At 35.8% G+C, this 71,667-nt stretch overlaps 6 protein-coding genes across 7 annotated transcripts in view; 4 read left to right on the top strand and 2 right to left on the bottom strand.

The window, feature by feature from the left end:
* ttk (ttk protein kinase) overlaps positions 1–211 on the bottom strand; it is a 17,755-nt gene extending 17,544 nt beyond the window's left edge. Inside the window, exon 1 of the mRNA XM_073847532.1 lies at positions 124–211. Coding sequence (XP_073703633.1) covers positions 124–211 — 88 coding nt within the window. The remainder of the gene's footprint in view (positions 1–123) is intronic.
* Positions 212–3,714: 3,503 nt separating this feature from the next.
* On the bottom strand, positions 3,715–8,100 carry dctn3 (dynactin 3 (p22)). The gene is made up of 7 exons (XM_073847675.1): positions 7,942–8,100; positions 6,110–6,194; positions 5,918–6,004; positions 5,189–5,272; positions 4,553–4,611; positions 4,365–4,424; positions 3,715–4,210 (listed from the first exon to the last, which is right to left on the bottom strand). The coding sequence occupies exons 1-7, from the start codon at positions 8,041–8,043 to the stop codon at positions 4,124–4,126; spliced, it is 564 nt and encodes a 187-aa protein (XP_073703776.1). The 5' UTR covers positions 8,044–8,100; the 3' UTR covers positions 3,715–4,123.
* A 4,136-nt stretch (positions 8,101–12,236) lies between these two features.
* Positions 12,237–26,815, top strand: elovl4a (ELOVL fatty acid elongase 4a). Its single transcript, XM_073846572.1, has 7 exons — positions 12,237–12,459; positions 13,011–13,101; positions 14,769–14,956; positions 19,892–19,972; positions 21,683–21,854; positions 22,128–22,255; positions 23,665–26,815. The coding sequence occupies exons 2-7, from the start codon at positions 13,035–13,037 to the stop codon at positions 23,974–23,976; spliced, it is 948 nt and encodes a 315-aa protein (XP_073702673.1). The 5' UTR covers positions 12,237–12,459; positions 13,011–13,034; the 3' UTR covers positions 23,977–26,815.
* Positions 26,816–31,588: 4,773 nt separating this feature from the next.
* On the top strand, positions 31,589–41,089 carry LOC141342505 (microtubule cross-linking factor 3). The gene is made up of 7 exons (XM_073846963.1): positions 31,589–31,979; positions 32,782–33,512; positions 35,409–35,633; positions 36,022–36,180; positions 36,704–36,763; positions 37,743–38,930; positions 40,828–41,089. The coding sequence occupies exons 2-7, from the start codon at positions 32,835–32,837 to the stop codon at positions 40,936–40,938; spliced, it is 2,421 nt and encodes an 806-aa protein (XP_073703064.1). The 5' UTR covers positions 31,589–31,979; positions 32,782–32,834; the 3' UTR covers positions 40,939–41,089.
* mtcl3a (MTCL family member 3a) lies at positions 40,986–55,876 on the top strand. 2 transcript variants are annotated; one of them, XM_073846962.1, is made up of 7 exons: positions 40,986–41,157; positions 44,551–44,718; positions 48,494–48,748; positions 50,701–51,162; positions 51,406–51,485; positions 51,579–53,064; positions 55,173–55,876. In XM_073846962.1, exons 1-7 carry the CDS (start codon positions 41,128–41,130, stop codon positions 55,365–55,367), a joined length of 2,676 nt encoding a protein of 891 aa, XP_073703063.1. In that variant the 5' UTR covers positions 40,986–41,127; the 3' UTR covers positions 55,368–55,876. The 2 variants fall into 2 exon arrangements, with proteins under 2 accessions (XP_073703063.1, XP_073703062.1); XM_073846961.1 differs by lacking the exon at positions 40,986–41,157 and adding an exon at positions 43,789–44,458.
* A 4,320-nt stretch (positions 55,877–60,196) lies between these two features.
* echdc1 (enoyl CoA hydratase domain containing 1) lies at positions 60,197–68,145 on the top strand. The gene is made up of 5 exons (XM_073847469.1): positions 60,197–60,437; positions 62,197–62,339; positions 62,601–62,653; positions 64,256–64,336; positions 66,009–68,145. Exons 1-5 carry the CDS (start codon positions 60,209–60,211, stop codon positions 66,415–66,417), a joined length of 915 nt encoding a protein of 304 aa, XP_073703570.1. The 5' UTR covers positions 60,197–60,208; the 3' UTR covers positions 66,418–68,145.
* Positions 68,146–71,667: the final 3,522 nt, after the last annotated feature.

The following is a 71,667-nucleotide window of genomic DNA, read 5'->3' as shown; positions in this document are numbered from 1 at the left end:
TGGAATTACAGGATTGTTTATGATTTATATTCATTCCCAAACCTGGATGTCTCTGGTATATCCAAGTTTTGAAATGTGGGATATGAGTTAGCCAATATATTACCCATATCTGAAAGTTATTACCATCATTGTATAATTTCTTCATCATGGCCAGGCGTTGACACAGCATCTGCATCTGTCTCTGTCGCTCTGTGCTCTCTTCCTCATCCATCTCTGCACACTAAACAACACAAAACACATTAATAACACCTCATCAACACACTCACTGTACTCCACTGACATATTGAGGAAGATGACACTATACTTTAGCCTATGTCTGTCATTCTAATCATGGCTCGTCTCATCCATATGTTTATAATAGATCGTAAAGTGCACAAACCTAAGGCAACATTCCAAGCTTGTTTCGATGATATTACACTAAAAGCTAAATATATAAAGTTCTAGATCTTAACTCTTATCAAATGTATTATTTGACAGAATTACTCGCTGTGATTATTAACCTAAGAGATCCACAGTGGCAGGGTGCTCACTAACGTTAGCCATCAGGCTAAACTCACTTTACAACAGGACATTTCTCGCTGACAATCGCGTGTTATTGTTTCAATTATTGACAATCAACATCTTGACGCACACAGTCGCACTTTTTGGGTTTTTGACGATGTTATAAAGTATTTTAAAGCATAATACTTACATGGAGACGGAGAAAGGTGGTCAATTTGACGGTAGGATCGATCAATTGTTTTGTTGAACAACCGTTTCAAAATTCGCGACGTCCGCCAAAACGCGCGTTCCAATTGGTCCGTTTGTATTTCACGTGACCAGTTCGCATCTAAGGGGCGGGGCTTCCCTGCTACTGTGCTTCATACTTTCACTCTTATTTTCTTTTTGGGGAGATTTGGAAAACCCCGGATAATGTCTAATATAGCAACATCTTTTTAAATACGGATAAAATAAAAGCGTATTTTATTGTTTAAGTCGAGACACAGCACAGTTTTTTCATGCACCTGTCAAGTTTGAGATTTTGGGCTTTTTGGTTTTTCCTAATTTTTTTTTTTTAGACTAGTGGAAATAAAACATCTGAAAGACACTGTTAAGTGTTTCTTTTATTGCACTTTATCTATTTGTGTCAATAGATTTCATTTACAAATACATATTTTAAAGGCCATTTCTCAAAATGAGTTTTTTCTCCTACACTGAGCCATAAATCTTCACTTCAGTAGCACTTACACACACCACACTTTAAATGTTTATTCCTGTCTATATTCTGAAGGTTTTTACAGAGGGATTTGTTCATATATGATTTGCTTGATTTTATACATTTTATTCCCCCAAAAATAGTAAAAAATAAATAAATAAATAAATACATGTCACAAAATGAGATACCCAAAATCCCCTCTGTAAAAAGTTTTGACTCAAATATGTCAAATAAATTAAACAAGAATTTTGAAATCATCCAGCGTTTAGATTTTTGTTCTAGAAATGTATGCAAATTAATAATGCCTCATTTGCATATTTCAACCTAACATTTTAGAAAACTTGTAATACAATACATGTTTGCAATTATCAATGTAATCAATCAACTGGGTAATTAAGGCGATAACTATTAGTTGATTTTTTTTACCCACAGTGTCTCACCTTAACATTTTGCAGTGTTGTGCATACTGAACACATCATTATTTAAAAAAAAAAAAAAAGATCACAAAAAGATTCATTTAGTTTAGGGCAAATTACAGTTTATGTAAAACGAAAGTATTCATACCCCTTCATTTTTTTTTCTTCACGTTTTGTTATGTTGCTGCCTTATTTTAAACTGTTTTAAATTACTTTTTTTCTACATCAGTCTACACTCCGTGCACCATAATTACAATGCAAAAACATAATTGTCACATCTTCATAAATGTATTGAAATAAAAAACTGAAATAAGTACATTGCATTAGTATTCATACCCTTAACTCAGTTCTTAGCTGAAGCACCTTTACAGCCTCAAGTCTTTTGGGGTATGATGCAACAAGATTTGCACATCTGCATTTGGCAATTATCTGCTATTCTTCGCCTCACCTCTTCATTTCTCAAGCTCTGTCAGCTTGGATGGCATCTGGCAGACATTTTCAGGTTTTTCCAGAAATGTTTGATTGGGTTCAAGCCCAGGCGTTGTCTGGGCCACTCAAGGACATTCACGTGAGTAGTCTATAAGCCACTCTTGCTGTGTACTTGCTGAGGTGAACCTTCAGCTCTGTCTGAGGTTCTGAATGCTCTGGACTAGGTTTTCATTAAATCTCAATATTTTGGTGCATTGAGCTTTTCTTCTACTCTGATGAGTTCCTCAGTCCCTCTCACTGAAAAACAGCCCCACAGTAAGAGGCTGCTACCAGCACACTTTACTTTTGAGATGGTACTCTACAGGTGATGAGCAGTGCCTGGTTTCCTTTAAACATGATTCTTGGAATGGAGTATCATCAGATCAGAGAATCTTGTTTCTCACAATCTGAGGGTCCTTTAGATGCTTTTTTTGCAAATTCCAAGTGTGTTTTCATGTGTCTTCACTGAGGAGAGGATTGAGTTTGGCACACCCACATTAAGCCCAGATCAGTGGAGTGTTGCAGTGGTGTTTGTCCTTCTGTAGGTTTCTCCCATCTTCACATATGATCATCATGGAGCTCAACTAAAGTGACCATCAGGTTCTTGGTTACCAGTTTAGCCAAGGCCCTTCTCCATCAATTGCTCAGCTCTAGAAAGAGTCTTTAATGCAGCAGATTTTTTTCTGAACTCTTCCCCAGATGTGTGGCTTGATGTAATCCTCTTTCTGAGCTCTACAGGCATTTTTTTTTTTTACCTCAGGGCTTGGTTTTTGCTCTGATATGCATTTTCAGGAGTTAGACCTTTTATTGAGACAATACTGCACACGCAATATTATTGCAAGTTGAAACAAGTAAACGGATTGAACTTTTAACACTAAATTAGGTATTAAATCATTCAGAAATGTCAAATTGATTTCTCTATGAAAGATAGCAAAGCTGAGTGATGTTTTAAATAACTTGCATTCACAGTGCCTTGCAAAAATATTCACACCCCATTTTTTTCACATTTTGTTATGTTGCTGCTATATTTTAAAATGCTTTTAAATTACTTTTTTTTTTTTTACCACACGCACACGCCTTTCCAAATAATACCCATTCAATTGAATTTGCCTCAGGTTAATTTTACTTGAAACGTAGCAACGTCTACAAGCAATACGAATGCTCCTGAGCTACATTTCAATACTTATGCAACAGAATTTTTTTTTTTTTTTTTTTAATAAATTAATTAATAATTTAGCAAAGATGCTAAAAATGTTTTTTCCTTTGCCATTATGGTGTATGGAGTTTAGATTGACATGGTAAAAAAAAAAAGTAATTTAAAAACAGTTTAAAATATAGCAGCAACATAACAAAATGTAAAAAAAAAATGGGGTGTGAATATTTTTGCAAGGCACTGTGAATGCAAGTTATTTAAAACATCACTCAGCTTTGCTATCTTTCGTAGAGAAATCAGGTTGACGGAATGATTTAATACCTAATTTAGTGTTAAAAGTTCAATCCGTTTACTTGTTTCAACTTGCAATAATACTGTGAATGCAGTATTGTTAAAGGAGGTGTGGCTGTGTTTGGCAGTCACTCATAAAGATGTAAAAACTAGATGTATTGTTGAAATAAATAAGACAAATACAACATAAATACTACATCAACACTTTTTTTTTATGTATGGTTATTTTAGGTAGTGAAACTTTTCTAAAGGCAGTAAAAAAAGCCTCATAGACACATCATTCCTTGCAACTGCTGGAATAAATAAAGAGCAAAATGAGTTTACTTAGTGGAGAATGGTTGGAATACATTTTCCAAGCAGAGAAATGTTTCTGTAAACACAAATGTAATGAGCATATAATTATTTATAATACAATAAGATGACCGTATTTGTACATAGTGACTCAAGATTTAGATAAGGGTAGTTCAAAGGCCTTAAACAACAATTACTTACAGCAATGTATGTTTGGGAATGACAGTGCCGTTCTAGTAATCATATCTCTGATGAAGTGTGAACAAAATGCAACATTTTACAATGAACCGTTATTCTAAGCATAGCATCCTAGTCTATCTGCTGGCCTTGCTTGGGTCCTTCCAGCTTCCGAAGAGTTTCATCCCACTGTGAAAACTGTTTTGATAAAAGAAACATCTGTGGAAGAAGTTAAGGATAATAAGGCATTCATGTGAAAGCATTCAGAAGTTATAGAAGGAGCTTAATGTGTGCCGTTTCTTGCTGCAGGGAGTTATCAACACGTGGCAAGCGGTACAATAATAAAACACAGAAAGACTGAAAGTAAGGATACCATTTTGTTGTATTCTTCAAACAGCTTCTTCACTTCAGCAGACAATTCTTCATTCTGGTCCTGTGGAAATCAATCAGAGACGATACATGTTTACATTGAATGACAAAGCAGCATGCTTTAGGTGAAGCACACTAATATACATGTATAATTTTTTTTTAGAAAATAAAAACCTCCATATTTTTTGTTACCTGCTGTTGAATGTGAATTTGTGACAACCGCTGCACTTTTGTGGTCAGCTCTGGAACCGCTGTGATGCCATGATGTAAGGGGAAAAAATATAAATAAATAAAAAGTGTTGTTACTAATTCATCTAGATAACCTTAGCCATATTTAAAGAGAAGAGTTGTTTACATATGTGACCCTGGAGCACAAAACCAGTCTTAAGTAGCACGGGTATATTTGTAGCAATAGCCAAGAAAACATCGTATGGGTCACATTATCGATTTTTCTTTTATGCCAAAAATAATTAGGATACTAAGTAAAAATCATGTTGCATGAAGATATTTAGTAAACTTCCTACCATAAATATATCAAAACTTAATTTTTGATTAGTAATATGCATTGCTAGGAACTTCATTTGGACAACTTTAACATCAGTTTTCTCAATAATTAAATTTTTTTTTTTTTTTGCAACTTCAGATTCCAGATTTTCATATAGCCAAATATTGTCCTATCATACATCAATGGAAGCTTATTTATTCAGCTTTCAGAGATGATGTCCAAAATATCTATAATATTTCAAAAAGATTGAACCTTTTGACTGGTTTTGTGGTCCAGGATCACATATCGAACAAATACTGAGTAATAGTCGGTCAGTGTTTCACCTTTAATGTGGTTGCTGTCCAGAAGAGGCTGCAGATTGTGCACCTGCTCCAATAATGTGGCCTGAGAACGCAAAAACTCTTCCTCTGTAGATAAAGATTGAGAAGCTTAGATCAGTCCATTCAAAATGTGATTTCAGTGGTCCTAAACCAGCGAATCAATCTCATTATTCTGGCATTTGTTCTTGCAATTTTGTTTATGTGTCACAATTTTGAAGTCACAACTGTCTGTTGCAGAAAAAAAACTGAATTATAAGACATAAACTCACAATTACAAGTTTTTAACTTGCTATTACAAGAAAAAAAAGTCGCAATTGTATTTTGTCAAAGTAACAGAAGCTGGTCAAATTAGCTAGCATTTGCTCTTATTCTTACAAATCGTGAACAAAGCGATACGAGGTAAAAGAACATACAGTTCAGATTACAATAAATAAAGGTTCAACTGCAATGAAGATAAACATTGTTTGAGCTGAATATAACGTGTTTGGTGAAATGAATTATTGCTGATTGAAAGCATGACATGATTAAACTTCAAAACATTTAGAAAAAAAAGCACATTTTCTTTTTCATCCTGTGTCATGTTAACGATTATACATATTGTTGGGTCTATGTGGTACATTGAAATAAGAGCAAGGATTTTTACAATTTCAATTAACATCTAATGCAAAATCAGGGACCTGAAGCAAAACCAGCTAGGAATAAGTGATCGCATGTGAAAATCATAGTACTAACCTGCTAGAATAAACTCCAGTTTCATTGCATCTGGCACAGCAATGAAATCTGTGAACTGGGGGTCCAAATACTTCAGCAAATCTTCAACTGAGAGAAAAGATAGATTGAAAAAATGACGATGCAACATATTAAAACATGAACTTTTGAAATATTTTGATCTCAAATGTTACTGATTAACTGGGAGGCTCTCACTTTTCTTGTGAAGGATCTTGACACGCTCTCTCTTGTTTGCTGTGTTTGCCAGAGCAGCACCGATCCTGGTGAGTGATTCAGCACACTGAAGGAAAGACAGACTGATTAGAAATTAGTTACAAATGGACATGCATTTTTCTGTCTATTTAGATCAATAGATTTCAATTACAATACATATTTTTAAAGGCTGTTTTCTCGAAATGAGTTTTTTCTCCTACCCTGAGCCATAAATCTCCACTTCAGCAGCGCTTACACACACCAAACTGTACATTTTTATTCTTGGCTATATTTTGCAGGTTTTTACAGAGGGATTTGTTCATATATAATTTGCTTGATTTTATACAACATTTTATTCCCCCAAAAACTGTAGTAATTTTTATATATATATATATACACACACACATACATACGCATATTTTTAAAACGTCTTATTCCCTTACGAAAATTAACCACAGTTTTATTGTAGTAAAAGTGACGTAAAAGTGTTTTTTTTTTTATTTATTTATTTTTTTTTTGACGTATTGACTGCCATTTGTATAACCACAGTTTTACCACAAATACCATGGTTAATTTATGGTTAATGTATCGAAACCCTGGTTAATGTTTGTGTAACTATAGTAAACATAGTTTTTTTTTTTTTTTGTGGTAAAACCATGGTTAATTTTCATAAGGGTTCTGGCGTGTAGATTAGTGTACAGGTTGATGTGCTATTCACAACGTTTCTAAAACATTTTATTTTGGTTAGACTGCATTATTTTCATTCATTACATTTATTTTAGGTTTGGTTTCTAAAATGTTTTCCTGTAACATTACCTAATTGCAACTAACTGTTATATATACTGCAAATCAATATACTGTGAAAAGTTGTATGAACGTTTTGTTTTGGGGATCCTGTGCTCCCCAAATATTCAGATGGTTGACCAAATAAAGCTTTTTTTAAGCAACATAGGCCCTATGCATAATCTAATAGACTCTAGCCTTTAGCCTTACAACAAACATCAGTCATATAAATCTTTTTCAATAAAAGAAATGTCTTCTTAGTTTTATTGTTCTTTATAGAAATGAAAGAATCTTTAAATTAAGTAATTTTACATGTGATATATATTTATATGTAAACATATATATGTATGTATATATATATATATATATATATATATATATATATATATATATATACACATACACACTGTTTTCTGTCTGTTCTACGTTTTTTTGTAAAAACGTGACTCTAATGTGACAAAAAATTATTAAAAATTTTAAAACTGACTTCATCCAGTGTTTAGATTTTTGTACTAGAAAAGTATGCAAATTAGCGCATATTTCATTAATTAATGCTTCATTTGCATATTTAAACCTAACATTTTAGAAAACTTGCAAAACAAAAAATGTTTGCAATTATCAATGTACTCAATTAACTGGGTAAGTGAGGTGATAACTATTAGTATATGTTTTTACCCTATTCACCTGCAGTGTCTCGCTTTAATGTGCACTAGTCAGTGTTAGATCAGAGAGGAATCATCATGAATCCTCTGTTTATGTGTCATGAGTCCTGCTGCCACGCCCGCAGTATAAACAGCTCTCACTACTGCATCAATACAGCCACCAAATACAACAAATGAGTTTCTGAAACAGCTAATGTACATACTAAAGCAGTATTATCATCAACAAGAATGACTGATATTATGGTCTAAACATCATCTGTCAAATCAACAATAAACACTGACGCGCTGCAGCTGACACACACACACACACACACACACACACACACACACACACACACACACACACAGAACGGTTAACGTTAGGTTTTACGCGTGTCTGAGATCAATCACCTTCACTGGCTTATTGGTTTTTCCTCCTCTTTCGCCATAAACGCGTTTTTCGAGAACTTGCAGGCGAGCGTCCAGGTCGTCAACATTGTTTTTTCCTTCCATTTTGTTGTCCGGTAGCGTTTCTCAAAACCGGAAGTGAGTCTTTGGAGAGCGTCTTCTTCGGCTCGTCAACAGCAGCGGTCACGTCAACGTCCGCCGCAACTGCTGCCACCGCCAAAAGATGACAGTTTTGTAAATAGTGTCTAAACATATTAAAGAAACAAGGTATCTATCTATCTATCTATCTATCTATCTATCTATCTATCTATCTATCTATCTATCTATCTATCTATCTATCTATCTATCTATCTATCTATCTATCTATCTATCTATCTATCTATCTATCTATCTATCTAATATACAAACAGAACGTGCCATATAAGATTTATTCAGGTTGAATTTTTGCATTGTCATAACGTTTTTTAAACGTCTTATTCCCTTACGAAAATTAACCACAGTTTTATTGTAGTAAAAGTGACGTAAAAGTGTTTTTTATTTTTATTTTTTGGCGTATTGACTACCATTTGTATAACCACAGTTTTACCACAAATACCATGGTTAATGTATGGTTAGTGTAGCGAAACCCTGGTTAATGTTTGTGTAACTATAGTAGTAAACATAGTTTTTTTTGTTTTATTTGTGGTAAAACCATGGTTAATTTTCATAAGGGTTCTGGCGTGTAGATTAGTGTACAGGTTGATGTGCTATTCACAACGTTTTTAAAACATTTTATTTTGGTTAGACTGCATTATTTTCATTCATTACATTTATTTTAGGTTTGGTTTCTAAAATGTTTTCCTGTAACATTACCTAATTGCAACTAACTGTTATATATATAATGCAAATCAATATACTGTGAAAAGTTGTATGAACGTTTTGACCCTAAGCTTTTGGCCTCTTCGGTCATTTTTGACCGAAAAATTTTATGTTTTGAATTTTTAAAAATCGTAGCTTCATTAGAATGAGATGACACTTGGTGACTTTAGTTGCATTAGCTATGTGAGTACACAAAAAAATCAGTGACATGATTCGGATATGTTAAAGGGTCAAAAATAAATAAATAAAAAAATAGTCACACTTGGCTCCTTCGCGGTCAAAAATGACCGACGTAGGAAATGAATGGGAAATACGAAAAAGTGCGATAATTCAGAGAATCTTTTGGTAGTACAAGCTACAAATCAGCCACTGTGCTGAAAAGAAGTGTTCTGCAAGCAAGGACTGACACTCTAAAATATCAAAAGTACAGAACTGACACACACGCGCACACGCTAGTTAATGTGTTACTTACACACTATTGTTCTGTTTAAATACTGTGCAGTTGCTTTGACACAATCTGTATTGTTTAAAGCGCTATATAAATAAAGGTGACTTGACTTGACTTGATACACACACACACACACACACACACACACACACACACACACACACACACACACACACACACACACAGAGAGAGAGAGAGAGAGAGAAATAAGCAGAAAAATGCAAAACCTGATATTTATCCAATCAAAAAATATCTAAACCTTGCCAAAAGTAATCTTTTAGAATGTCTGAATATATTTCTAAATGCAAAGCCTATTAAAATGAAGAAAAAGTAAAAAAAAAAACAACAACAAAAAAACCAATAGGAATCCCAAAGCCCCTGTATATATGTATATAGGGAGATACTGTACAGGAGGTTACAGGACATCACACAAGTTTTTATTTTTTTATGCCACTAGATGGTACAATTTTCACATTAAAAAATGGATTTTAAATGCTTTTACTCTATTTTAATGTGAAATGTTGTATTTATTGAAAAGTAATAAATACATAATTAAATAAAAAAATATAATAATAATTCTAGTGGGAAAAATTGTTCATTAAAACTGTATAAATATTGCATAGATTCATAAAAAATGCTCAAAATTCTAAATAATAATCACAAAATATTATTGAACAAACATGTATTTAATTGAAAAAAAAAGTTACTTTTTAAGGCTTCAGTCACTTTTGACCGCGAGGGAGCCAAGTGTGACCCCTAAATGAGGAGGCCCAGAGGGTTAAGCAACATAGGCCCTATGCATAATCTAATAGACTCTAGCCTTTAGCCTTACAACAAACATCAGTCATATAAATCTTTTTCAATAACAGAAATGTCTTCTTAGTCTTATTGTTCTTTATAGAAATGAAAGAATCTTTAAATTAAGTAATTTTACATGTAATATCTATTTATTCCAATCCTAAATACTGTATGTGGTCACAGTCTTGCTACCAACTCAGTTTCAAATTAATTAGGAAATTGATGGCTAAAGTTGCAAATTAATGAATGAAACATCTGAAACGTTAACATAAAAGTTAATTATGAACAGGGTTGTGTTTACATTTTGGAAAAGTGAAATAAACGTAAAAAATAAATAATTATTTAAGATGTTAGAAAATATTTAAAAATAAATAACTACTAGCCTATAAGTAACTTTTTGTGTGTTTTATGTGGATATGCTATGCTTGCGAATTTTATTAAGCATGAGAAGAACTATTATAAATCCACTATAGCCTCTTCTGAAAGCTTAAAAGATGTTTAATGTAGCATCAGTAGTAAATAAATAAATATATACTACCAGTCAAACGTTTTTGAACAGTAAGAACCACTTTAGCAGTTTTAATGTTTTTAAGTAAGTCTCTTCTGCCCACAAAGCCTGCATTAATTTGATCCAAAGTACAGCAAAGACAGTAATGTTGTGAAATATTTTTACTATTTAAAGCAGTGTTTCTCAACCCTGGTCCTGGGAAACATCTCCAGGACCGGAAATGGGTGTGTTAGATAAGGAAGACATACAAAATGAGCAGTGTTGGGAGGTGCCCAGGACCAGGGTTGAGAAACACTGATTTAAAGTAACTGTTTTCTATTTCAATATATATTTTAAAATGTATTTTATTCCTGTGATTTCAAAGCTGAATTTTTAGCCTAATTTCTCCAGTCACATGATCATTTGCTGCTCAAAAACATTTATTGTTATTATTATGTTGAAAACAGCTGAGTAGAATTTTTTCAGGTTTCTTTGAAGAATAGAAAGTTCAGAAGAACAGCATTTATCTGAAATGGAAATCTTTTGTAACATTATAAATTATAATTATCATCACTTTTGATCAATTTAAAGCATCATTGCTCAATTAATTTCTATCATTTCTTTTCTTAAAAAAAATAAATAAATAACAATAATTATTCCAATTACTTCTGACTCCAAGATTTTAAATGGTATAATGTTGCAAAAGCATTTTATTTCAGATAAAATGCTGATCTTTGCATCTTTCTATTCAATGAATCCTGAAAAACTTCACTCAACGGTTTTAAATATGAATCCTAATAACAATAATAAATGTTTCTTGAGCAGCAAACAGGATCGTGTAATAATGCTAAAAATTCAACTTTGATCACTGTAATAAATAACAAAAAAAAAAACGCAGATTTCGTAAGGAAATTGTGTTTTTTAAGGAAAACATTTCAGGATTTCTCTCCATATAGTGGACTTCTATGGTGCCCTCGAGTTTGAACTTCCAACATGAAGTTTAAATGCTGCTTCAAATGGCTCTAAATGATCCCAGCCAAGGTAAAAAAAGGTCTTATCTAGCGAAACAATCGTTTATTTTCTAAAAACATTTACAATTTATATACTTTTTAATCTCAAACGCTCATCTTGCCAAGCTAGACAAGAGAATTTGAGGTTAAAAAGTATATAAATTGTAATTTTTTAAATGAATTTTTGCTTGATAAGATCCTTCTTTCCTCGGCTGTGATCGTTTAAAGCCCTTTAAAGCTGCATTTTGGAAGTTCAAACTCGGGGCACCATAGAAGTCCATTATATGGAGAGAAATCCTGAAATGTTTTACTCAGAAAACATAATTCCCTTACGACTGAAGAAAGAGAGACATACATTATCATGCAAGAAAGAGTACATTATCTGTAAATTTTTGTCCTTTAACAGATATTCACATAGAAAATAGTTTTTTTAAATTATAAAAATATTTCACAACTGCTTTTGCTGTACTTTGGATCAAATGCTGGCTTGGTGCACAAGAAAGACTTCTTTAAAAACATTAAAAATAGAAACTTGATTGCATGCTTAAAATCATCATTCAAAAAGTAAAAAATAAGTATTTTATCAAAGCATCACATCCCAGCTGAGTGGAGATGCAATTCTTTTCATTCTCGAAGGTTTGGGGAATGAAGTGAGCTGCACCTGTTTCGGCGCATGCGCAGTCGATCAGTCCTCATTCATCTCTGTCTGAGTGAAGGGGAGCGACCCGAGAGCCGCAGTGATGCCAGTAACCCTCTAGGATGCTCGACACACGGATGGTTTTATTACCGTCTGTTTCAGCCACAGGCCTTTAAGCGGATCCGGTTAAATCTGGGACGAAGGTGTTTTCCACTGCACGGAATAACGGGATCGCGCGACCTTGCGCTGAATGTCATTAGAAAGGGGTTTTAATCTCGCTACGGTAAGAACGGAAATCATCGTTACCATATGGGAGCACGACACTAAATGTCATTGTAAGGCTAAATCTACGATACAGGCTGAATGATGTATGTTTTCGGAGTGTTACGACTGGAATATTTCGTGTTTTTTGCCGCATCGGCTCTTTTACGCGATTGATCCCTGATTGTAGCATCGCATCAATTCTGTCGTCATTCTAACGTTAGATCAACTATTAGTATTAAAAGCCTGCATGGTTTTTCTAATGGTGGGTTTGGGAGAGGCTCTGATGGGGGTCTTTGCCAAATAGGGATGGTCATGTTATTTGATATTTGATGCATCTTTCTTAATTGATGCATCGATAAAATTCTGATTTTCATTATAATTCAGATGGAGTTTAGCAGATATGTGCTGACACGTGCTGTTCTGGGCTTTGTGCTGAAATACCCCCACCTCCCCAGCCTCCCCATCAAAATAAACCCTTTCCCATCCCCACCTCCTCATCATGGTATTAAAGCATCACCACATGGCCCTCTGTGTTTTAACACTGCACCAATCTCTTTTATTTGTCCTCAGACAATTAGGATTTGAGTCTCAGCGATGGATATCATAAAGCATATAATCAACGACACAGTCCAGTTCTACAAATGGAGTCTCACCATCGCAGGTAACTGGTCTTGACTCTGTGACCTGAATGTGATACATGATGTATCTATGGCGGCGCTCCGATTAAATAAAGCCGGAGGTAGAAGAGTCTCCAGATTTGGTGTGTTATTAGATTTTTCCATGAGACTGATATTGCAGGCTTTAGTTTTGGTGAGGAAGAGCAGATTTTCCCTTAACGGACTATTCAAACCAATGCAAATGTTAGAAATATATTCAACATTGATTCATTGATTTGATTTAAGGCGAGCCACTGCAGGTGAATAGGGTAAAAAAAATGACTAATAGTTATGACCTTACTTCAGTTGATTGATTACATTGATAATTGCAAACATTTTTTTGTATTAAGTTTTCTAAAATGGTACATAAGGAGGCATTATTTAATGAAATATGTGAAAATTTGCATACATTTCTAGAACAAAAATCTAAACACTGGATGAAGTCAGTTTCAAAATTCTTGTTTAATTTTTTTGACATATTAGAGTCAAAAGTTTTGGCACTCCTTAATTCAGAAAAAACTTAGAACAGACAAGAAACACTTTTTTTTTTTTTACCATTTTTTGAGGAATAAAAATTATGAAATCAATCAAATCATATATGAACAAATCCCTCTGTAAAAACCTTCAGGATATAGACAAGAATAAAAATGTCAAGTTTGGTGTGTGTAAGTGCTACTGAAGTGGAGATTTATGGCTCAGTGTAGGAGAAAAAACTCATTTTGAGAAACGGCCTTTAAAAAATATGGATTGTAATTGAAATCTATTGACACAAATACATAAAATGCTATAAAAGAAAGACTTAACAGTGTCTTTTAGATGTTTTCTTTCCACTAGTCTGAAAAAACACGTTATGAAAAACCAAAAGGCCCAAAATCTCAAATTTGATGGGTGCTTGAATAACAGCTTTTTATGCCTGCAGTGTCTCCCCTTAAGAGTGAAGAGATTGTTTTTTGGATAGGCTGTCTTAATGTAATTGATTTGCATTTTGGTTGTGTACATTGCAAAAAATGCTTTTCTTAGATTTTTTTTGTCTTGTTTCCAGCCACAATATCTACAAATTCTTAAATCAAGGGTTTTTTTAGATAATTAAAAATAATTTTCTTGTTTTCAGAAAAAAACAAGTCAAAATTAAGTGTGTTTTTGCTTGAAAGAAGCAAAATAATCAGCCAATGGGGTAAGAAAAAAATCTTGTTTTCTGTTTGAAATAAGATTATTTTTCTTACCCCATTGGCAGATTATTTTGCTTGTTCTAAGCAAAAATTCACTTAATTTTAATTATTTTTTTTTTTTTTCAGATTTTTTACTCATCTAGAAAATCCTTCTGGATTTAAGAATTTGTAGATATTTTGTCTGGAAACAAGAAATTAAGCATTTTTGCAGTGTATGTGCATAATTGTGAAGTTATATTGTGTGAATTGTGTACTAAAGTGTGGAGATACATGTCAACAAAACTCTCGTCATGGGAATGATTTTCTAAAACTGAGGACCAATGTCAACTTATAATATAAATTCAACAAGCTTTGCTTTGTTTTAATGTTGTATTTAATAAATAATAATAAATCATCTAAAAATGTTTTGCCAAGAAACAGGAAATACTGCTGCCAGTGCAATTGATGGACATTTGTAGATGACAGATGAAAGCGTAATGGTGTGGTTTGATGTTTGTTTGTAGACAAGCGTGTGGAGAAATGGCCGTTGATGGAGTCTCCGCTCCCCACGCTGGCCATCAGCTCCTCATACCTGCTGTTCCTGTGGCTGGGGCCCAAGTACATGCAGGGCCGAGAGCCCTTCCAGCTGAGAAAGACCCTCATCGTCTACAACTTCAGCATGGTCATCCTTAACTTCTTCATATTCAAAGAGGTGAGCTCATCCACCCAAACTGCCAGGTTCTCAGAAAATGTCTTGCAAAGGTTCTTGTATTTTTTAAATTTCAGCTTAATTGGTTTAATTGGTGTTTGTCATTCATAAATATTTGAAAATGATTATTTAGACTTTTTATTACATTTCTGTATACTGCAAAAAGTGGTAACCCTCAATTATTGCTTTAAAAAGATATTACTACCGGTTTAACCCATAGAACATATTTTTGGTAGTATAAGTGAATGTATTTTGGCTTATGCAACAATATTAACCCTTGTGCAACCTTATGGACATTTTTGTCCATTTTAGTTTAGTTTTTTCTTTTTTATAATTGTTAGTGCTAACTGCATAAATGTTGCAAAAAATGATTTTCTTGCTTAGATTTTTTGTCTTGTTTCCAGCCAAAATATCTAAAAATTCTTAAATCAGGAAGGAAAAATATTTTTCTTGTTTTCAGAAAAAACAAGTCAAAATTAAGTGAGTTTTTGCTTAGAACAAGCGAAATAATCTGCCAAAGGGGTAAGAAAAAAATTGTATTTCAAACAAAAAACAAGATTATTTTACTTACCCCATTGGCAGATTATTTTGCTTGATTAATTAGTTTTTTCTGAAAACATGAAAATAATTTTTACTTGTCTGAAAATCCTTCTTGACTGAAGTATTTGTAGATATTTTGGCTGGAAACAAGACAAAAAATCTAAGTAAGAAAAGCATTTTTTTTTGCAGTGCAGGAGTGTGTTTGTATTGAAATTTTAATATTTCACCCTCATTTCCTTTAATAAATCTATTATACACTAGGTACAAAAAATTGTTCCTTTTAGGACCTTAAGGGCCAAAATGTCCTCATTGAAACCCATTACAACTGTGATTTTTAATCCCAGGGCCAACTATACAGCGATACAGTATTTGTTAATAGGCTTTCATTCTGTTGGCAAGGGTTCAAAATTTTTACTGGATGGTGCTTTTTTGTTTTCAAGTTTGGCATATAAACAAATACTTTCTGCTTACGTTTTCTGCTTATGCATTATATAGTCTATTATAGAGTCAGTTGGATAAATTATGCAGCTATATTTGTGTGGGTATGTTTGTGTGGATGTCAGAGTGTGGTTTGTATGTGTGTCCTAAATAAAATTTTAGTGTGTTTGTGTGTGCACACCTGTAATGTTTGAGAAAGAGAAATTATACTGTACTGTGAATCACAAATCCCACGGTGTGTTTGCCAGTGGAGCTTTGCTGGAATCTAATGGGAAATGTTTGGTATTGCACCCAAACAAAATCTTACTAAAAGCTCATTTTTTTAGATATCAACCTAAAATTTGGAACACAACTTGTTTGGATGTATGGCTTTGATTTTCTATCAATTTTTAAGTTCAAAATGTTTTTTTTTAAATATGTAAAATATGTTTAAAATAAGTGTTTTATATAAAAAAAATTGTGCATGAATTATTTTCATAAACTTAAACCTCTATAACTTTTTTGGTTTCACTTGAAACAAGAAAACTAATCTGCTAATGGGGTAATCTTGTTTTCTATTTGAAATCAGATTTTTTTTCTCGATCTCATTGGCAGATTATTTTGCTTGTTCTAAGCAACTTGGTTTTTTTTTCTGAAAACAAGGAATTAATTTTTACTCATCTAGAAAATCCTTCTTGATTTAAGAATTTCTAGATATTTTGGTTTGAAACAAGACAAAAAAAATCTAAGTAAGAAAAGCATTTTTTGCAGCGTTCATTTAGATGTTACTATTTTTTCAGTTTAGCCTGTCATTTTTCGTCTCTTATATCTGCCTATATTCAAAGCTTTAAGTTTATTAGAAGCTCCATATTGATCAAGAGCAGATAACTGCAGTACAGTGCTGTCCCTAAATGTGCTATAAATGTACCACTGCTGCTGTTTTAGCAGTACATTCTAGCTACAATGACTGGGTATTTATGATTCAGCAACTTGTTCAGATGTTCAGAAATCAGGCTTGAAAATTAAATTAAATCAGACTAGCCAACATATACTGAATTCTGAAAAAGAATGTCATTTCTGGTTGCGTCTTATTTAATTTTATATTGCAATGCACATTCATTGTTTTGCTCATTCTTTTGAAAGCTCACATTTTATTCTCATTAAAGGAATAGTTGATCATTTGCTGAAAATGTATTCATCCTTCCAAGATGTAGATGAGTTTGTTTCATCATCAGATTTGGAAAAATCTATCATTTTATCACTGTCTCACCAACGGGTCCTCTAGAGTGAATCAGAAAGAGAGTCTAAACAACTGATAAAAACACCACAATAATCCACATCACTCCAGTCCATCAGTTAACATCTTGTGAAGCCAAAAGCTGAGTGTTTGTAAGAAACAAATCCATCACGAAGACGTTTTTAACTTTAAATCATTGCTAAATACAAGTCCATAATTCATAAAAATGTTTTTCCAGTTCTTGTCTAAATAATTAGAGAAATCTGCACTGATCAAGCACTGTTTACAAGCCAGAACAGCTTTAAGCAAAAATGTGGGTGGATTTTGATGTGAGAGACAACAGGAGATTATTATAGCGTTATTATGGATTATGGATTTGTATTTTAGCCAGAAGCAAAAATTAATAGTTACAAATGTCTTAATGATGGATTTGTATCTTACAAACATGCAGCTTTTGTCATCTCAAGATGTTAATTGATGGACTGGAGGGGTGTGGATCACAGTGCCCTCCACTAATATTGGCACCCTTGGTAAATATGAGCAAAAGTGGATGTGAAAATAAATCTTTATAATTTATCCTTTTAATCTTTCATTCAAAAAATTCACAAAATTCTAACCTGTCATTGAAGTAAATCAATAGAACCTGGGGGTGCACTGCAAAAAATGCTTTTCTTTCTTAGATTTTTTGTCTTGTTTCCAGCCAAAATATCTAAAAATTCTTAAATCAGGAAGGATTTTCTAGACAAGTAAAAATTATTAACTTGTTTTTATTAAAAACAAGTCAAAATTAGGTGAGTTTTTGCTTAAAACAGGCAAAACATTCTGCCAATGGGGTAAGAAAAAAAATCTTATTTCAAGCAGACAACTAGATTATTTTTCTTACCCCATTGGCAGATTATTTTGCTTGTTTTAAGCAAAAACTCACTTAATTTTGACTTGTTTTTACTGAAAACAAGACACACATTTTTACTTGTCTAGAAAATCCTTCCTGATTCAAGAATTTATAGATATTTTGGCTGGAAACAAGACTAAAAATCTAAGTAAGAAAAACATTTTTTGCAGTGTGAAATCTCATTATGAAATAAATGTTTTTTCTCTAGTTCACATTGGCCACTGTTATTGGCACCCAATTATTTCAACGTCCTTTTCCCAAGATAACAGTTCTGAGTTTTCTCCAACAATGTCTAATGAGTTTGGAGAACACCTGACACGAATTCAGAGACCAATCCTTCAAACAGAATCTCTCTCTTCCCAGCTTCATGTTGGTGGTGCTTCTTCTCTTCAGTTTCTCTACAGGGTTCAGGTCAGGGAACGCGGACGGTCATGGTAGAAGCTTCTTTCTGTGCTCACTGACACATTTTTGTGTTGATTTTGATGTTTGTTTTGGATCATCGTCTTGCTGGAAGATGCAACCACGGCCCATTATAAGATTTCCAACAGAGACAGTCAGGTTTAGATTTTTTTATCTGCTGGTATTTGATAGAATCCATGAAGCCATGTATCTGAACAAGATGTCCAGGACCTCCGACAGAAAAATAGGTCCACATCATTAAAGACCCAGCAGTGTTATTAACCGTGGGCATGGGGTACTTTATTATCATCTGGAGGGTTAGCTGCCAAAAAGCTCATTTTTAGTTTCATCTGACCATAGAAGCCAGTCCTGTTTGAAGTTGCAATCATGTCTGACAAGTGAATATGCTGGAGTTTGTTTTTGGGTGAGCCAGGAGGATTTTTCTTGAAACCCTGTGGAACAACATTGTGGTGATGTAGGGGCTGTTTGATTATTTTATATTAGGCTTTCTGACCCAAGACTCAACAATTCTCTGCAATTCTCCAACTGTGATCTGTGGAGAGTCTTTGGCCACTCAAACTCTCCTCCTTATCATGCATTAGGATGATATAGACACACATCCTCTTCTAGGCAGATTTGTAACATCTTTAGTTGATTGGAACTTATTAATAATTGCCCTGATGGTGGGAATGGGGATTTTCAATGCTTTAGCTCTTTTCTTACAGCCACTTTCTATTTTGTGAAGCTCAACAAACTTGTTCTGCACATCAGAACTACATTCTTTGGTTTTCCTTCTTGTGATGGATGATTAAGGGAATTTGGCTTTTGTGTTCCTCATATTTATAATCCTGTGGGACAGAAACTCACGACTGGACAATTTTATACTCCTAGACACCCTGGTGTGCTAAAACAGTTGTAATATTAATGGGAATATACTTTAGAGATATTTTACTTGGACAAACTTTTAGGGGTGCCAATATTTGTAGCCAACGTGAGCTAGAGAAAAACATTTATTTCATAATGAAACCCCCCCATTTTCCATCGTTTTACGTCAATGAAAGGTTAGAATTTTGTACATTTTATAAATGAAAGATCTGAAGGATAAACAACGCAGATTTATTTTCACAGTCACCTTTGCTCATATTTACTAAGGGTGCCAATATTAGTGGAGGGCACTGTATTTGTGGATTATCGTGATGTTTTTATCAGCTGTTGGACTCTCATTCTGACGGCACCCATTCACTGCAGAGGATCCATTGTGAGCAAGTGATATAATGCTACATTTCTCCAAATCTGATGAAGAAACAAACAGCCTGATTTGATTAGTGATAGTCACTTTGCGAGAGTCGCTGTCTTCTATATGCATAAGGTGAAGAAACTAATAATGATCAATTGTCCTTTATACCAATCACACGAAACAGTCAACAAACAACATACGTCTGCTGTATTTCAGCTCTTCCTCGCAGCACGAGCGGCCAACTACAGCTACATCTGCCAGCCGGTGGACTATTCAGACGATCCCAATGAAGTGAGGGTGAGTGTGCCTCCCGCGTTTGATCACAGTCTCACCGAGTCTCTGACTCAGACTCTACGCTGAAACCAGACCCGTAATTCTGCTCTCCAGTTACTGGCCCAAAGCATGCTATTAGAGCGGGAAAGCCACGGAGTTGGGTTTCTCTCTGTGACGTCACATTAACACACTCACACACACCATCTGACTTTCACACTCAAATACTAGCGGATTCATTACAGCTAGACTGAGCACCATTTACAGTTCAGACTGAACTGAATTTGAACTCAGTTGCATAAATTCATAAAAGAATAGGTTTTTTAATATGAATCATTTCTTATTCTGTATTGCACAGTGGATAATTGATGGCTGTATTACCTTTAACAGTAATAAACTTAATATGGCTACTCAGCTGAGAAAATCTGTCACAGGATAAATGTGTCCCTGGACCACAAAACCAGTCATAAGGATATTTTGTTCAAATTGAGATTTATACATCATCTGAAAGCTGAATAAATAAGCAAAAAACTAAATATTGAGAAAATCGCCTTTAAAGTTGTCCAAATTACGTTTTTAGAAATGCATATTACTAATCAGAAATTAAGTTTTGATATATTTATTGTAGGAAATTTACAAAATATCTTCATGGAACATGATCTTTACTTAAGACGAGACACTGCAGTGAATAGGGTAAAACAATAACTAACAGTTATCACCTTACTTACCCTGTTGATTGATCACATTGATGACTGCTAACATTTTTTGTATTACAAGTTTTCTAAAATCTTAGGTTTAAATATGCAAATGAGCCATTATTTAATGAAATATGCACTAATTTGCTTACATTTCTAGTACAAAAATCTAAACACTGCATGAAGTCAGTTTCAAAATTCTAGTTTAATTTTATTGACATATTAGAATCAAATGTTTTTACAGAGAGGATTTGGAGTATCTGAAAAAACTTACAACAGACAGGAAACGATATATTTTTAACCATTTTTTGTGAAATATAATGTTGTATAAATTCAGGCAAATTATATACGAACAAATCCCTCTGTAAAAACCTTCAGGATACAGAAAGGAATAAAAATGTGAAGTCTGGTGTGTGTAAGTGCTACTGAAGTGGAGATTTATGGCTCAGTGTAGGAGAAAAAAATCATTTTGAGAAAACGGCCTTTAGAAATATGGATTTTAATTGAAATCCATTGACACAAATAGATAAAGTGCTATAAAAGAAACACTTAACAGTGACTTTTGGGTGTTTTCTTTCCACTAGTCTGAAAAAACACTTTATGAAAAACCAAAAAGCCCAAAATCTCAAACTTGATTGGTGCATGAGTGTCTCCCCTTAATATCACAATGATTTTTTTTGACATAAAAGAAAAATTAATCATTTTGACCCATGCAGTGTATTTTTGGCTATTGCTACAAACATACCTGTGTGACTTAAGACTAAGTCTTAAGAAGGTTTTGTGGTCCAGGGTCACAAATAAGCATAATTAGTTAATTTTTGGTTCCAAGTCATCATCATGTGGCCAGTTAAATTCACATTCATAAACTAAAGAAAGTAATATGATTGTATCATTTTTTTTTAACGTGCATTTTTATATTGTTCTGATCAAAAATCATGCTTTTAATGCAGTTTAAACCTGTAGTGTTCAGTTCAGAATCTTAAAGTTATTTTAAAACACACTTGAATAAGAGACTTTCCTTATGTCCTCTTGTATTTGGCAGGTGGCAGCAGCTCTGTGGTGGTACTTTATTTCTAAAGGAGTGGAGTACCTCGACACTGTGTTCTTCATCTTACGCAAGAAGTTCAACCAAATCAGCTTCCTGCACGTCTATCACCATTGCACCATGTTCACTCTGTGGTGGATTGGCATCAAATGGGTCGCCGGCGGACAGTGTAAGTATCAGATGCATGAGCACTGTACATTGAAAAATCATATACACACCCTTACAAAAACATACTGTGCATTTTATGCAACTGAGAAATATTGAAGTCTTCCACACGACAACAGTTCTGATACAGATCACATCTGTCAAGCCCCAAAAAGAGCAATATCATCATGAGTAGTCAATACTGTATGACTCATGCGTTCTCACAACAAATGTGTGAATAACGGATCGTAATCTAACATCTACTGAGAATGCTCCACTCTGTTTCTCTTTTTCACAGCGTTCTTCGGGGCTCATATGAACGCAGCCATCCACGTCCTGATGTACTTGTATTATGGCCTGGCCGCATTCGGTCCAAAAATACAGAAATACCTGTGGTGGAAGAAGTATCTGACCATCATCCAAATGGTAAATGGTGACGTTTTGCAAGCATGTGTGAAAAAAAAAAACATTTTTTTTTATTTTCTTCTAACCAGATAACTTATCCTTTTGTAATATACAGTTGAGGTCAAAAGTTTACATCAACCTTTCAGAATCTGCAAAATGTAATGACTATATGTAAACATCTTTTACGTGAAATATCTAATTCAGGTCAGTACTAAATAAACAATAACATGCAGTTTGTATAATCCCCCTGATTTTGGTCAAATAATTAACATTTTGCAGATTCTGAAAGGGAGATGTAACTTTTGACCTCAACTGTATTCATAAAAAGTGTTTTTCTTTGCACAACTCAAAATACATGTTTTCCATTTATTTAGTATTAACAGTATGCATACAATACAATTTATATAAAAAAATAATGGTTTTAATACCGTTGTTACCATCATACTATAAAACATTTTATGCAACAGTTCAGTTTTCCCAAACACATTTATACTGAAAGACAGTTTAAACATCAGAAATGTAATTAAATTTAACCTTAGAATATTTTTTGTAATATTAAAATTATATATATTTTAATATAAATGAATCCTACTTTACTGTACGAAAGTCTGGGGTCAGTAAGATTTTTATTTATGTATTAAAAATTATACTTCTATTCAGCAAGGATACATTACATTTCTTAAAAAATGATCATGAAGACATTTATAATATTACAAAAAATTCTATTTTTAAATATCATAATCCTGAAAAAGTATGGCAGTTTGCTCAAAAATATTGTGCAGCATAACATTGATAATAATCAGAAAATGTTTCTTGAGCAGCAAATGGTTTCTGAAGGATCATGTGACACTGAAGACTGGAGTTATGATGCTGCACTGCAAAAAATGCTTTTCTTACTTCGATTTTTTTGTCCGGTTTCCAGCAAAAATATCAAAAAATTCTTAAATCAAGAAGGATTCTCTAGACAGGTAAAAATTATTGTCTTGTTTTTAGAAAAAAACAAGTCAAAATGTAGAACAAGCTAAATAATCTCCCAAAGGGGTGAGAAAAAAAATCTTATTTCAAACAGAAAAACACGATTATTTTTCTTAGCCCATTGGCAGATTATTTAGCTTGTTTCAAGCAAAAACGCACTTAATTTTGACTTGTTTTTTCTGAAAACAAGACAATAATTTTTACTCGTCTAGAAACTCCTTTTTGATTTAAGAAATTTGTAATATTTTGGCTGGAAACAAGACACAAAATCTAAGTAAGAAAAACTTTTTTGCAGTGTGAAAATTTCAGATTTGATCACAGGAATCTATTGCATTTTATCATGTATTCACATAGAAAACAGTACTGTATTTTTGATCAAATAAGCGCAGCCTTAATGAACTTTAAAAATCATGCACCAATTCCAAACTGTGTTCATTTTGTATGTTTTGCCACAGATCCAGTTTCACGTCACCATCGGCCACACGGCTCTGTCTCTGTACTCCGACTGTCCGTTCCCTAAGTGGATGCACTGGTGTCTGATCGGATACGCCCTCACCTTCATCATCCTCTTTGGGAATTTCTATTACCAGACGTACCGCCGCCAGCCCCGCCGCGAGACCGCAGCCAAACCCGGCAAAGCTCTTCACAACGGAGCCTCTAATGGAGCCCTGACGTCCAGCAACGGAAACGCCGGCAAGATGGACGACAAACCGGCAGCGTCTGAGACCGGCAGGAGAAAGAGGAAGGGCAGAGCGAAGCGTGAATAAAGTGGGCAGAAGCATGAGAGTGAGACAGACAGGTTAAAGATCATAAGCTGTTTGCACGCCTGCAGTCAATCCCTAATGGTTACGAACAAACAGCATGGCTGCAGAGAGAGAGAGAGAGAGAGAGAGAGAGAGAGAGAAATGAGCCTAGATGTAGAGAGACTGAACAATATCTTTCCTTACTGTCTGACTTAAAGGGATAGTTCACTCAAATAAGCATTTACTCACCTTTACGTTGTTCCAAACATGCATGAGTTTCTTTCTCATGTTAAAAACAAAAGAAGATATTCTGAAGAATGTAAAGGTGCCATAGAATGGAAAACTGTATTTACCTTGGCATAGTTGAATAATTATGACATACCATAAGTCTCAAACACCACCATTTCCTCCTTCTTATATAAATCTGGTGTTTGCAAAAGTTTAAAAAAAATATGCCAATCCTAACATGACAGAGACTATTACGCAAGAGTCGTGATCATTAATAATCACGGCCCCAACATTTGCATAGCCGACTTATCAGAAGTTCTGCGGGTAGACTATTGTGAAAAAACAAAGTGAGGACAATAGCGAAAATGGCAGATCTCGGGAATAAATGCTATGTTCCTGGTTGTGCAGGAGATGTTAAGTGCAGGGATGGGTTGGTGTCTGTAACTTACTCAGAAAGGCAAGGAAAACAAATAAGGCGTTCTAATAAAATAAAGTGAAATTATGAGATGACTGCGCGGATGATGGCAAATAATTTGCAGATCCTGAGCATCACTAACAAACATCTAAACTTGTGAAATACGTGGCATGTTCTGCCGCTGCTGTAGAACGATACAGAGAGCTTGGCAATCGTAAATCAAAAGTGAAAGTAAAATGATCGTGCATTCAAAACGGCAGTTTCAATGCCCCGCATATTAACAGCGGCTCAGGCTTCGTGATTAAATATATATTTTCCTCCATGTGTTTCCTTGCTAAATGAGCCGCTCTGTGAAACAGCCAATCAGAGCAGAGCTCATCATTATTATTCATGAACCTTCCAAATAAGGCAATAACAGACCGTTTCATTCTAGGGACGAATCCTAGACTTGCTGTTACTGGAGAATTGCCCTTTCCTATGCCTTATGTGACCCTGGACTACAAAACCAGTCATAAGGTTAAATTTTACAAAACTGAGATGTATACATCATATGAAAGCTCAATAAATAAGCTTTCTATTGATGTATGGTTTGTTAGGATAGGACAATATTTGGTCGAGATACATCTATTTGAAAATCTGGAATCTGAGGGTGCAAAAAAATCTAAATACTGAGAAAATCACCTTTAAAGTTGTCCAAATTAAGTTCTTAGCAATGCATATTACTAATCAAAAATTACATTTCATGGAACATGATCTTTACATAATTTCCTAATGATTTTTGGCATAAAAGAAAAATCAATAATTTTGACCCATACAAAGTATTTTTGGCTATTGCTACAAATATACCCCAGCGACTTAAGACTGGTTTTGTGGTCCTTCTATGTAGATATATGAGAACTATTTAAAATATTGTATCAATGCATTCTATGGCACCTTTAAAACGATTGAAAACAAAAATACCGTGGCTGAGTTTTCATTTTTGGTGAGCTATTCCTTTAAGTTTGGCACATTGTTTTACGTATCTGCCTTTTTTTTTTACATCGCTGTCCTAATGCCAGAAAAGACCCATGTCTCATCAGTGTACAATGATTATAAACGAACTATGATATCAATACGTTTTTTATTATTATTTATTATAGTGAGGTCCAAAAGTACACTGATGAAAAGATAAAAGAAGTTGAGTTAGAAGAGTCACATGATCAGTGACATTTGTTTATTCACATTAGTCATAGTCTGAATGTTCCTTGATTTTACAGACTTTTGGACCTCGCTGTATATCAGTTCTTTGTAAAACATATTTAAAGTAGTAGTTCACTTTCAGAGCAAAAATGCACAGTGAAATTTGTCATCCAAGATTTTTCAGTTGTAAAGAAATGATGTTTTTTAAGGAAAACATTCCAGGATTTCTCTCCATATAAAAGACTTCTGTTGTGCCCCTGAGTTTGAACATTTTTCTTAGAAAGCACCATTTCTTTACGACTGAAGAAAGACATGAGCATCTTGAATGACAAAGGGGTGAGTGCATTATCTGTCAGTTTTTGTTCTGAAAGTGAACTAATCCTTTAAGTGTGTGTTTATTTGAAGCGTTCATGATTCATGTTTTGCTGGTTGTCAGTTGTTTAGCCGCTGGCAGGAAGTATCACCATTCCTGTTGTTTAAAATGGACATCACACGACTTCAGCTTTCCAAATTAGGGATGCAACTTTCCATGACCGATGACTGATAATATACACTTCTACTTCTTTGTCTGTTGTTTTAAAAGCAGTGTTGAGAATCAATCAAACCTCCGGTATGGATGAAGGGCCTGCAGCCTGGCTTTGAAATGGATCGAGTATCTGCTTCCATTATTGGCCGATCATTTAGAAACTGATATTGTCTTAGAAGGATGCATTTGAAATATGTGTCTCACAGGATAAAATGGCTTTTAGTTGGATTGGGAAATTGCAGCATCACTTCAATGGAAATAAAAATACATTTGTAGCTACAATATTGCATTGTGCATAAATAAAGTCTTAAGCTCCAATCATTGTTTTTCGTTTCCAATAGTTCCTGGAATATGTCATGTGTTTTGTCTTGAATTTTTTATAATGTTGTATATTCGGTGCAATTTTGTACATTGTGCTTTTGAAATCGCAACGTCATCAACTGCTCGTTTTCTTTTCAAATGACAGATAAACATTGCTGTATATACAAATAAAGTAAATGCCAATGCATAGTCGATGTTATCAGACGCTTCATTTCCTAAAAAGCCTTTCGCTCTGCTGCCACATCACGCCTTCACTCCAGGAAGCGTGAGCCAGGAAATGTGTGGTCGGCCTGACATTTCAAGCAGCATCTTGTCTGGTAATTAAAAAAGTTAGTTTTGTTTAAATGTTATTATTATGAGCAATTAATATTTGAGAGACTACATCTATCACCCTGCTGAAAAAACCCCCAGCTAAAACCATAGTAGCCTGGTTAATATGTGACCCTGGAGCACAAAACCAGTCTTAAGTAACACGGGTATATTTGTAGCAATAGCCAACAATACATTATATAGGTCAAAATTATCACATTTTCTTTTATGCAAAAAATCATTAGGATATTAAGCATCATGTTCCAAAAAAGATATTTTGTAAATGTCCTACCGTAAATATATCAAAACCTAATTTTTTATTGGTAATATGCATTGCTAAAAACTTCATTTGGACAATTTAAAGGCAATTTTCTCAATATTTAGATTTTTTGCACCCTCAGTTTTTTGCAGATTTTCAAATAGTTGTATCTCAGCCAAATATTGTCCTATTCTTACAAACCATACACCAATGGAAAGCTTATTTATTAAACTTCAGATAATGTATAAATCTCAATTGTAAAAAAATGGACCCTTATGACTGGTTTTGTGGTTCAGGGTCACATGTAAAGTGAACATTTCAAAACATATTCACATGGAAAATGGTTCTTTTAAATTGTAATAATATTTCACAAATTTAATGTTTTTACTATTTTTTTTGTATCAAATTAATGCAGCTTTAATGAGCAGAAGAGACTTTCAAAAACCAACAAACAAAAACTATTTTGTCAAGTGGGTATTGAATAACATCTATGCAAAATCCTTTCACCTCTAGGTTATTTTTTATTAACAAAAACATTTAAGCCCAGCAAAAAGATCAGTGTATTTCTATAATTGCTTTTCTTCTTTGTTTTTTATTTTTTTTATTTTTTTTTATTTATGCTTTAAACAACAGATACAGACAAATACAACAGATGTTTTAAAGTAATGGAAACAAAGGATAAATAAAAAAAGAAGAGAAAAGAAAGATCAAAAAGATGAAAAGATTAAAATAAAAAGATTACCCAAAGATTTTGAAGACAGAACACAAATGCACAGTTAATAGTACAGAAATAGTTTTTCAATTCTTTATAAAACACTGTGAAACAGGTTTTTTTTGTTAGTAAATGTACAGTTATGAATGTGAAACTTGACTAGTATTATAAATAGGCTAATAAGAAAAGCTTTGTTATTCATATTAGTATAATCAAAATATCTAAAATGACATTTTCAAAATGCAAATTAAAATGAGAGTATCTTATCTTTGATAAACACAGAGGGATCATACCATAAATTTTTAACATAACTACAGTGCCAACACTGCAAAAAATGCTTTTCTTACTTAGATTTTTTGTCTTGTTTCCAGCCAAAATATCAAAAAATTCTTGAACCAGGAAGGAGTTTCTAGACAAGTAAAAATTTGTGTCTTGTTTTTAGTAAAAACAAATCAAAATTAGGTGAGTTTTTGTTTAAAACAAGCAAAAATAATCTGCCAATGGGGTAAGAAAAATAATCTAGTTGTCTGCTTGAAATAATTTTTTTTTTCTTACCCCGTTGGCAGATTATTTTACTTGTTTTAAGCAAAAACTCACTTAATTTTGACTTGTTTTTACTAAAAACAAGATAATAATTTGTACTTGTCTAGAAAATCCTTCCTGATTCAAGATATTTTAGATATTTTGGCTGGAAACAAGACAAAAAAATCTAAGTAAGAAAAGCATTTTTTGCAGTGAAAGATGTGGGGTACAGTTTCCAAGTATAAAGAGCAAAACAAGCAATTGACATCAATATCCCTCTTAAATTTGCTGAGAAAATGTTCAACAGCATAGAATTTGTGAATTATCTTGAAAGAGATTTCTTTTGTCTAGGCCTTTCTTCTTTGTGGCTTCATTCCGTGGGCTTTCTCGTTTCCTTTCCCAGTGGAGGCCTCTTCTGTTCAGCCGCAGCAGCGCAGAGGCCTTTCCTCTCCTCCTCTGCCTTCCGCTCTGTTTCCGCTGTGAGCTCCGCCCCTTCACTCATTCACAGAGCAGCGGCGTCTCAGAGGACCAATCAGAGCGCAGCCTCTCCTCCTCCTCAGCTAAGACAAAGGTTTCCACGGTAACGGTACACACCTGCTCTCTGACTGATGGGATTTGCCATCTGCTCTTCCTAACCAGTGTCTGATGCTTGAATGTGACACTTTTCAGAACAAAAGGCATTAGCTACTAATGAGTGATTGGTTTGAAGAAGTGGACACTCACACTCACAATGCAATTTATTAGCATGTAAAGACGGTTTCATATCTTGGGAATTTACTTTAAAAATCCCCTTTCTAAAAATACACCCATTTCGTAGAAAACCAAGCCATTCAGTCTGACTGTCCAAACTCAATAAGAGATCAGTCCTCATGTGACTGGAAGCAGACAGGCGTCTCTGTTCTGATGAAAGGCTTCTTCCCTTCGGCAGGATGCCACGGGTTCAGCTCTCGCTCTGATTCTCCACGGATGCCGCAGTAATGTAATCCTCTTCCTGTCTGTCGGACTCACAAGTCATCTTTTTTATTTCTCCCATTAGAAAGGCGCTGTGCTGTTCAGCCACAAATAGCAGCAAACTGCTGGAGAATGCAGAAAACAAGCAGAGACAAACAACAGACATGAAGTACAAGTATACTGTTCAAAAGTGTGGATTTTAATAGATGTTAATACGTTCAGGCCTGGTTTCATAGACAGGGCTTAGCCTAAACCAGAATTAGGCCATAGTTCAATTAAGACATTTAAGTAATTTTTATAAACGTGCCTTAGAAAAAACATCACTGCTGTGCATCTTGAGACAAAACTAAGGCACTGATATATTTTAAGATCAATCAGTGCAAGTTTCTTTGAGTTGAAACAGCTCAGATTTACATTTTAGTCTAGAACTAGGCTTAAACTGTGTACTAAGACTGGCAGAAAATGTAAAGCTGCGATTTTCTAGGCCGATAAGATTAGTAATGATATTACTGCTCCTGCTTCGGCCTTATTACGGCAGCAAACTTCCTTGACTATTACGCCGGAATGGGAGTGTAGTTCCTAATCTTATCGGCCTATAAATCACAGCTTTACATTTTCCGCTGGTCTTAGTTCACGATATAACTACAGAAGAGTCAAGTTTTAAATAGGACGAATATCGAAACTCCTTGGTCATTTTTGAACGTGATGCTATTGGTCTAATAGGATTCAATGATCTATGCTAAGCTACGCTAAAAGTGTTATCGCCAGAACAGGAGAACGGCTGAATGGATTTCAAAATGGTAAAACTCAACTTATTAACCCGGAGGGAGTTGGAGAATGAGCCTATTTCCAAAAAAAAACTGGAGTGTTCGATCCAAACAGCTCCAACTCACACCTGCTTGAAAGTTTCTATTAATCCTGAACACCTTGATTAGTTGGATCAGGTGTGTTTGAGGTTGATTCCTTCCAGGAATTGAGTTTGAGACCAGTGCTCTAAAAGATCTTGGGAAATTTGATTTGTCCCCTTAAAAAGCATTTTTTTATTTTTGGGTGAACTATCCCTTTAAGACTCCATATAGGTCGTTTAAATGCAAAATTAAACACACTTTTCTGTCATACGGCTATACACTTCATCATTACAGACTCCCAGCTGTGAAACACCCGTCCATTACACTGAATAGACTCGACGCTGATGCATTCTGCTAATGGCAGCAATTAGAAACCTTGCCTTACGTTTCCCAGCTGCTACACGGCTTGCATTCAGATACCAGCTGGACAGAGAGGGTCACGTCTGTCCACCCCCACCCTCCACACACACACACACACACACACACACACACACACACACACACACACACACACACACACACACACACACACACACACACACACACACAGTTAAAATGTCAATTAAACACTGCCATCACCAAGGCTAATCAGAGTCCTAGATCTTGCATGGAACAAATGGGTTGTCGGTAATGATTTTGCTCGTACATCATGAATGCATGTAAACAACGAGTCAATGATACAGAGGTAAAAAGCAGTCACTATCTATTTTGTCAAAATGATGATATGACAGAAACTGGGTTCTATGATCAGTCCTGTGAAAACTGAAAATTCATATCAGATTCATCAACATAATTCAAAGCTTTTGTAGGGCGGCATGACTGGACAAGAACAGAGGATGACAGACATGATGGCAGTGTGTGTTTGTGATGGAGACGCTCTGGGTGGAGCTCAGCTGTATTGATCTGTCAGTCTCTCCTCATCTCACCCACAGCACTGACGTCATCTACAAACACAATCACAGCCAGAAACATTCACATGGATTGAAAAATCTGATTTTATGCACGTTTTTTTTTCTTAAATTGCGTTTCCTTTTTATTATTAATAACAGACTGTCTTTTTCTGTGTTGAATAAACTGGGATGAATGCATGTATTATTATTATTATTTAAAACATTACATTGACTTTCTAAGGTAAACAACAGAATATTTTTTAATTAATTCAATGCCACAAGAACAAGAGGTATTGCACATTCATATCAAATTAGCAGAAACAAAAATAGAGAAAAAAGAAATTTCAATGTTTTTAAAGTATTACATGTTTTCAGTGCAGTGCTTTTTTCTTTTTGTTTGTTCCGAGAGATTTACATACAATTTGAAGTCATTAATAAAATTTGAAAAAAATGTGTTTACATTGAGCCCACTTTTTCTTATGTATATGGAATTTTCCCAATAAAATAAACGAATGTATAATATGTTGTTCTTTATAAGATTCATTTTCTGTATTAAAAAAGCACTTCATATATACACATTTCTATCATACATTCCATTTTTCTGTTTATACAGAATTCCATGTCTTTCCAAAATAATCTTGAGTAAATACAATGGCAATTTTCTTGACCACAAAATTAAACAAACAGTATCTAGATGGCTAGACAGATACTAGACACGTACGTGCTGCTGTGGCGTCAAATCAGACTCCGCCCAGCGGTGACGTCACCGCGTGACTATTGATCAGATTTAATGGTGGTTTTAGGATGCTCTACACTGCCAGCATTTTTTCCTCGCATCATGAGGATGAGAAGATGAGATGCTAAAAGGTAAGACTTGCGTTTGTGTGATATTATGGGATGTTTAAGTGTGTTGTCTTTGGGTGTGTTGCTCGGCTGAGTACAAAGAAAGGCTTCAACGATTCATTCACCTTGGAAAGGTTATAAGAAAACGACCCGCGACGACAACATTAAAACAGTGTAAGCTATAACATTTTGGTTTACAAGCTGTAGAATCTAATTGGGAAATGTTAACAATTGCCTTAGACTAACTTAATTATTCGAACAGTAATGAATGAATATAACTGTCTGGTGCATATAGTTAATAATAATTTATAATGCTTCTCGTTTATATTTGATTCTCAGCTCATGCCACACGATCGATGTCTTTGTTATTTTGCATTTCTTTTCCCGTCCAAATGACTCGTTATATGTCCATATAGAAAATAATTGTCTATTGTTTATTAAAAAGACGCGGACTTGAGATAATATTCTGTGCCAGTTTTGATTTGACCAAAGACTTACTGTAAATGTTTACGTGAAATAGACTAGGCCTATCTGAGCAGCTGGAGGATGACAGCATCTCATCTGCCATTATAACATCCTTTGACTTCACACCAATCAATCAGATCGACAAACCTGTTTTGAACAAAATAATACGAGACAAAGACATTTCACAATTAATGTCCATCTTAAAGTGGACTGTTTGTTGATGGGTTGGGCCCACTGTTGGGAAATCCGCTTTTTTATACATGGTAGCTGGATTCTACCAGGTCCATGCTGGTGATTGTGTCTGGTAGAACAGCTTTTTGGTTTTAGAGCTATGATTTAAATATTGAAACGTTTCCCTCAGCTTCCTGCAGGATAAAATGGATTACGCACACGTGAACTCGCACAGATGACAGAATGGACTCTGTGGAAAACAGCACCATGAAGCAACAGCAGCAGCAGCGCGCGTCCTCGCCAGCCAGATTCAAAGACTCTCCGTCGAAAGCGGCTTCCAAAAGCGCCTCTGGCAAAGCCTCTGCGTCCAAGAGCAGCGGTAAGAGCAGCCGCAGTAATTCTCCGGTCACTGTCCACAGCGGCAAAGAGCGACACGCGGCCAAAGGCGCGGCAGCTGTCCACGCCAGTGGTGCTGAAAGCCCGACTCTGAGAAGGGCGGAGAAGGGCAAGAGCATCGAGGAGCGCAGCAGCTCCTCCGAGGAGCCCTACGCCAACGACGAGTCGGGTTTGGGGGCAGATGCTGCTCGGGTGGTGTCCGATCAGCCCAGCTCCACCAAATCCTCTCAGGGTAAAAGAGAGACCGCGAGAGCCGACGGAGGCAAGCAGACAGCCAAGAGCGCTGTGGGATGCGGCCCGGGCTTCTGGAGGGAGGGATGCTTGCAGTCTGAGCTCATACAGTTTCACATGAACAAAAGCTTGAAGAAAGAAAGCGGCATGCCGGCGAAGACGTCGAGCTCGCCGGTGACGGAGCCGCAGGTGCCGCCCGCGGACGCGCACCGGCCCTCAGAGCCCCTACCTCAGCCGAACCAGGAGATGCAGGAGGAGATTGAGAGACTGGAGGACGAGAACGAATTCCTGAAGGTAGGATGAGAAATGTGGCTGAAAATATGGTTATATTTAAAAAAACAAAAGAAAAAGATTGTAAATGAAAATAGTCTTTTTGTAATTAAAGAAGTAGTTCACTTTCAGAACAAAAAATTACAGATAATGTACTCACCTCCTTGTCATCCAAGATGTTCATGTCTTTCTTTCTTCAGTTGTAAGGAAATTATATTTTTTGAGGAAAATATTTCGGGATTTCTCTCCATATAATGGACTTCTATGGTGCCCCCGAGTTTAAACTTCCAAAATACAGTTTAAATGCAGCTTCAAAGGGCTCTAAACGATCCCAGCCGAGGAAAGAAGGGTCTTATCTAGCGAAACGGTTGGTTATTTTCTTAAAAAAAATGACAATTTATATACTTTTTAACCTCAAATGCTCATCTTGTCTAGCTCTGTGTGTTTTCTGTGTAGAGATTGAAAAGTATATCAATTGTAAATGTTTTTAGAAAATAACGTTGTTTTGCTAGATAAGACCCTTTTTCCTCGTCTGGGATCATTTAGAGCCCTTTGAAACTGCATTTAAACTGCATTTTGGAAGTTCAAAGGGGCACCATAGAAGTCAATCATATAGAGAGAAGTCCTGAAATATATAAAAAATATAATTTCTTTACGACTGAAGAAAGAAAGACATGAACATCTTGGATGACAAGGAGGTGAATACATTAACTGTAAATTTTTGTTCTGAAAGTGAACTACTCCTTTAACATGCTTTAAAATGAATTAATTTAGATTTTTTTTTTTGTAGGACATAAGGTCGTGCTGAGAACAGAGAAAGTGTTATTAAGTATTTCATTTATTATTTCTTTAAAAAATGAGATATTTAAAAATAATTATTTAAAGGGAATAGTATTAATACCAGTCAGTTTGGTATTAGTTGTTTTATTATGTGACAAGAAAAACTAAATCCATAAACCTACAACCGTGATTCTACACTGAAAAAAAATATAATGATAATAATAAAAATGTAGGATTTACCATTTTTACTTAGAAATTGCTAGTAAATTAAAAAAAAAAAAAACAGTAAGTAAAACATTGAACTAAACAATTTTTTTAAAGTAGGAAGTCTGATAAACTACTTTCTTGTTTTATTTACAACTTACAGTAAGATTTTATGCTCATGTAATGATAAAACTGAAATGAAAAAAAAAAGACTTGATACATATATATATATATAATTTTAACACTAAGATTTTTGTTTTTGTTTTTTAAAGAAGTCTCTTCTGCTCACCAAGACTGCATTTGATCCAAAGTACAGCAAAAAAGTAACATTTTGAAATAGTTACCTCCTGTTTTATTTTTGAATATATTAAAATGTAATTTATTCCTGTGATTTCAAAGCTGAATTTTTAGCATCATTATTCCAGTCACATTATCCTTCAGAAATCATTCTAATATTCTGGAAAAAAAAAAAGATAGATGTTATGAAAGCTTATTATTTAAAAAAAAAATGCTGATCTTTGGATTTTTCTATTCATCAAAGAATCCTGAAAAAATTCACTCAACTGTTTTAAAAATTGGTGTTTTCTTGAGCAGCAAATCAGCCTATTAGAATGATTTCTGAAGGATCATGTGACTGAAGACTGGAGTAATGATGCTGAAAATTCAGCTTTGATATGAGAGCAAAACAATATTTTTACCTTAAAAACACTGTATGTATAAGAACTTGAAATGTAATATAATATGTATTCAAGATCTAAGAATAAGTTTTATTAAATTATTGCATCAAAACTTTTGTTGAACATGAAGTACATGCTTTTTTAAACCAAAGTAAACACAAAGATCAAAAGATCCCACTATTATTTGTCACCGACCAACATAATATTAATGGTTACATATTTTGTAAACTAACATGTCTTTGAATTTGTGATTCATTAGCATGAAATTGAAGAAATGCGAGCAGAGATGGATGAAATGAGGGACACGTTCTACGAGGAGGACGCCTGTCAGTTGCATGACATGCGACGTGAACTGGAGAGAGCCCATAAGAACTGCCGAATCCTTCAGTATCGCCTGCGAAAGGCAGAGAGGAAGCGAATGCGATATGCAGAAACAGGTGAAATTGACAGCGAACTGCTGAGGTGCCTGGAGCAAGACCTAAAGGTAGAGTAAAATCCTTAAGGCAAACTATGATGCCTGTACACAAATAATGCACAGCTCACATATGATATTCTTCACTTTGCTGCCAGACTGTAGAAACTACACTCTTAAAAATAAAGGTGCTTCACGATGCCATAGAGGAACATTTTTTGTTTAAATGGTTCCATAAAGAACCTTAAACATCTGAAGAACTTCAGATGATTAAAAGGTAAGAAAGAGATGGTTCTTTAAAGAACCTTTGACTGAATGGTTCTTTCGCTGTGAGGAACCTTTATGAAGCACCTGTATTTTTAGTCTCAGAAAGTCAAAAATACTCAATCACAATACAACAACGAATGAACGTAACTGTAACAAGACAACGATATCTATAAAATGTTAATTCCTCTTCTAGGTGGCCAAGGATGTGTCTGTGCGTCTGCACAACGAACTGGAGAATGTGGAGGAGAAACGAACGAGAACAGAAGATGAGAATGAAAGACTGAGGCAACAGCTGATTGAAGTGGAGGTGACCAAACAGGCTTTACAAAATGAGCTGGACAAGACCAAAGAGGTGAGAACATCTTAAAATATACAGATATTGCCAGTGCACAAAAAAAGGTAGAATTAACATTTTTAAACGATTTTCACTCAGAAACTGCTAGTAAATTCTACAAATAAGTACAAAGGACGGACAGAGTATTTCTTGTAACACATTATTTGTTTTATTTACAACTTAAATGTTTTTTTTGCACCAATTGTCTTTCTATGCTCAGTTTGATGCTCAGGAATTGGTCAACAGTGGTAATTACAGAAATTCATTACAAATGTAATTACATATAGGTTTTTAACAAAATATAAGTACAATGTAAAAAACATGTATTTACACAATAAGTACATAATACCAAATGATTAATTTAAATGTAAGTACATTGTAGCTAAGGCCACCTAATGTAAAGTGGGACTGAAAAATGCAAAGACACATCAAGCAGCATTTGTTTTAAGAAAACAGATACTTTCTGAATGGATAATGAAGATCCATCATATTTATTTCCAATATATTGAAAATTATGAACATGCAATACTATTTCTGGCAGCTTTCTCTGAAACGAAGAGGGAAAGATGTACAGAAGAAGACTCCACAAACCCCAACAGAGGTAAGAATAATGTTTTCATTCAGAGCCTTCCTGTACCTCAAATAGTCCAGGGTCATGGGTTTGATTCCAAGGGAAAATATCTGAGTTACTTTTTCAAATAAGTAACACCAGTTACTTTCCCCCCTCATTTATTGATTAAAGGCTCTTCTGTCCCCATGTTGAGAGAAATTGTAAGATGTTATAGTTCTAGAATAAATGTGAACATGCATTTATTCATCTCACTCACTAAAAAACAGATACAGTATTCCTCAAAATGAATTATAAAAAAAAAAAACACTGAAACACAATGCAAACCTGTGTTAAATAATACAGATATATTTTTGAATTTAATCCAATTTTATTAACCAGTGTCTTTGCTGCTGACCTTCAATGATCCAGTTCATCCATACTAATTAGCAAAAAATGCCTCAAGATAATCTAACATTTGTTTTCCTTTTTTTTTTATTGTTGAAGAATTTACATTGTTTCTTCTGCGGTCTACTGTACAGACGTCAATTTACTTTCTCTAAGCCTGAGGCTTTTGGTGTGAAAAGGCTTTTACATTTGCCAAAAATAGAACTTTTTATATTAAAAACAAACAAGCAAGCCTTGTCCAGATTTAAAAAGTAACGCAAAACTAATGTAACACATTACTTTCCATAAAAAGTAACTAAGTAGCGTAATTAGTTACTTTTTTAGGGAGTAACTCAATATTGTAATGCATTACTTTCAAAAGTAACTTTCCCCAACACTGCTTGCAATGTGTTACCCTCCAACAATGGTTATAACCCACCAAACCGATCCCAGTAGTAAGTAATTTCAAAATCCATTTGGGTGGAAATTTGGCCAGTCTGGCAAAGCTGACTTTAAATGGAATGTTTGTAGCTTTGGATAAAGTGTTTACAAGTAAATGAGCATACCACTCTTTGGTTTGCATCAACGCATTAACAGTTTAACAGCAAATTAAACACCCATTTCAAAATGATGTTTCCTTCCGTAGGAGGAAAATGATGATCTGAAATGCCAGTTGGCCTTCATCAAAGAGGAGGCTACCCTAATGCGGAAGAAAATGGCTAAGATAGACAAAGAGAAGGACCGTTTAGAGCAGGAGCTCCAGAAGTACCGCTCCTTTTACGGTGATGTAGACAGTCCTCTCCCCAAAGGTGAGGCTGGAGGTCCTCCCACCACCCGAGAGTCCGAGCTAAAGCTGCGTCTGCGACTGGTAGAAGAAGAAGCCAATATTTTAGGCCGGAAAATCGTGGAGCTGGAAGTGGAAAACCGTGGCCTGAAGGCGGAGCTGGACGACATGCGTGGAGATGAGTTGTCTGGAGGGACGATGGACCCATCTTCCAGAGAGCAGAGCGAGGCGCTGTCTGAACTTCGTCAGCAGTTGCAGTTGGTGGAGGACGAGGCTGAGCTTCTGCGCCGCAATTTGGCTGATGTGGAGGAGCAGAATACGAAGTTGACCAGCGAGCTCAACAAGCTCAAATACAAGGCTGGGTCACACGAGGGATCACGCTTTAGCAGCGGAGCTGTAGATGGGGTGAAGATCGAAGCCCTGCAAGAAGAGCTGAAAGCGGCTAGACTGCAGATCAATGAACTGAGTGGAAAAGTGATGCAGCTGCAATATGAAAACCGCGTTCTGCTGTCCAACATGCAGCGCTACGATCTGGCCTCTCATCTAGGCATCCGCGGCAGCCCCAGAGACAGCGACGCAGAAAGCGACTGTGGCCGCAGGGAAAGCGACGACGACTGCGCTCGCCTTACACCGCATCGCAAGCGTGAGGGTCCCGTTGGTGGCGAAAGCGACTCCGATGAAGTCCGCAACATCAGGTGCCTGACTCCCACTCGCTCCCTTTACACCCCAGAGGGGCGTTTTTTATCGAGAAGTTTCAAGGACCGCCAGCAGATGATTGACATCCGCATAGAGGCGGAGAGATTGAGCAGGACCATCGACAGACTCATCGCTGACACCAGCACCATCATCGCAGAGGCTCGTGTTTACGTGAGCAACGGCGAGCTGTTCGGAAGAATGGATGACGATGATGAGGGCGGTCGCATACGAGAGCACGAGCTGCTTTACCGCATCAATGCTCAGATGAAAGCCTTCAGGAAGGAGCTGCAGAACTTGATTGACCGCCTGGAGGTCCCAAAACCAGAAGACCGAGAAACTGAAGAGCCTCTGTCTGTAAGTGCAAATAAACACTTCCAGATCAAAAATGTACAGATAATGTACTCACCCCCTTGTCATTCTTGTTCTTGTCTTTCTTTCCTTAGTCGATTAGAAATTATGTTTTTTGAGGATTTAGTGGACTTCAATGGTGCCCTAAGTTTGAACTTCAAAAATGCAGTTTAAATGCAGCTTCGAATGGCTCTAAACGATCCCAGCCGAGGAAGAAGGATCTTATCTAGAGAAATGATTGGTTATTTTCAAAACAAATTGACAATTTATATATTTTATAACCTCAAATGCTTATCTTGTTTCATCTCTGTCATGTGCATGCGTAGTCCGGGTCAATAGTTAGGGTACGTTGAAAAACTCCTATCTTGTTTCTTCGTTGACTACAAAATCATCCTACATCGCTGCAAAAGTACCGACCCAGTGTTTACAAAGTTTACAAACCACAATTGTAGGATGATTTTGAAGTTGAAGACGAAAACGTGATGAGTTTTTCGACAGACCCTAAAGGTCATTCCACACCGATTCCCCCCCATTTTTTTGCACGTTAAAAAATAAATTCGACCTAACGTTATGTCGATCATGTTTGCACACTGCCTCCGAAAATTTCGACCATCATAAAAAAATGGATCGGGTTCGTTTTTTTGCTTTTTACGCATCCGTAGCAAGCATTTTAAAAGGTGTTTTGCCAGTTTAGAGCCACGGTATAAGCAAACGCCAAAATCCAGAATTGTGTCTGACAAGTTTGTCCACTTCGTCTCTGAGCACAAAGCTCTGTAAAGGTCCTTGTACACTGAGTTCACAGAAATAAGTGGTCTTCTTTATAAGAAGTGGCTCCAGTAACACTAGCAAAGCATCAAAGTTTACTGACGTACTGAAGTAAACTTTGAATCATCCGGGATAATCCCGCAGCTCATTAATAAGGAGGTGCACATAAAAAAAAATTCTCTCATTCCTCACTATATCTTATAATTGGATGGACCCAGTATGTCAAAATCATCCTCACAGCTTGAAGATTCCATTTTGTATTGTTTTGAGAAATTTTTCGCAGCGGATGAATTAATGTGCATCAGACTCAGTGTGCAAGGTTTCTGTGCGTGATGAATTTTTAAGATTACGAATACAAAAAACGCATACAAAACGCATGGACTCAGTGTGCAATTGACCCGGATTACACAGACTACACATGTGCACCGCAGAGACAAGACAAGACAAGACAAGCATTTGAGGTCATAAAGTATTTCGAAAATAACCAATCGTTTCACTAGATAAGACTCTTCATCCTCGGCTGGGATCGTTTAGAGCCCTTTGAAGCTGCATTTAAACTGCATTTTTGAATTTCAAACTTTGGGGCACCATTGAAGTCCACTATATGGAGATCATTCGAAATGTTTCCCTCCAAAAACATAATTTCTTATCAACTGAAGAAAAAAGACATGAACATCTTGGATGACAAGGGGTGAGCACATTATCTGTAATTTTTTGTTCTGGAAGTAAACTAATGTGTTTAAGTCTGTTTACAGAAATAGTTGACCTGAGGTTAACATTGAATCATTATTAATTAATTCTAATGTTGTTCTGACCTGCATGGCATTTTATTTTTAAACAAGAATAATACTACAGGTTTTGAAAAGTTGTTTGTCACATAAATGCATTTTTTTAAAAAATGCATAAAGATTTATCTTTCAAAAATAAATAAAGAAAAACAGCATGTGTTTGGATTAAGGGTGAGTAAATAATGTCAAATTGTAATTTTGGTTTAGACTTTGCCTTTAATTTCTGTATAATTTCTCAAAAATCTATAACTTGATCATACGTATGTGTTAATATCACACTGTTCTGCATCGTTTTGACTCACTCTTCCTCTCTCTCTCATATTTCCTCCTCCATTTTGATACTGACCTAGATGTTTCAACCTATAATTTTGCTTATTCTCATCCTGGTTTTATTTTCATCTTTATCGTATGCCACTATTTTCAAGCTAGTCTTTCTTTTCACTCTTTTTTTTGTTCTGTAAACTTCATTTTTCAGTTATTTATTCTATTTATTTATTCTTTTTTGTCTGTTTTCTTAAGTTATCATATTGATTTTGGACATGTCATTAAGGTTACGCACGGCACACGAAGAGATCATCATCATTTCAGGCACAGATGACAGTCACTCAACCAAACAAACACAAGCTTCCACTCCAAAACAGCGATGACAGATGAGCTTCACTTATTGCATAGTTTATTTGGTGAGTATTTTTGTGTGTTTCATTATGTTTGTACCATTTATCTGAATATTTATACAGAACATGAAAGCTCCTTTGCTCCAACGTCACGTTGACTATAAAAGATGTAAAAACTATTTGAACATTCTAGATGAAATAAATTGATTTCTGCAGCATGTGATCCTGTTTCTATTCTCACCAAGAACATTATACCCTCAAGAGCCCCCAGTTGGCCATATGGTTATTTGGAGATTTAAAAAAAGATTTTTGATGTTAAATTTTAGACAATAAGTGAATAATCTGTTAACAGAAGACAAACCATATAACCATTTGCCTTTATTATGCACTTTTAAAATATATTTTTTTTAAGAATTCCTCTTCTGCTCACCAAGCCTGCATTTATTTGATCCTAAATACAGCAAAACAGTAATATTGTAAAATAGTTTCACTAATAACTGCTTTATGTTTGAATATATTGTAAAATGTAATTGATTGCTGTGATCAAAGCTAAATTTTAGCATCATTACTCCAGTCTTCAGTGTCACATGACCCTTCAGAAATCATTCTAATATGCTGATTTGTTGATCAAGAAACATTTTTATTCTTATTCTTATCATTATTTAAAATAATTGAGTACATTTATTTCAGGATTCTTCGATGAATTGAAAGATCCAAAGAACAGCATTTATCTGAAATTTTTATTTTTTAAATATTATTTTTTGGTTTTGGGAAAGCAATTATAAAAATAAATACATTTATTTAGCAAGAATGCTTTAGAATAATCATAATAATAAAGACATTTATAATGTTACAAAAGATTTCTATTTCAGATAAATGCTGTTCTTCTGAACATTCTAGAAACCTGACAAAAATCTTCTGAGCTGTTTTCAATATAATAATAATAATAATAATAAATGTTTTCTGAGCAGCAAATCAGAATATTAGAATGATTTCTGAAGGATCATGTGACTGTAGTAGTCTAATGATGCTAAAATTCAGCTTTGAAAACACAGGAATGGAATTAAAATAGAAAAAAGTTATTTTAAACAGTAAACATATTTTGAAATTTGACTGTTATTGCTGTAATTTGGATTAAATAAATGCAGGCATGGTTAGCAGAAGAGACTTTAAAAAAACATTAAAAACATTAGTGTTCAAAAACTTTTGACTGGTAGTGTTTTTAAAAATTTATTTTAAAGGTTAATGATCTGCTTTACACAGAAAACTTGTAATAAAACCAGATTTTAGTGTTAAAATACTTCCTCCTATGCAACTATAAGTAAGCCATTCATAGTTTAATGTTTTGGAGCATTATCATACAGAATTAGCAGAGCAGAGCATATTCCCCTATTTGTTTTGAGCAACTCTTCTAATCTGATTCGACCAATAGCATGAGTTCGGGGCGGGACTCTGACTGGAGCATCTTTTTTTTTTTTTTTTTTGGACAATCCCTGTGGTGGCAGTGCTGCAGAAATGACATACTTCCTATGCATTCATTTTAACCCTTGTGCGACCTTATGGACATTTTTGTCCATTTCAGTTTAGTTTTTTGTTATAAGTGTGCCTGTTAATACCAACTGCATACATTTTGGCTCAGGTGTTTATTTTTATTGAAATTTTAATATTTCACCCTCATTTTCTTCAAAAAAATCTATTTTACCCTCCGTACAAAAAAATACTCACACTCAGGATCTTAAGGACAAAAATGTCCACATTGAAACCCATTAAAACTGCAATTTTTTAACACAGGGCCATTTGACAATAAAGTGATGCAATATTTGCTAATAGGCATTCATTCTATCGGCAAGGCTTGACATTTAAAAATTTTACCATTTGCCATTTTTTCAAATTTGGCATATACATTAAAAAAAATATATATATATATATAACACTACATAAAAAATATAAATGCCTCAAAATGAATGTTGTTGTTCTTCACTGACACAGCCAAGAATCTAATAAGCAAAGAAAAAAAATCTGCTTATCATTTAGTATATGGAAATTACATTTTACATTTGTTCATAAAAAACACCTGTGGCATTATGCAAACAAACCAGCATTTAAAGGGTTACAATTCTGAAAATTAATGAATGTTTAGTATCTATGGATAGAACAGATACTGGTTAAATCGACATCAGTGAAAGTGGAAAAAATAATAAATCATATTTTTATGACATGGACATTTTTGTCCATTTTGCACCTATGTATAACTTTTTTTGACGCACAAGGGTTAAAATAAAGCAAAGTCGATCGCCACCTTATGTTGACGAACCTTATGTTGAACTTGGCTAATATGTACTCTTTCATTCTGATTGAAAATAAATGTATATATATATGTGTGTGTGTGTGTATTTATATATATATATATATATATATATATATATATATATATATATATATATATATTATAAAAGAAAGACCATGCATTATGGTAATTTTTGAGTAAAAAAATGTATGTTTAGACTATAAAATCACTGTAAAGTGTGAATGCTTTCGTGTGTATAAGGACACTGAAATGACTCGCGCCTAATAGATAGGCCTGCAACATAGAGACAAAGGTAAAAATACATGTGAACTCTTACATCAGTGAGCTCAGAGTATTTTAGGCTCTTGACACTCAGTCCACCGGTGTCATTTTCAGTCTGAAGTAGAGTAAGCTAACTTCACCCTGCAGCTCAAGCTTATATATTAAGGAAAGCAACAATGTAGACTGTTAATTTATAGCCAAAGGATGTAGTATAGACGATTCTATTTTCACTGTAAAGTCGGCGCCAGAGAATGACAGGTTGACCTTGTCGTCTTTTATTGACATGGACGGAACAAATGCGCCTGGTTTAGAGAGCGCAGCCTGGGCAGCGGAGGAGACAGCAGAAATGGCTGGTTTTGGATAATAATCCTGTGTTATATGAGGACTGCAACTGCAAATAGTTAAAAAGACACTGATTCGTGTTTAGTTGTTATTTGAAAGATGTGGAATGCGTTTGGAAATGGATCAAGCGGGTATGTGAGCAAGGCGCAAGGCTGGGAGTTCGTCCCGTGCTCGCGTCCAGAGAGGGCCGGTAAGAAGGTCCAGATTCCCGCCCGAGTTCGATCGTTCCCGAGCAACCTTCTGGAGCAGCAGCAGCTTCCACCTGGACCTGCTCTTGCTGCTATCGCTGCTGCTGCATCCGATGCGACTAGCGGACAAACTCCGAATCAGGAGCTGCAAAGTCCACACACGCGCACCAAAAAGAAATTCGAGGAATTGAAGAAGCGCTACGATCAGGAGAAGGAGGAGTGGAGAATGGAGAAGGAAACGCTTTTGAGACAAGTTGCTGATATACAAGTACAAACGGATGCATGCGGGTGGATTTGACCAAACGACATTGTGCAATCAAATGCCGACATCTTTTCTCTTATTCTGCGTTGTATTTGCAGGGCGGAGAGAACAGAAGGATATTGTTGGATCTGAAGGGTGTTTTAGAGGAGGTGCAGTCGGGGGTGAAGCGTGAGGAAAGTAAACGGGGAGATCTGGAGCTGCAGTACATGAGGGATCGATGCGCTTGGGAACTGGAACGATCAGAGCTGAAAAGTCGCATTACTCAGGTATGAAAATGCACGTCTGTTTGTGATATATTGGCATGCCTACCGTCTTTGAGAACAATTTTACTCTAGTGAGTGTTTCTCAGGGTGGGTTTACTTGTGAAAGACAGTTTCTGTACACTAAAAACAGCTCAACATTTGCACGGTAATTTCCCAGATACTGTTAATTGAATACAGACTACACTCTTAAAAACAAGGGTTCTTTATTGGCATTGGTGGCTCCATAAGGAACCTTGCTCATCCATGGAAACTTTCAAATGCAGAAGAGGTTCTTTATGGTAGAAAATGTTCTTCAAAATGGTTCTTTTAAGAACTGGTCACTGAAAGGTTCTTTGGGGAAGCAAAAATGGTTCTTCAATGGCATCACTGCAAAAACATCCTTTGCAACTATTATTTTTAAGAATGTATAGTGAGGCATGTTGTGTGTGTCACATTGTGAATTCATTTAATAAGAACTAGAATAAGAAATAAGAACTTTTAGAGCTAGAGGTAAAATATTTCCCTGCATGCATTATACGAATGTCTTTTCAGAAAAAAAGAATGACCAAGCGGCACAAAGCAATTAAAACAAATAAATAAAATAAATGAAAATAAAATGCAAAAATAACCTTTTTTGGGGTTGGATTTTTAATTAAATAAATAAATAATATCAAATAAAATGGAAAAACATGTTTTTAAGTTTTTGTTTAAAAAATAAAATGCTAAAAAATGTTACACTTTATTGTTAAGGTTTCCTTGTTACAGTGTAATTATACATTAAGTGCTGAGTACATTAATATTACTTAACAACATGCACTTACTATATGGTTAGTGTTAGGATTAGGGTTAGGTTTAGGGTTACTTGCATGCAATTATGCATAATTAATTGTTATTATAATACATGTAACCTGCAACAATACAAGTACATGTAACGTGTAACAAGGTCACCTTAAAATAAAGTGTTACTAATAAATGATCTGCTTTTAGGGTTTGGCGTATAGATGGTGCACACAGATAATGCGCTTTTTAATTATTTGTTGGTTTTCTAATAGTTTTCATTGTGCATAGCACAGAGATTGCATAGGATTTGTGTAACACAAACACTATCAAGTGCAAATGCATCCTGTCAACAGCAGCTTTGTGGGTGAGCAGCCACACAAGACCAGCTATTAGATAATATCTACAAAGAATGAAAAAGTACATTGGCATTTCACAGTACATTGCAATGGTAATATGTGGAAACTATGTTACCAAACTAAAAATAGCATTCACTTGTAATTAGTTTTCACCTTAGTGCATTGTCTCTCACGTGTGGAATGGTTTCATTTCTGTTTATGACATCCTCATAAAGACACAGTCCAGATCGTCTTGTGTTCAGTCAATGGTGAGAGAAGATTTTAGTCTTTTCTAAAGTTTTACTGTACATGTGATTAAGAGAAAAGGAGCTTTGAATGGTTGTGTGATGCCGTATCTTGTGACAAACTGCGCCTCAGGACATATACTAGACACAAAGCGTTATAGGAATAACTTTGACGATGCTGCGGTCCAGGGTAAACAAACTACAAAACCCTACGAAAGAATACGCTTGTTATGGTGTGCTGCTGTTTAGTGATCACTCGCTTCACCGCAACTACACTTGTTTGTATTCAGAAACCGATTTGGGTTTAGCCGCACAAATCCACCCAAAGTATCAGTTGGTACAGAGAACAGAATTCAGGGAGGGGTCAAACGGAACTGTAAAAAGTTGTTTTCTTTGCCGTCCACATCCTACCACAGCACATACTTTTGTCCCAGTGGATTTCTTAGGTTTACCGCTAGGCATTCACAGCAGGGTATCTGCCAGCATATTTCAGAGCGTATTTTTAATCTTTAAAACAGAGATGAGCTCCTCCAGGGCCCCACCCTTAGGAATGTGAGATGCTAAAGGATTGGTCTTGCTGTCTATTAATAGTGAGCTGTTTCTGTGACATTGTTCCCCAGACTCAGAGCGCACAGCAACCGCGCTCATTATATTTTAGTCTTAAAACTACAGCGGCACCCTACCGCTGTCAACTCTGGTTACATGGTGCATCAGTGTTTCACATGCTCTCTGCTTGTAAACACAGACCGCTGGTGCACCCAGGAGAACGCATAGGTTTAATGACAGTGTGCCAGCTCATTTTAGTGCTATAGGAGCGCGCTCTGTTTATACAAACACCGCTTCGCTCTGGTTCGTTGCTATGAGAAGCATAAATAAGATTCACCTATTTGTGTCTTGGCCGTCGCACAGATAGTGGAGCATGCAGGTTTAGTCCTAGCAAGACTTAAAAACATCACAAGAGTTTTCAGCTATTTTAAGACGTTGATTTCACATGCTAAACAAGTCTGACTTTGTTTTTGATACACACTAGCATTTAAAAGTGTGGGTGGGTACGCTTTTTAATGTTCTTAAATGTACAGTAAATACTGTGAAATATTGAAATATTATTACGATTCAAAATAGCTGTTTTCTATGTGAATATATGTTAAAATGTAATTTATTTCTGTGATCAAAGCTGCATTTCTTTTAGCATTATTAGTACAGTCTTCTATGGAAGCCCGTTTCTGCCACTGAATAAAAAAGAAGGTTATTGCAACTTATCTGACAATTCAGACTTTTTTTCTCAGAATTGTGAGATATAAACTCAAAATTGCGAGTCATAAAGTCAGAATTGCGAGATAAAAAGTCACAATTGTGAGTTATAAAGTCAGAATTGCATGACACAATCTCGCAATTGCAAGTCATAATATCAGAATTTCAGTCTTTTTTTCAAGAAATGGACTTTATAACTCGCAATTGCGAGTTCATATCTAAAAATTCCCGGGAAAAAAGTCAGAATTGCAGGACACAAAATCGCAACTGCGAGAAAAAGTTAGAATTGCAAGAAATAAACTTGCAGTTGTGAGCAAAAAAGTTAGAATTGTGAGTTTATATCCTGCAATTCTGACTTTATCTAGCAATTCTGACTTTATAACTCACAATCTTAGTTCTGAAAATAAAAGTTAGAACTGCAAGATGTAAACTCGCAATTGCGAGAAAAAAGTCAGAATTGCATGATATAAACTCACAATCATGAGTTATAAAGTCAGAATTGTGTGATATGAACTTAAGTCAGAGTTAAGTCATTTTTCCCCTCAATAATAGACTACTTATTCGCTGTTGTGAGTTTATATCTCACAATTCTGAGAAAAAAGTCAGAATTGTGAGATAAAAAGTTGCAATTACCTTTTTTTTTTCCAGTGGCGGAAACAGCTTCCATGGTCTTTGTCACATGATCCTTCAGAAATCATTCTGATATGCTGATTTTCTGCTCAAGAAACATTTATGATTATTATCAATTCATCCTAGGTAAAAAAGTATTGTTAAATAAACTGTAGCATATGCATAGCATGAAAAATTCCATAAAACACAACAATCACAATTACATGCTATGAATCATGCAGACTATACTGTAGATCTCAATGACATCAATAGCATCTGTCAGCTGCAGAGTTCAATCAAGCTCAGTGACAGAAATGGTTTTAGTGGTTGCTGTCTAGTGAGCTGTCTCTCCAGGATCATCGGGGGGTCAGCATACCGATGTGGCCTCTCCATTACATACAAAACTCTTAGCACTAGTCTGAACTGTTTGTTTCAGTAGGCTTAGGATGGGCATCCGATGAGGCCTTGGTGAAACTAAACTCCTCTTTCCTGTTCACATGCTTTCTTTCTCTGTACAACTGTCTTATACACCGTTTCCTTTTTGGTGATCAGCAATTCCCTGCCTCTCTTCCCCCACAGTTAGAAGCCCGGGGATGTAGCGTGGTGGTGGAGTCTGTGAGGAGTCCAGAACTTGGGGACACTCTGAAACGGGAAAGAGCGGAACAAAAGAAGCTGCTGGCAGACACTCACAGTGCGGCCATGGACCTCCGGAGCAGGCTGGAGAACAGTGAGAAGGGCTGGGTGAAGGAGAAATCTGAGCTGCTGGAACGCTTTGAGGCTGAGAGGAAGGAGTGGGAGAACCAACTCATGGACATGCAGCGGAAGATTGAGGAGGTGAGTCTGCGGATGTGCGCCACTCCCTGCAACTCAGCTCAAAGCACGGTATCTTGTTTCAGACCGATTCCCTAAGTACTCCTGTTTACTTCCATGCTAAATGAAAGCTCTGCAAGTAAGCCTTGATGGATAATGGTAACACCTAAAATTGGAAGCGGTGAAGTCACGTTATATAAACCTTGGAATTGCAAGTGACTGCCAAATTAAAGTTTAGCTCGTGGTGACTGGCAATCATCAGAACTCCAAACTAGTGGTAGTGCAAACATGCATGCACTTGGCAGATGTTTTGTCAAAAGTGCGTTTAAATGGTTAGTTCACCCAAAAATGAAAATTAGCCTATTATTTACTCACCTTCAAAGCATCCTAGGTGTATATGACTTTCCTCTTTCAGATTAATCCAATCGGAGTTGTATTAAAAATTGTCCTGGCTCTTCCAAGCTTTATAATGGGAGCGGGTGGGTGATTCTGTTCATCAGTCCAAAAGAAGTCCAATAAAGTGGACCAATCCATAATAAAAAGTGCTCCACGTGGCTCCAGGGGGTAAATAAAGGCCTCCTATTGCAAATCGGTAAGTTTTTTGTAAGAAAAATATCCACATTTAAAATGTAACTATCATTTTCTCTAGCTTGCGGCAACTGTCAGGATGTTGGCAAATCCTCCTTTTTGTACTTGTAATTCATGACTGTAGTTTTATTTTGCTCTCTTCTCTCCGCTTCTACATTCGTCACTTCTTAGCAGCGTATGTGCAACATACGTCCTACGTCATCCACCTGGAACGGCTTACGTGTATGACAATTACCGCAAGCTAGAGAAAAGTGATTATTATGTTTTAAATATAGCTATTTTTCTTACGAAAATGTATCAATTTGCTACAGAAGGCCTTTATTTAACCCCCTTTATTCATTTTATTATGGATAGATGCACTTTACTGGATTGCTTTTGGACTGTTGAACAGAAACACCTGCCCACTGCCATTATAAAGCTCGGAAGAGCCAGGACAATTTTTAATATAACTCTGATTGGAAATGTCTAAAAGAAGAAAGTCATATACACCTAGGATGCCTTGAGGGTGAATAAATCATGGGCTAATTTTCATTTTTGGGTGAACTAACCCTTTAAGCTACGCATCCTATCAGCATGGAAAATCCTTCAAAATCAAACCAAGAATCTAGATGTTGCTACCATTCTCTGCCATTTGAGTTGCCTTGAGCTGTGTTAGGTTCTGTAACAAACCCAACATTTCCATAAACTAACCTTTCCATCCATTCCTTTCCAGTTGAAGTGTAATCCCATGGAGCTTGACTTCCAAATGCTTAGCTCTAGAACAGGGCTCCTCAAATTCAGCCCTAGAGGGCCAATGGCAAGCAGAGTTTGGCTCAAACGCTGATCAAACCACTTACCTCTAACTTTAGTCTCTTTAGTAACTCTAAAAACCTTGATTAGCTTGCTCACTTGTTTTTGATTAGGCCAGAAGCTAAACTCTGCAAGGCAATGGCCCTCTAGGGCTGAATTGAGGGACTGAACCATTACTTAGATTTTTGGTATGTGGTCACATATACATTTAATCAGTTCATGCATTACCTGGGAATTTAACTCACAATGTTGGCATTCCAAGCACCAAGCTGTACTGCAGAGATGTCCCAACCCGCTCCTGGAGGGCCACTGTACTGCAGAGTTTAGCTCCAACCCTAATTAAACACACCTAAACCAGCTAATCAAAATCTAAAGAGTCCTTAGAGACAACTATGCTGGGGTTGGTTGGAGCTAAACTCTGCAAGATGTTGGCCTTGCAAGACTGGGATTGAACAACTCTGCTCTACTGTAATGCTGTGGAATGGGGGGTGGTTAAATGTCGATAAAGGGCATGGCTGGGCTTAGACTGCCAAAACAGATTCAAAATGCCACTTTTGGGAAATGTACCAAGGACTACATAATTATTTTGTCTTTTTCAGTTGTACAATGAAGTGAAGGGTCACCGTTTGGGAAGTTCTCTAAGAGCAATTACTGATGGACAAAATGCACTAAGGCTCAGCTCATGTTCTGCCAGCACTCTATCGAGTGCAGTAACCTATCCCTCAGACGCCCAAAGCAATGAATATTCTGAGGCTCTAACCCAGCAAAGCAATGCCAGCATCGACTCCCAACCAAGTCAGCTCAGTCACAACGCCAGTGAATCCAGTGACCAGTGCAACAGTGATCAGAGTGAACTATTAAATCAGCAAGGTGCTGCTGAACAACAGGCTATAGACACTGAAGAGCTGGAAGAAATCCTGGAAACCTGTTTGAAAAAGAAAATGGGGAACAAGTCCTGCTTCATTGGACAAGATGACCTCCTGAACCCTTTCAAACGATTTCAGAGCATGGAAATAACCTGTGGAAGTGACAAAAAGAAGAACAACACTGCTCTTAACGCGGTGAGACTTTGTTGTTTATACCACTCTAATGGCTTGCTTTACATTTGTGCTAAACATCCTGGAATATTCCTTAATGGAAACACAAAACCTTGGCAGCTGTAAATCCACTGTACATGTACTTACAATCCATTATACTCCATGTTAGGATACTGCTATGTAGGGCTAGAGATGTGCTATAGTATAGTGTGCGGTCTGAGGTCTAAGGTTTGCATCTAAGTCCTCTTATTCATTAACATCTTGTAGGCACTTAAGGAAATTGCCCGTGTGAGTGAAGAACTCTGTAGCTACAAGGATGAAACAAGGAAGCAGCCTGATATTAAAAGGTAAACCTTTCTGTACACAGGTGCTGCTCGCATCACAAATGAATCAGATTAGCACTTCATAATGATCTCACTTTGTTTGGTTTTCCTTCTTAGAAGCCGCAGTGAGTCAACGTTTTTCCCAAGAGAAACTGAGTTGGCAGAGAGGGTAAAGGACAATTTGGAAATGGAGGACACAGTTTTGTACTTGAAAAACATGAGTGAAGACCTTAAATCCCTCGATGAGCAATATTGGACGAATTGTGAAGGTTGCAACATTGAATCACGGCAAAGTGAGGCTAAGTCACAATACAACATAAGACAACAGGCCCCACCCATACCAGCCCGTAGCACATCTTGGTACCTCAGCAGTCCTTCAGTTTTAGAAATAGAGTCTAGTGGTACAGAGCAAGTGTGTCAACGGCCAGGAACCCACCCAGACAGAAAGTACACCAGCCCCGCAATCGTACGAAAATTTGAAGCAATGCTTCAAGAAAACGAGGGGAAAATTCTGACAGACTCTGGGAATGTAGCCTGCACCCTGCCTGTCGATTCCAAGTGCAATATCAGTTGCTGCCAGAGCCGCTGGTCCTGTGATGGAAGTAGATTTGGCAGCAACAAGTCATCCAGATATGTACCTGTTAAGAGATGTCTCTCCAATGTGGACATTGCAGCTGCAGCCTCAGATCGTGGTCTTGACCAAATAGATGAACAAAACAAGGGTGCATCTCATCCCATGAACATGTCTACAAATTCTGTTGCATCGCTAGACTTTATTTCGCAATATCCCAGTGCTACAGCTACTTCCAGAAATGAGACACTTGAGCAGAAAACTGCAGAGTTCAACCGTACACTCTTCCAAGCAGGGATGGGCGTTCGGTGTGATGAGGACATTTCCATGAATGCATCCACTAATTCTTCTCAAAGTCTACCGGAGGTCATATCACAGGACACGCTTGTAGACAATCCTTCAAGGCATGTTAAAGCCTATCCGAAGGATCTCCTATCGGATCTTGTGGCACAGTGCCCAAAAGAGGAGGGAAGAAGGAAGGAAACAAAGGACCTTGTCACTAAGTCTTCATCTTCGCACAGTCTAAAGCAAGATAGTGAAGTTAAGCCTTTACAGACTGCACCAACTTTAGTTGACCAGCTTGTCCCATGTGTTGGAGAAAAACGGTTTGAACTGACTATAAGTCCACCACAACTGCAAACCCAGATGGAAAGGTCCAGCAAAGTTCTGGAAGTTGGTACAAACCAACAACAAGCAGACAAAAAACCCAAACATGCAAAAAAGGACATGTGTTGCACCAGGTCTCGGATTCTAGACGAAAATCCATGGAAGCCCTCTACTCTAGCGGCCTATCCTCGTCCGATGGAGTCTAGGTCCAACTATGGAGCTGTTGAGAGGATTCTCAAAAATTATGAGGATTTGGAGAGATCTCAGGAACAGCAGCAGTCACAGCCCAGTCCGGGAAAGAAAGAAGACCTTGTGGACCTCTTGGAAATGTTGGATATGCAACATGAGCCAAGATCCAGTCAGAGACTAACACACACACCGCACCACCAGGTCATAGCCCACAAAGAGACACATGTAACAGTGCAGGTCAGTACTGCACACACTCCCACACAGAGACCCACGCCATTCAAGCCACAAAAGCACACACTTTCCCCCGAACTGCAAACATTCAAATACATGCTAAATAACTCAGGCGGAGAAGTATACGAGGTGCAAGTGTAGATGACTACAGCTACAGTGTATTAAAGTAATATTTCTCCCAAACATGAAAATTCTGTTATCGTTTACACATCTTCAAGTTGTTCCAAACCTGTATGAATTTCTCTCTTCTTTTCAAGACAAATTAAGATATTTTAAAGAATGCTGGTAACCAAAGAGTTGACGGTAGCCACTGACTTCATAGTATTTTTTTCCATATTATCGAAGTCAGTGGAAACTGTCAAGTGGAAGTTGAGTAAATGACAGAATTTTCATTTTGGGTGAACTGTACCCTTAAGCAGCATTTTTTCAAGACAAGAGGTCACTTTGTTTCCAATGCATTTGTTAAAATGTCTCAAGTTGTATTGTGAAAATACACATGGTTAAAGCATTAGTTCACCCAAAAATGAAAATTCTGTTATTAATTGCTCATGTTGTTCTAAACCTGTAAGACCTTCGCTCTTCTTCGGAAGACAAATGAATATATATATAATATATGATGAAATCCGAGAGCCTTTTAAACCCTCCATAAACAGCAAGGATCCTACCACATTCAAGGCCCAGAAAGGTAGTAAGGACATCGATAAAGTAGTCCACGTAACATCAGTGGTTCAGTCGCAATTTTATGAAGCTACAAGAATACTTTTTGAGTGCAAAAAACCCCCCAAAAAACTAATAACTTTACTCAACAATTCTTCACCTCTGCATCACCCTACAGGCATTTTGGAGAGTATCTTGATGCATGCGTGTGCTTCGTCACATGTAAATAATGCATGCTGCTGAAGAGAGCACGTGTGCGCATGCATCGTGATACTCTCCAAAATCAATGTTTTTGGTACCTTTCTGGTCCTTGAATGTGGATGGACCTTTGCTGTCTATGGAGGGTCAGAGAGCTCTTGGATTTCATCAAAAATATCTTAATTTGCGTTCTGAAGATGAACAAAGGTCTTACAGGTTTGGAACACAATGAAGGTGAGTAATTAATAACAGAATTTCCTTTTTTGGGTGAACCGACTCTTTAATAGGTGGTCTCTATGAGTTCTGTAAAGTCTTACACACAGTAACTTGTGAAAGTGTGCGATCAAAGTTTGTTCTCAGTGCCAACTAACAGTAACATTAGTAACATGCTTAGAAAGATTATAAAAATTTCTTTTTAATCTACAACTCAAAGTCTTTTCCCAAGTCTGGAAATATTTAGAATTTATAGTTAAAATACCTCGTTCCCACAAAGCCATCTAAGCAGCAGCACAATTAAAATTCCTAAAGTTGAATTTCTGTCAAAAAATATTGGCAGATTGCTCAAAGCGAGGAGCCCAGAAGCTTCTTATTGTTGAAACTGGGGCATTTCCTTCACGGCCTGAAATGAAAAGAATTAGTGGCACCAAGTTTAATTTACATCTTTGATGTCTCTTCAGAAAACCTCATTTAACTCTATTTTTATAGGAGGCAGCCAAGGTATGTGGTGTAATTACAGAAACATGTGGCCAGGATTCTTAGTGAAACTAGTCCACAGCACAGACTGCATGCTTTTGTAAATTACACAACAAAATGACTCAAAATGACTGTCAGATGAGTCAGAAAAGCATTAGAGAGATTTAATCAGTTCTTTTATTTTAAGTTAGTTCTGAAATGGAGAACATGTGCAGGAGACAAAAGTTCAGCCACTGCCTTTAAATGGAAAAATACAAAATAAGAAACGATAGTCTGCATATTTCGTTGGGTTGTTGTGATTTTCTCCATGACAATTAAGCACCCTCTCCAAGTTCTCATTCTATTGCAGTTATGAAAATCATCCTGTTGTATCAAAATTTTGTTTTATCATTCAACTTCACAGTTTAAATCGCATTAATAGGTTTGCATCGTAGATTGAGAATAATTAATGCAAAGCATAAATCTCGTGAGATTTATTCACACTCTGCACGCAGAGTTAAGTTATTGTGCTGTTGACAGGAATATTTAAGTCCAGTGAGATTTCACACAAACATTTGTCTCAACAGCAATGCAAAGAGTCCTCTGTAACTATCAAGAAGAGCTTTTCACGACCTGCATGTCCGGCAAAGAGACGTTTGCCCTCTCGTTGGGCTAGCCGCTCGTCCGTCTCATCTGCATCGACGCCTTCACCGCCACCCACAGTCTTCACCCAGCGACAAACACTCGCCTACTCCGCCTTTCACACAGAGACCGTCATCTAAATGGCCGTTAGATTACGTCCAATGCCTTTAAAGCTGTACATGTAGCCTGATCACCTTTGTAAATACCAACAGTGACTGTCCAAATGATGATTTTGTTGTTTACATTTCTGTAACCATGAAATCAGAACTGCCTTTTCATTCTTTTTTTTCTCAAAGACTGGTTTACATGTACATTTCATTTCTACCAGTGACTTACAAGTGCATATAAGGATGTTTTCTGTTATAAACCAGTTTCAGTCTGTCGTCATTAATATTTTATAGCTGCCAATGTAGAACTGTTTTCTGTCCGTGCTTCACATGTGGCCTCGTTTGTGTGTGAGGTCTGATGTCCGATTGAGAATATCTTTTACCAACGTTACCAAAATTACAGAATAAGGATTCTACGCTCAGTTTACATGCTTATCTGATGTAAGACATATCATTTAGACAATGCCTTCGCAGTACTTTTTCTTGATAATATCACAAATAAAACTGTATTCAGCATTTATAAAATAAAATATGGACACTCATTTCTAGATGTAGATGTGTTTTATTCATAAGCCGATTGATCTTGTGTGGAGCCACTGTAGATTGTAATATAACATTTTTGTTGCAATTTGTTTTAAGTAAATGCTTTGCTTTGAAACAGCATGTCTCATGCTGAGAATGAATGACGACACAATGGACACTAACAGCAGTTCCCACTGAAATTTTTTTTTTTATAAAAAGGTTATTGCAACTTTTTCTCACAAATCTGACTTTTTTCTCAGAATTGTGATATAAACTTGAAATTGCAAGTTATAAAATCAGAATTGCATGATATAAACTCACAATTGCAAGAAATAAGAACTCGAGAATTGTAAGTTTATATCTCGCCTGACTGACTTTTTTATGCAATTCTGACTTTTTTTCTCAGAATTCTGAGATATTAACTCGCAAATGCACATTATAAAATCCAGTTTCCAAGGGAAAAAATAGTGTAATTTGCGAAAATTGTGAGAAAAAGTCAAAATTCAAAGATAAAAATTTCATATTTTATTTTCTCAGAATTGCGTGATATAAAAACTCGCAAATCTGACTTTTTTCTCACAAATGTGAGTTCAAAAAAAGTCTAAATTGTGAGATAAACAGCAATTACTTTTTAAATTTTTATATCTTGCAATTCTGGCTGTTTTCTCTGAATATATTTAAATTAAGTTATAAAGTCCAGTTTTGAGAGAAAAAAAAGAAGTTCTCAGAATTGCGTGATATAAAAATTCTAATTATGAGGGGGAAAAAGACTTGATGATTTGCAAAAATGGTGGAAGAAAAATAAAAATTTTGAGATAAAAATTCACAATTACTTGTATTTTTATATCTTACAATTTTTCTCAGAATTGCATGATATAAATTCACAATTGCGAGAAACAAAAACGTGCAATTCAAACTTTTTTCTCACAAATGCATGTTCTGTAAGTATCTCGCAACTTTTTTTCTTGCAATTGTGAGTTTATATCTCGCATTTCTGACTTTTTTCATGCAATTCTCATTTTTTTCTCAGAATTGTGAGACATAAACTCACAATTGCGAGTTATAAAATCTAATTTTGAGGGGAAGAAAAGAAAAAAGTCAAAATTGTGAGATGAAAAAGTCGCAGTTTATTTATTTTTATAGCTCGTAATTCTGACTTTTTCATGCAATTCTGACTTTTTTCTCATCATTTTCTTGCAATTGCGAGTTATAAAGTCCACTTTTGAGGGGAAAGAAAGGCTTACATGTTCTCAGAATTGCAAGCTTATATCTCACAATTGTGACTTTTTTCTTAGAATTTTGAGTTTATATCCTGCAGTTCTGACTTTAGAATTTGCAATTGTGATTTATATTACACAATTCTGAAAAAAAATGTGACTTTATATCAGTTCTGACTTAATATCTTAATTCTGACTTAATAACTCACAATTGCGAGTTAATGCCAATTCTGAGAAAAAAAGTCAGAAATGCAAGTTTGTGTCATGCAATTGCGAGAAAACAAGTCAGAATTGTGACATAAAAAAGTCACTATTACTTTTTTATTTTTTTTATTCCCCTGACCACCTTATTTCTGTGTGATGCTAAGAAATAACACAGCAAGACAAGACTCTAAAACATCTATGATTTTATAAATAAAAGCAGGAAAATGTATTTGATTAAAGGCACATGCACTAACAATACACTATTAAATCTTGACTAAACCTGCTTCCCTCCTAAACTCTTTTCCATCAGCCATGTGGGCCCAAAACTCCTCTAAAAACATCACTTTAAATACAATGTCCAAAGTACAGTTCATTTTACAAACTGAATTTGCTTTGTACCTCACATCCCTGGATCCCAAACTCTATTTTAGTCAGGTAGCATAGACATTTAGACTCCAACCTTGCTCTCTTTAGTCGAATGCAATGTTTTCACAGCTGCAGCATCCTGTCAGAAAACCTTAGCCGACATGCCAGGACAAAGATCACCTTCCCCAGGCTCGAATCAGCTCATCCGTGTCCGCATTTATTCCGCTTCACTCAAACATCTTTCCCAACAGGAAGCCAGAGGCCCAACATAGGCGTCAGCGGCAAAAAGATGAAGCATCTGTGGAGCTGTCACTGAGCAATCTGACATTTGACCACACTTGACTGTCATCTAAAGGCTCCACGTGTTTGTTCCTGCACTCCTTTGGGTTTAGTACTTTGACTAAACATTAATTTTGTACTATTGTTTCAGGTTATATCATATGCAACTTGGCAGGGTATATGGTTTATGTTAGAGGTTCCTTTAAACACATATATTCATACATAAATAGGTAAGTAAATAAACGAATGATTGACAATTTTAGTGTAACTTAGAGACAATCTGAGGAGATCCTAAAGAGTTAGTCAATGTCAACATCTTTTCAAATAAAATGTCAAGTTTTTTAAGGTGTAAAGGTAAAATGAAGTGATTAATAACAGCTTACTGTTGCTAAGGTTGTCTCCTCAGACGAAGAGCTATTCGCGCGCGTCTTTTTGGCGCCAGATAAAAATACGCGCGCAGACGGTCGTAGTCTATCCCGCGGTGACGGTGTAACCTAAAACCTAAGGACATGACCTATAAATATTATTTAATAAATAGTTATTACTGTCTTTTCCGTAGTGTCAACAAGTCTGTGATGTAAAACTGTACTGAATATAAAATTGTTTCCATCACACTACTCTAAAAAGCAGTTTTCCGACAAAAAATGTCTTACGTTTTCAAGTGATGTTGTTAAGAAATGCATTTGTAGGAAGTTTAACTGTGGAATGAAGTATAAGGTCAGGTAAGGTTAGGCCAGTAGCCAATCACAGCAGCGCTCGACATGGAGTCATAAATCTGATTGGTCTGATGTTGTTAAGGTGAGCAAAGCTATTTCTTTCGAGACTGAGCTTCTAATGGCAGGAGAAGGTAAAAAACATATCAGCATTGTGCAATGTTTATGTTTTCATCTAAATATACGATCTCAGAAATAAAATATAAAAACTAAAGTTTATAGATGCCATGGCATTCAATCCCAGGCTATAACAATATTTGTATGCCTATAAAATACCGCGATAAATCATCTTAGTTTAATACCATACCGTATACCATGACATATTTATGGTCTTCAGAACAATATACGTCAAAAGTGCCATGATATTAACATCTTTTATAAAACGGTTAGTTCCATTCCTCAATTCTGATTGGTCAGCAGCTGTGTCGTATTCATGATACAGCACTGCTATGACCGCTTCACTCAACGGTTTTGTGTATCATTGAACCCCCTTAGCAACCACCCTTAGCAACGTAAACACAGCTGCAGCAGTTAGGGACTACTTTTTACAGCGGAAGGCAGTTAATGATTTTACTTTATGAAAACGTACAACTTAATATATATAAATTAATATATATTTTTGATTTTAATATTTCTATTGTGTGGTAACCGTTTTATAAAAGCCTACCATGAATGCATTCTACCTTTGTAATTAAATGTGACCATGGACCACAAAACCAGTCTTAAGTAGCATGGGTATATTTGTAGCAATAGCCAACAATACACTGTATGGGTCAAAATTATCGCTTTTTCTTTTATGCCAAAAATCATTAGGATATTAAGTATTACGTTCCATGAAAATATTTAGTAAATTTCCAACCGTAAATATATCAAATCTTAATTTTTGATTAGTATAATGCATTGCTACGAACTTCATTTGAACAACTTTCTCACTATTTAGATTTTGCACCGTCAGATTTTCAGATAGTTGTACCTCAGCCAAATATTAACCATACATCAGTGGAAAGCTTATTTAGGCTATTCAGCTTTCAGATGATGTACAAATCTCAATGTCAAAAAACTGACCCTTATGACTGGTTTTGTGGGGTCACAATGTGCATGTTATTATGCAATGCTTTGGGGAACAGCGCTACCTTGCGGACATTTGAAGCATTGCATTGAGAACTAATTTGAATAAACTCAATGCTATCTCTAGTGGCAATTTCTTTTGATTTTATATGTTTGTGATTTTCTTTAGCACGTTAGGTGCAAATAGCAGTCGTTATTTAGAAACGTAAGGTGCCAGTAAGGCGGGATCTATATATCAATACTTTGTTTCTTTCAGGACCGTTTTAAAAGTTACTCCTACGGCTCGAAAACAGGTCAAGTACTATTTTAAAACATTAAAATAGGACAATATAAAAGACCCTACAAGGGAAACAAAGTACTATGCATTTTAATTTGTTTTAATCATATTAAGTATTATATTACAGTTACCAGCCGCTTGATTACGGTAGAGGTGAGAGCGTGTTTAAACACTGTCCTGTCCTGCGTAACGTTATATGTATCTCTCTGTACAGACAGCAGTATTATCATGAGTGTTTGTGGAGCTGCTCGGTTCCGGTGGATCCAGAGCCACAGGGCCGTGAGAAGAATCCTCCAGCAGAACCGAACTGTCTGCAGCCACACGAATGGATCCGCTCAGAGTATCAGGGAAAAGCTGCAGGCTTTCCCAGGAGGATCCATAGACCTCCAGAAGCAGCCGGATTCTGGCATTGCGGTGCTCACTGTCAACAATCCAGCGCGAATGAACGCCTTCTCAGGTGCTTTACTTCACATATAAGACACGACTTTAGACACTGGGGTGAAAATTCAACTTTTGGAATAAATTGGCAGATCGTGATGTTATGCTGAGTTGCTTCATAGAAGAAATATTGGTCAAACATTTATAAATAATAGCAAAAATGTCTAAATAATAGCAAATTATACAAATAATATTTGTGTACTTGGAATAATTTGACAAAATTCAGAAAATTAATCTTTTGGAATAAAATGGCAGATCGTGATGTTATGCAGAGGTGCTTCATACAAGTAATATTGGCCAAAAATGTATAAATAATAGCAAAAATTTATAAATAATAGCAAATTATACAAATAATATATGTGCAATTCTTAGAATAATTTGACAAAATTATAAAAATTTATCTTTTGGAATAAAATGGCTGATCGTGATGTCATGCTGAGTTGCTTCATACAAGTAATATTGGTCAAAAATGTATAAATAATAACAAAAATGTATAAATAATAGCAAATTATACAAATAATATTTGTGCACTTCTTGCATAATTTGACAAAATTATGAAAATTACTCTTTTTGAATAAAATGGCAGATCGTGATGTTATGCAGAGGTGCTTCATGCAAGTAATATTGGTCAAAAACATAAATTATAGCAAATTATACCAATAATATATGTGCAATTCTTAGAATAATTTGACAAAATAATAAAAACGAAGCTTTTGGAATAAAAGGCAGATCGTGATGTTATGCTGAGTTGCTTCATACAAGTAATATTGGTCAAAAATGTATAAATAATAACAAAAATGTATAAATAATAGCAAATTATACAAATAATATATGTGCAATTCTTAGAATAATAATTTTGTCAAATAAAAATGAAACTTTTGGAATAAAAGGCAGATCGTGATGTTATGCTGAGGTGCTTCATACAAGTAATATTGATCCAATATTTATAAATAATAGTAAAAATTTATAAATAATAGCAAATTATACAAATAATATTTGTGCACTTGGAATAATTTGACAATTATGAAAATTAATATATTGGAATAAAATGGCTGATCGTGATGTTATGCAGAGGTGCTTCATAGAAGTAATATTGATCCAATATTTATAAATAATAATTTAATTTGTGCAATTGGAATAATTTGACAAAATTATGAAAAATAATCTTTTGGAATAAAATGGCAGATTGTGATGTTTTGCTGAGGTGCTCTATACAAGCAATATTGGCCAAATATTTATAAATGATAGCAATTTGTACAAATGATATATGTGCACTTCTTGGAATAATTTGACAAAATTGCAGTTTGATTGAAAATGGTGCACAATAAAAATAAGTTTCTGTTAATATTGATGTTAATTTTCTGCATGCATGACATATTTCATGTCAAATTTTTCATTGACACTTTTGTCTCTTTGCTAAACAATACACTGAATGTTGGGCCAAAACTGATGGATGTGGTGGAAATGATGCCTCATTTTACACACTGTGCATTAAAATCTGAGAAACTTGTTTGTTTATTTCATTCTTGTTGTGAGATTATCCTAGTTTTTCTGGTAGCTGAATCTGGGACAGTAAAATAAAATAAAATCTGTACATAAGACATCTGAAAAGTAAGAGCAATTATAAAAAGCATGGTAAATTATAAAAGCAAGTTAAAAAAGAAGTATACTGTGCATGTTTAATGCAACTTAAAAAAAAAAATCAGTCCCAGGACAAGTGCCTGAAGTTTATTTGAGATGATTTGACAGTCATTTTGGTTTGCATGTGTTTTTTTAAGGCAGCATGATGCTTGAACTGGAGCAGCGGGTGTGTGAACTCGAGACCTGGACAGAAGGGAAAGCTGTGATTGTTCAGGGAGCTGCTGGAACCTTCTGTTCCGGATCTGATCTCAATGCGGTCAGAGCCATCGCAAACCCACATGTGAGAATGCCTGTTCTAGTCGTATTATCAATTAAAGATCATGCTGTCATTTCATTAAGTGTACTCTGAGAACGTGTTGTAACTTTCACAACTACAAACTCTTAGGCCTGCATTTCAACAAAAATAAATAAGAATCTTGTCTAACATTATAAGTGATCCTCAGTGAACCTTACAAGAACATCTATAGCTTACAGGACCGTCCCACTGAATGACAACACATGCACTGTTTTCAGTTGATGTAATGTTTGTTGTGTTTTTCAGGATGGCATGAAGATGTGCGAGTTCATGCAGAACACTCTCACAAGACTCCTCAGGTTGGTCTGTCCGAAGAAACGGCAGAAGAAAAAGCAGATTAAGCAAATTAAAAACCAGAGGCAATATTGTTAAAATATTTTTTGATCAAAATTTGAAGCAACTTAGCTCCTGTCCTTTCTTTTTAAAATTAAATTATGGGATTGAATAAGTGAGCTCAATAATTTCCACTACAATTTCAGTATGACCCACGCTTAAAAATAAAGGTTCCAAACAACAGGTTTTCACAACAGTGCTGTAAAAAAAACTTTCAGGGAACAGTTTTTTAAAATCTGAATAACCTTTTTTGGTAACACTATTTGAAGATGCAGTTGTCAGCAGCATGCATATTATTAGCATATTGGCTGTTTATTAGTACTTATAAAGCACGTAAAAATGTCTTATTAAACTTAACCCCATACCTAAACTTTACAACTACGCCACTATTAATAGGCAGCAAATTACAGTAGGAGTTTATTGAGGCAAAAGTCACTGTTAATGGTTAGTTAATAGTGAGAATCAGACTTTAAAGGGGCATATGATGTTGCTAAAAAGAGCACAATTTTGTGTATTTGTTGTAATGCAATGTGTTTATGCAGTTTCTGGTTCAAAGGTTCTGTACTTTATTGTTGCTCCTCTCTGCCCGTCTTTCTGGATGCTTTGATTTTTACAAAACTTATCGTTGATGGAAAGTACTTTCACTTTTGCTTTTGCAATGAAACACACTGCATCTCTCCAACATGGTGGCTGCAAAATGATTACATCTGGTAAAAGTTATGCCTTTTTTTCTCATATACAGTACATATGTGCGGTGTTATGCTAATCTACTCACCCCGTGACATGGACTAGTGGGGGTGTGTTTGAACGAGCCATTTTAGGGAGTGTGCCTGAGTTTGATATCTCTTTGATTTTAAGACTTTAAACTTTGCAACTTTACAGATCTTATCTATGCACATCACTGCAAAAAATGCTTTTCTACCTTAGATTTTAGATTTTCTTGTTTTCAGAAAAACAACTCAAAATTAAGTGAGCTTTTGCTTAGAACAAGCCAAAAAATCTTCCAATGGGGTAAGAAAAAAAATCTTATTTCAAACAGAAAACAAGATTATTTTTCTCACCCCATTGGCAGATTATTTTGCTTGTTTCAAGCAAAAATGTACTGAATTTTGACTTTTTTTCTGAAAACAAGACAATAATTTTTACTCATCTAGAAAATCCTTCTTGATTTAAGAATTTTTAGATATTTTGGCTTGAAACAAGACAAAAAAAAAAGCTAGAAATGCATTTTTTGCAGTGAAACCGCTTGTAACACTCCAAAGACAAAGGAAATAATGAAACAGCATCATATGACCCCTTTAAAATAAAGTGTAACCCCTTTTCTCATTGAAAAGAACCAGTATGGATGGTAAAGTTTCTTCATGGAACCACTGATGCCGGTAAAGATGCTTTATTTTTAATGGTGCACTAAAAATGGCTGTTTCCTCAAGTAGTGCACTTGGACACAGACTGGGTTGATGATGCACAAAGAAAACATGACCATCCAATTTTACACCGGTGCAGATGCATTGATTTCTCCAGTGTCCTGTGGTGATAAATCAGAGCTAAACTCCTGTTCTTTCAGGTAGGTTGCCGCTCATCTCAGCAGCTTTGGTGGAAGGACGAGCGCTGGGTGGAGGAGCAGAACTCACCACTGCCTGTGACTTCAGGTACAAAGACACAAGTTTCGACTTATTGAATTGTTTAAAATGGTCATATTCTTAAATTTATTTGTTTTTTTTTTGCAGTTCATGTTTACTGCTAGTTTTTTGTGTCAAAAGCAGTGTAGCTTTATAAAACAAGTTTGGTTTCAATGCATGCACTTTTTCGAACTTTTGGAGGTGATTTGTGTACTAAAAGGTTTGCAACACATAATCATTACTATTAGTGTTCAAAAAGTTTTGAGAATTACATAAATATTGGAAATTGGAAAAGTTGCTGCTTAAGTTTTTATAATAGCAATTTGCATATACTCCAGAATGTTATGAAGAGTGATCAGATGAATTGCATAGTCCTTCTTTGCCATGAAAATGAACTTTGCCCGAAAAAAAAAAAAACTTTCCACTGCATTGTTAAGAAGGCTTCAGGGCGTCCAAGAAAGTCCAGCAAGCGCCAGGATGGTCTCCTAAAGAGGATTGAGCTGCGGGATCGGAGTGCCACCAGTGCAGAGCTTGCTCAGGAATGGCAGCAGGCAGGTGTGAGCGCATCTGAACACACAGTGAGGCCAAGACTTTTGGAAGATGGCCTGGTGTCAAGAAGGGCAGCAAAGAAGCCACTTCTCTCCAAAAAAAAACATCAGGGACAGATTGATCTTCTGCAAAAAGTATGGCGAATGGACTGCTGAGGACTGGGGCAAAGTCATATTCTCCGACGAAGCCTCTTTCCGATTGTTTGGGGCATCTGGAAAAAGGCTTGTCCGGAGAAGAAAAGGTGAGCGCTACCATCAGTCCTGTGTCATGCCAACAGTAAAGCATCCTGAGACCATTCATGTGAGGGGTTCTTTTCATCCAAGGGAGTGGGCTCACTCACAATTTTGCCCAAAAACACAGCCATGAATAAAGAATGGTACCAAAACACCCTCCAACAGCAACTTCTTCCAACAATCCAACAACAGTTTGGTGAAGATCAATGCATTTTCCAGCACTATGGAGCACCGTGCCATAAGGCAAAAGTGATAACTAAGTGGCTCGGGGACCAAAACGTTGACATTTTGGGTCCATGGCCTGGAAACTCCCCAGATCTTAAAACTTGTGGTCAATCCTCAAGAGGCGGGTGGACGAACAAAAACCCACTAATTCTGACAAACTCCAAGAAGTGATTATGAAAGAATGGGTTGCTATCAGTCAGGATTTGGCCCAGAAGTTGATTGAGAGCATGCCCAGTCCAATTGCAGAGGTCCTGAACAAGAAGGGCCAACACTGCAAATACTGACTCTTTGCATAAATGTCATGTAATTGTCGATAAAAGCCTTTGAAACGTATGAAGTGCTTGTAATTATATTTCAGTACATCACAGAAACAACTGAAACAAAGATCTAAAAGCAGTTGAGCAGCAAACTTTGTGAAAACTAATATTTGTGTCATTCTCAAAACTTTTGGCCACGACTGTACATCGACTTGACATACAGTAGTCACCACTAATAAGCTACTAATTTTTCTGATTTGTATTGTGAAAAGCGCTATACAAATAAACTTGAATTGAATTGAATAAAAAGGTTTACTTTGATATCACCAAGCCATTTTATCTCAAAAGATAAAAGAAAATTGAATTCATTAGATTATTTGATTACATAGTATTTTAATAGCCTGTCAGAACTGAATGTCACCATATATCCATTTCCAGGTTGATGACATCTGATGGTGTTATCCAGTTTGTCCACAAGCACATGGGTTTGGTCCCTGGATGGGGAGGAGCTGCAAGACTAGTTGGTATTGTTGGCAGCCAGAATGCCTTAAAACTGCTGAGCGGGGCTAAAAAGGTTGATTCAGACTTTGGAAAACAGATAGGACTGGTTGATGAGGTGCTCCATTGCTCTTCTGGTGAGGGAAACGCACTAGTTCACGCCGAGCAGTGGCTGACTCAGTTCATTAAGGGTCCGGCTCCAGTGATCCAGGCGGTCAAGAAGGTCGTTGTTTCAGGAAGAGAGCTTCCCCTGAACGAAGCCCTTCAAACTGAGAGAAACGTTTTTGGGACAGTATGGGGAGGTCGGGCCAATCTCGAAGCTCTGGCTTTGAAAACAAAGCATAAATGACTTTAAACATTAAAACTGTTGCTTGAAGAACTTTGCATTTTCAGATCAATAGATGTAACTCAACAGTTCCTGGATTGTTTTGCAGAGTTCATGTCAGCTTAGAAAATTATTTATGCACATTAATGCAGTCCTTTATTTATGGCATCCTTTGCCATAGTGTACAATTTTGTCTTACTTCTGCATGAAGGATAAACCCGAGGGGAAATAAAGCAGTATCAGCTCATTAAAATCAAAGAATCCACGTTGAATCAAACACATTTTGAATTGTCCTGTATCCATGCTTTGCATTTGAAGGTGAGCATTAACATGTCTCAGTGCGGACTTATAAAATGCATTTGCAGTGATACTTTCAGAGTATCAAAGTACTTTTTTTTTCTTTCCGGCAGTCCTTTCAAGCTTGTGTGGCTGTATTTTTTATAATAATCTTCAGTGAAGATGCTTCATGTGATTGACTTCATCAATGATTGGCTTCATTGATCAGAAACTTAGTCCAGTCACTGTGGTAAGGTATTGTGCCTACATATCAAATTCTTTACAAAATTAATAAAAAATGGGATTTTAAATGCGAACGGATTGAGCAGAAAACTTTAAAATGTACAGTAATGTCTTTAATAGTGTTTAAAAGTGGATGCACTTCATGAATTTAGCATTCAGAACTGTTGCTGATCCATTAGATACCCAGCTAGCAAGTTTTGGTTCTGGCTATGTTCATTTTTGTATCTATTGATTAATGTTTCTAAAAAAAAAACACATTTTAAGGTTTTGTTTTCTTTACAAGACTAGAATGTTCTGTTTAGGTTTGCAGACTTTTCCATTTACACTGATGATCTCATAATGTTCACATAATGTTCATTACTCTTTATTCCAATTTGTCCACATTACAGTGGTGTAAATATTTTGAGTAAATGTAATTAGTTACTGTACTTAAATATCTTTTTGGTAAATATCAAATATATTAGCAACTTTCTATTTGATTTTTGAATAAGTTTGTACTCTTTACTCAACTCCATTTGTGATGAGTAATGCAATTAATTGTTACATTTAGCTGGTACCTAACTTTTTCTGCAGCAGTTTATTTCTGCTTTAGAAGAAGTGGTATTGCCATCTACAGGGCATTGAAGGTATTATACTTTGTGAGTTTTGCCCACCCAAACTTACCAACAAGGCTAAGTGAATGTGAGCACATTATAGCTAGTTGTGAATCGCAGATGTTTTATATATCAAAATCAAGGGGTAATTAAATGTAATAAGTCATGTAAAATGTATTCTCTTTTATTGGAGAATCAAACACATTTTATTAAACTTTGATAATTGCTTTGATTTGCAGATGTTAACTCATGAGATGATGACATAGCTGAGACCTTTTGGAAGGATATTGGTTGACTTCTGCCCTTTATTGAGTACTTGAGCTTAACTGAAACGTCTGTGTTTTTAGACGCTTAGGAGGTATTGTGTCAACCTTGATTTATTGCACTTTTGCCGTGTTCAGTTTTATTGTGATTTTAGAAAACAGATAGGATTTATTGTTTTTCACTGGCATTTCTCTTACACTGTAAAAAATGACTGTGAACTTAACGGTAAAAAACTGTAAAAATGCTACGGTAAAAACCTATGAAATGGTTAACGGTAAGTTCCCCTTCTATATACGGTGAAAAACTGTGTTGGACATTGCATGTAATTTTACGGTAGTATGCCGTTTTTTGAAGTGGAAAAGAACGTAAAATTTACAGTGAATAACCGTAAATAAACCGTAAAACCCGTTTCATTTTTTAATTGAATGGTTTTTTTGTTGAAATAACTTTTTCTTCTTAGATTTTTCTTGGCAGTTTTGTACATTAGGGTTGTATGTTACATCTAATGTTGTTAAATGAATGTTTTTTGCATTATTTCAGTTTTATGTGTGTTACCATGATGGTGTTTACTGTTGGTGTGAATGACACTGTGCACCTTCTATATTTATTATTATTTAAAACCTTCTTGTGATGGGCTTTGTTTCATCATGTGATGTTGTCATCACCACCTGCTTTTGGTGGTTATCAGTGTATTACAAAGGTACAAAACATATTTCAGTACTTCAAAATGTTGGTACATCACCATTATATCAGTTAAAAAATCTGAAATTACGGTATTTACCTGTACATTTAAGTGAAAACCGTAAAATGTAAAACATTGGTAATACAGCTGCCAGGTTTTTACCGTAAATTTTTTTTTTTTTTACAGTTTTTTACAATATTTAGGAATATTAAATAAAATAAAGTTTGTTGTTAAATAATAATAAACATTTACAATGTTTAAATGTATTTAATTAATTATGTGTTATACTACTATACTACAAAAATAAATTTAAAATTAAACCATATACCCTCAGAGGCAGATGTTTGGAACAGGATCAAGACTGACACCGATATAGATCTGTTTCTTCATTATTGCCGGTGAGTTTTACTCTTCGAGTAAAAAATTTTAATCCTGTCCAAATTACTGTTCTTCAAGTGCAGTGAAATACTTTATCGTTAAGATGTGGATAGTTACAGAGCTACACAAAACAGTGGTGGTTCAGGGAAGGGGCGCAGGGCGGGGATTCAGGGAAGCCATGAGTTACCAGGTTTTCACAGCAAAACCCGCCCAAACTCAAAACCATATACTAGAGGGGTCACGTTTTTTGTCGGGGTTCCGCGGACTTGGCAACACTGGAAATGACGTGTGCCTCGCGCACTCCCTCAGGCCCGACAAAGGTGTTTACTGCTAATCCATTTTCTCACCTTGACAGTGACTTAAACTAATCTGAAACCATTACAGTTATGAGAATTACAATTATTGAACTATTACACTGACTCGCGTTTAATTTTAAAAGTGGCAGGTTTCACCTTCATTTAATGTACATTCCATACGATAAGATTTCAGCTCTCGGTTTAAAATATTATAGTGCAATCTGATGTTATATCCGTATGAGGCCACGCATATCGCTTCATCATAAATAAAGCACATAAGAAACTACAAGCACAGTTCTGTCGTCAGTTAAAGTCCCCATGAAATCAAAATTAAAGATTTTTTTGTAACTTTTAGTATGAATATATTAGCCTTAAGGTTATCAATAAGCTAGTGTGCTTCAAAACAACGACAAAATTTGCGTTAACAAGATATGGGCTTTCAAAACTTACAGTCTTGTCACTTCCGCCAATATGAATCAACGATTTTGATGATATCACCGTGCACTTCAGCTTCTCATCAAATGTTCTCTAGAGTCCGAAGCGTCCCGCCCCCTACACTATAAATAGCCGCTGAATCTGCGGCTGAGATCGTTCACTAGTTCACAGTGTTAGTGTTTTCTGTATGGTGAATGGCATGTAGTGCGCAATGTAGGTGACAGAGAACGATTCAGACAGTGTAAATTTGCTTAGTATTGGGGCAAATGAGGTTTCACGTGTCACGCGAGCATAGCGAGCATGTCCAGAGACGCGATAGCACGGAGCAGATCTTTTGCACGAGTGCATGTATTAAACTACACAGCCTCAGCATTATTATGATCACTATTTTGTTTTAGTAACAGTTTCATATTGAATCTAGGAGGTAATTTATTAGACTGTGGGTGTCATAAGCTTACAAATGCGGCTTTACCGAGCTCAACGACTCGGGCTGAGCAGATATAAATGGAACGTTATTGGTTATACAAATAAAGTGGGCGGGGCTGCACGATGTATTCCTGTTTCAGTTGAAATTATGTCTAATGCTGCGTGTTTCAAGGCACTTCAGTGGACCTTCAAATCATGAAATTACCAATAAGGCGATTAAAGCTGCAAACTGTGCATGCATGTATATGCATCACATTAAAGAACATTTCACAAATGCATATACTAAAATATATTCTGCAGTTCAGATCACAATACAAGGCGCAAGCTATGTATTTTTTATTTTATTTGTAAGTTAATGCACAGGTAAATGTGAGCACAGTGCATTTATATTAGAAAATATGCGCTAATTTGTTTTTCTCTCATTAATTTGTAAAGTACAAACACAAATGAAACTATTTAAATGCATAAAATAACAAATTTTACTGTTGACTTCCGGCCTTTTTCACATTCTTATCACTATTTGCATGTCTCATCCATGAGTATGCAATGTTGGAGAACAAGCTTTTGGGGGTTTTGAGAACCATAACCAAGCTGACTGCGCAATAGTGAGCCCCTACAAAAATAGTAAAATTCACTCAGTATTATTGATCTAATTAAAAAAAAAGTCTCAATTACAATTAAGTGAATATACCCGGAAACAACAAATTCTAATTTCTGATTGGCTGGTAGGTGGCATTTCATTTAGTATAATAAGATAGTATCTATCTATTCCCATCTGTGAGTCCTTGATTCTCAATTTATACGCAGTGGCGTTGACAAGGCTCCTAGTTCAATCTCTGGACTGGCATCCTTGAGAGCTGTACATCAGACATTGAGAGAGAGATTACTCTAGAATGACTGACCCTTCACCTCTGGATTTGAAGTTTTCTGCCTCACATATATAACACATCAGAGCTGGATCTGGAACAGGCTAAAACCGAGCAGAAAATCCCGAGAAGGTGATTGCTTGTACATGTGGGGGTGGTTGTTGAAAATTTTTACATGGTTAGCAGTATTTATTTGGCACAACGAGGATCTCAGTTAGAGTGTTGGCATTCAATTGAACACATGCACATATAACAAATACAACTGATAAACCTAGAAAACACAATGATGTCGAAAAAATAATAGAAAGTTTTGACCAAACACTTAGCTTCAAAAAAGAAAACAGCTCATTCTCTAAAATGTTTTGGACTCCCTAATGCTGCATATGAACAAGAACAACGTAAATGTTTTTGAAAAAGGCGCTCACCAAAGTGTGCATTTATTTGAGCATAAATACTATAAAAACAGTAATATTATGAAATATTACTACAATTTAACATGACTTACTTATTGTGTGATGTTTGCATTTACAATGTAGCTTGTAGCTCGACACGTCAAACATCAAGAGTGCAATGACAACACAAATCATCTACTAAAATGAGTAAGTTAACAGTCAGGTATTAAGATGAAACCCTAAAGTGCAGATAAAACGAACACAGAGATAAACACAAGCACAAAGAAACAGAAACGGCGAGTTAAGCCTCTTAAAGCATTACAGCTGTGCTTTGTGGAAGCAGATGTGATCACTGAACAAACAAGGTGACTGGTGCACAGGTAAAAAAAAAGACGACGACGCTCATTTGGCTGTATGTTTGTC

Source organism: Garra rufa, chromosome 9, assembly GCF_049309525.1.
Source record: "Garra rufa chromosome 9, GarRuf1.0, whole genome shotgun sequence".
NCBI classification, from domain to species: domain Eukaryota; kingdom Metazoa; phylum Chordata; class Actinopteri; order Cypriniformes; family Cyprinidae; genus Garra; species Garra rufa.
The sequence above is the reverse complement of the archived record's forward strand: the minus strand, read 5'-3'. Positions and strand labels throughout refer to the sequence as shown.

Coding starts and splice junctions, on each gene's coding strand:
- dctn3 (XM_073847675.1), bottom strand. CDS start 8,043: ATGGAAGGAAAAAACAATGTTGACGACCTGGACGCTCGCCTGCAAGTT. Junction 6,005..6,109: donor CAAGATCCTTCACAAGAAAA/GTGAGAGCCTCC, acceptor CTTTTCTCTCAG/TTGAAGATTTGCTGAAGTAT. Junction 5,273..5,917: donor ACTGGAGTTTATTCTAGCAG/GTTAGTACTATG, acceptor CTTTATCTACAG/AGGAAGAGTTTTTGCGTTCT.
- elovl4a (XM_073846572.1), top strand. CDS start 13,035: ATGGATATCATAAAGCATATAATCAACGACACAGTCCAGTTCTACAAA. Junction 19,973..21,682: donor ACGATCCCAATGAAGTGAGG/GTGAGTGTGCCT, acceptor TGTATTTGGCAG/GTGGCAGCAGCTCTGTGGTG. Junction 22,256..23,664: donor ATCTGACCATCATCCAAATG/GTAAATGGTGAC, acceptor GTTTTGCCACAG/ATCCAGTTTCACGTCACCAT.
- LOC141342505 (XM_073846963.1), top strand. CDS start 32,835: ATGGACTCTGTGGAAAACAGCACCATGAAGCAACAGCAGCAGCAGCGC. Junction 36,764..37,742: donor CTCCACAAACCCCAACAGAG/GTAAGAATAATG, acceptor TTCCTTCCGTAG/GAGGAAAATGATGATCTGAA. Junction 38,931..40,827: donor AAACTGAAGAGCCTCTGTCT/GTAAGTGCAAAT, acceptor ATACTGACCTAG/ATGTTTCAACCTATAATTTT.
- mtcl3a (XM_073846961.1), top strand. CDS start 44,102: ATGTGGAATGCGTTTGGAAATGGATCAAGCGGGTATGTGAGCAAGGCG. Junction 51,163..51,405: donor ACAACACTGCTCTTAACGCG/GTGAGACTTTGT, acceptor AACATCTTGTAG/GCACTTAAGGAAATTGCCCG. Junction 53,065..55,172: donor AGACACATGTAACAGTGCAG/GTCAGTACTGCA, acceptor TTGTCTCAACAG/CAATGCAAAGAGTCCTCTGT.
- echdc1 (XM_073847469.1), top strand. CDS start 60,209: ATGAGTGTTTGTGGAGCTGCTCGGTTCCGGTGGATCCAGAGCCACAGG. Junction 62,340..62,600: donor GAGCCATCGCAAACCCACAT/GTGAGAATGCCT, acceptor TGTGTTTTTCAG/GATGGCATGAAGATGTGCGA. Junction 62,654..64,255: donor ACTCTCACAAGACTCCTCAG/GTTGGTCTGTCC, acceptor TCTTTCAGGTAG/GTTGCCGCTCATCTCAGCAG.